Genomic DNA, 72,089 nt, shown 5'->3' with positions numbered 1-72,089 from the left:
ATGATTATCCTTTTGGTACATATGTATAATTTGGGCATGACGGAGTCTTGTTCCGTCTACATGTATAGTATGTCAGTAGAGGCTCGTAGATGCGTAGTGTGGGTTAGATGGTCTCACAAGTTTATTACAGCATGCATGTATATATTATATATATTATATTGATGGCCTAATGAGGCATTTGTATATATATATAGACTAATTGTGTTTTCCACCCAAAAAAGATTTTCATACAATCATGAATGATGAAGAAGCGTAAATGACTATGACAAGTGAGGAAATAAGGGGTGCTCGGTGGTCAGCCTCGGGTACCAGTCGCGGCCCCTAGCTGGGTCATGACAGAAGTGGTAACAGAGCGGTTCAGTCCTAGGAAGTGTCTACGAGTCGTGTCTAGTAGAGTCTTGTTTATAGTGTATTGCGTGCCACGCTAATAAACAAGAGGCTACAGGGCATTTAGGAAAAATGACCATCTTTCATCTTAGGAGATCGTGCGATAGAGCTGTATTATAGGATTATTCCCTCCCTAATGGTGCGTTATAATTTCAGCAAAGCTGATGAAAGAAAAGGCTACGGCAGCCCAGAAGGGCAAGATGGTGACTGAAGAAGGGCTTGATCGAGGGTCGTCTGTAGATGTAGAGGAGGGTGAACCCCAGAGTAAGGCCCCACCTCGATTTTCCCATACCTCGCCCACTTTTGAAGATCAGAGGGGAGCTTCAACTTTAGCTCCAGCACCCCCCGTTCCTCCTCCGGACGCCTCGGGCCAAGAGATGAGATAGGCTATTCTTCTACTGACTCAATTTGTAGCCGCTCAAGCTCAGCGGCAGGATGTGGGCCACGATAACAGGGGTTGGAGAAAGAGGGTTAGTTCTTCTGGGTTTGATCATGAGTGTAGGGGTGCTCCGAGGCAACAATTCTCTAGTCACTCGGTTCGTGCAACAAGTGGTGCTCCTCCGTAGTTTCCTAGACCCGGATTTGATGGATCTACTTATTCTAAGTCACCCTAGAGTCTCAGAGTTTCCAGTTCTCAGATTCGGAGTGGTTCTAGTCAGACGAGATCCCCGGTACCACGATGTAGTCAGTGTCGCAAGTTACATTGGGGACCATGCCGCTTGGGCTCGGATGTTTATTAAACCTGTGCTTGACCAGGCCATATCATGCGCGACTGCACATGGAGGCGTGGTAGAGATAAGGTTTGACCTATGGGGTTAGTAGCTGGCTCTTCGTCATCGGTACGCCCCCTAAGGCCAAGGTCACAGATAGTAGTAAGTGGTGATAGAGACCAAAGAGGCACACCCGTCCAAGTGGATTCTAGCATCACATCCATGCGTTATCTGAGCGACATGATCCTGAGACTTCCCCCAATATTGTTCCAGGTATGTTGTTAGTATCCTCTTATGATATGTGTGCATCAATTGATTCAGATCCTAGGCTGTCATGTATCACCTCCGTTGTGACGATTGTGTTGAGGTGAAAAATATGAGCCAATCCGACAATTTGAGATGACCATATTTGCTAGTATCCTAGTGATAGCCAGAATCATGATTTACGAGTAAGTTGATTGACAGCGAGTAAATATAAATAATATGTGTATGTATATAGATATCGGAGTTCGAGACCGAGTGTGCAGGCATAACTTATGGGACAAACTCCACTATATATATTCTTTAATGGTTAGGGATCGTTATGCTTACAAAAGAAACTCTGCCAAATTTTCCTAGAATCTAAGGGAGATAAGGTATAAGCTTGTGACATGTCCCGACGAGAAATGATGATGTGCAACAGGGTAATGGCAGGACGGGATTAAGTTAGGAGTATCATTGACAACTACAAGAGATTAGTAACAGTAATTATGAGATCGACAATGATATGGTAGAGAGAAATACTAGGGTAAATTAGGAAGACCGGTAGAGAAAGTAAAGTATATGAAGTGATGAGCTGGAAGGAAGAAAGACGGATCTCTCTGAATGTGTATCGATTACAGGCAATTGAACAAAGTGATAATAAAGAATAAATACCCTCTTCCCAGAATCGATGATTTATTTGATCAACTGCAGGGTGCCAAATGGTTTTTAAAATCGACTTGAGGTCGGGTTATCATCAAGTAAGAGTCAGAGAGGCGGATATTCCAAAAACTGCTTTCAGGACAAGGTATGGCCACTATGAGTTCCGAGTGATGTCGTTTGGGTTGACAAATGCCCCGGCAGTGTTCATGAATCTAATGAATAATGTGTTCAGTCCATTTTTGGATCTCTTCGTGATAGTATTCATTGATGATATTCTAGTGTATTCTCGCATAGAAACAGAACATGCAGATCATCTAACAATTGTTCTTGGCGTTCTTCGATCTCGGGAATTATATGCAAAATTCTCAAAGTGCGAGTTTTGGCTAAATTCTGTGGCATTCCTAGGTCATGTTATTTCAGATGATGGCATCCGAGTTGACACTCAGAAAACAGAAGCTGTGAAGACTTGGCCAAAGCCTAAAACGCCTACGGAAGTTCGTAGTTTCTGGGTTTGGCAGGTTATTATAGAAGGTTCGTAGAGGGCTTTTCATCTATTTCAGCTCCATTGATGAAGCTAACCCAGAAGAAAATTTCAGTGGAACGATGCATGCGAGCGTAGTTTCCAAGAGTTGAAAGACAGGTTGGCCTCAGCTCCAGTACTAACACTTCCAGAAGGTCCAGATAGCTATGTTGCGTATTGTGATGCTTCTGGTATGGGACTAGGATGTGTATTGATGCAGCATGGGAAGGTTATTGCATACGTTTCGAGATAGTTACGGAAACATGAGAAGAACTCTCCAACTCATGATCTCGAATTGGCCGCGGTTATTCATGCCTTAAAGATATGGAGGCATTATTTGTATGGTGTGCATGTCGATATCTATACAGATCACAAGAGTCTCCAGCATATTTTCAAACAGAAGGAGTTGAACCTGTGGCAGAGGTTGTGGTTAGAATTGTTGAAAGACTATGATGTGGACATTTTGTACCACCCCGAAAAAGCTAACGCAGTAGCCGATGCGCTTAGCCGTCGATCAATGGGTAGCTTATGTGAAGTTCCTTCAGAAAAGAAGGAGATGGTTCAGGAGATCCATCGATTAACAAGTCTTGGAACACGTGCAATTGATTCGGGTAGTACAGGCATCAGCATTAATGACCCCACAGTTTCATCCTTGAATATAGAAGTGACAAGAACGGCAATATGAGGATCCTCAATTGCGTCGCTACCGAGACACATCTCATGGAATAGAAAAATCTCCATTTGAAGTTTCCACGGATGGAATTCTTAGGTACCGAGGCAGATTATGTGTGCCGAATGTAGCAGAATTGCGCAGACGAATTCTTGAAGAAGCACATTGTTCTCGGTATTCTATTCATCCAGGTGCAACTAAAATGTATCATGATCTCAGGATGATGTATTGGTGGGATGGCATGAAGAGAGACATAGCGGAATTTGTAGCACAGTGCTCAAATTTCCAACAAGTAAAAGTTGAACATCAGAAGCCAGGAGGCTTATTGCAAGCAATAGAAATCCCTACTTCGAAATGGGAAGTGATCAACATGGATTTCATCGTGGGATTACCTCGTTCCCGCGGCAGGTATGATTCTATATGGGTGATCGTGGATAGATTGACGAAAGCAGCCCATTTTCTCCCAGTTAAGACTATATACTCAGCCGAAGATTATGCAAGGTTGTATCTCAAAGAAATTGTGTGCCTTCATGGTATTCCATTATCTATTATCACAGACAGAGGAGCACAGTTTACAGCCAAGTTTTGGAAGTCCTTCCAAGAAGGTCTAGGCACTCAAGTGAAGCTCAGCACGGCATTTCATCCGCAGACCGATAGACAAGTCGAGTGCACTATTCAGACCTTGGAAGATATGCTACGAGCATGTGTGTTGGATTTCGGTGGAGTTGGGACGATCATTTACCTCTAATCGAATTTGCATATAACAATATCTACCATTCCAGTATCCAAATGGCTCCATATGAATCTTTGTACGGAAGGAAATGTAGATCTCCAATTGGATGGTTTGAAACCGGAGAAGCACAATTAATAGGCCCCGACTTGATTCAACAAGCAGTCGAAAAAGTCAAGGTGATACGAGATCGATTATTGACAGCCCAAAGTCGCCAGAAGTCTTATACGGACAATCGCTGACGAGACTTGGAATTTCAGGCCAATGATTGGGTATTTTGAAGGTATCGCCAATAAAAGGGGTAATGAGATTTGGTATAAAGGGGAAGTTAAGCCCAAGGTACATTGGACCTTATCGAATTATCCGTAAGGTGGGTCGAGTAGCCTATGAACTGGACTTGCCTTCAGAGCTCGAGTCCGTACACCCAGTTTTGCATGTTTCGATGCTCCGCAAGTGCATTGGAGACCCAACAAGAATAGTTCTGGTTGACGATGTCCAAGTGACAGAAAAATTGACATATGAAGAAGTGTCGGTTGCCATCTTAGATAGACAGGTGCGAAGGCTTCGGAATAAATAGGTCGCTTCAGTCAAGGTTCTATGGTGAAACAACAACAGGGAAGAAATGACTTGGGAAGCGGAAGACAAGATGAAATCCAAGTGCCCACATTTTCTCTATCCCTCAGTCTAGGTTCAAGACGAGACACCAACACTATGAGGTATGTACGCTCACTTTTTATGCTTTTGGTCGTGTGTGGCCATAGATATGTCAATATTGTGATGTAGCCCTGTGAGGCGATGATATTATGGGTTACTGTGACAGGTTGGTAGTGCCAAGTTACAGGGGAAACTCTGGCGAAATTTTTGTAGAATCCCGAATGTTTAACATTCGGGGACGAATGTTCCAAAAGGGGGGAAGAATGTTACACCTCGGAAGATTCCCCGTACATGTACTGTGAATAGGACAACGAAGGTCATGGCGTATACGGTATTTCGATGAGCGATAAATAGTATTTGATGATCCTAAACGAGATTTCAAAACCATCCGAGATAAGGAAAGGAACTTGTTAAGGAAAGCGAGTCGTATGTTGTATATCGGATAAGAATAACGAGCAACGATTTGGTGAGGGCATAAAGGTGTCTTAGAGACATGCAATGACGTCCCTTAGATTGGTATTGAAGTGTTAAACAAGTGTTAAGAAGGTTCCATAAGAATCGGGGATCAAGCGAGTCGACGAAAACAAAGTTGGTTCAGTGAGGCATTATACGGCCAAACATACTGGCCGTATAAATTGTACCAGTCGTATGTTTGACCGTATAACTGGCCAAAGAGAGGACCAGCCACTGGACCAAATATACGGCCACACATACGGTCCGTATAAATAGTATGGACCGTATGTTGGTCCATATAAGTTGGCTCGGCCAGCTTTTAGGTTTAAGTGTAAGGGTCCATTTTTCATTTCATCCATTTCATTTCCTCACCTCCACAACTCAAGAAAGATCTAGAACCCTCTAAACACTTCAACCATAAGAACACCAAGGAAATCAATGATCAACAACACCAAATTTGTGAAGCAAAGTGTATGAAACCTAATTGGAAGTCATCTCCTTCAAGAAATTCCAAAAGAGGTGAAGAAGGGTTTTGGTGCTAGAGGAGTAATTCTACTCTAGACTTGTTCCACCATCATCTAAGGTAAGTTTCATGACTTCATCATGTTGTTTAAGGTATTAGGAGACTAAGAAGCTTGAATTGTAGAAAGACATGGAAAATGGGTCTTGAATGAGTGAATAGTGGCACCATTGGATGATAATTGAATGGAATCATGAAAGTTGGTACGTTATGATTATGAATATGCAATAAACGATGTTTAGACCATGGAATAGGTGTGAAGTAATTAAAATTATGAAGATGAGCTAAAACCATTAAATGTGGAAAAATTGGAGAAAAATAATGGATTTTGCTAAGTGTAGATAAGTGAGGAATGTTGATACTATATTGTGAGTGTTGTTGTAAATGTTTGGGAGTTGAAATAGAACTCGGGAAAAGTAGTAGAAGCAAAGGAAATGCTGCCCAATTTTCTCTAGAAATAGCGACGCGTTCTTATGGTCGATTGACTAACTATAATGCGCATTCTCTCGTGAAGGTAACGACGTGATACTGAAGGAGAACGAGTGAACGATAGCTTAACTAAGCGACAAAGGTATGTGAGGCTAATCCTTTCTTTCAAATGGCATGAATCTTATGACACGATTCTCCTTTCTTCCTATGACTCTTCTATATCCCGGAAAGCCAAGAGCCTATGATCATGACTAGTTATATATATATATATATATATATATATATATATATATATATATATATATATATATATATATATATGAGACAAGAACTATGCTATGAGCCCAATAGCGATATAATGTTTCCATAAAGTAGATGATGTCATTCGTTGTGTACACTCACCTTATATACTAATTCCTTCAAGCTGAGGCAGGATGTTCACAAATGTTCATAATGGAATCGAGGGTTCATGACCTTACGTCACCTCGATAAAGGATAGTTGTTCTAGAGTCTTTATGCATGTACTATGATAAGAATATTATGATGACATTACACCGTGCCTATAAGGCCGGATAGCACCGTTAAGGCGGGCGGCTTTCAGGTGATTACACCGTGTCTATATGGCATGGGCAGCACCACTAGTGGGCGGCATGAGATGGTACCCCGAACGCGGGAGGCCTGGACGCGGGCTAATGCTACTGATTATCACAGCGCACCTATATGGTCGGGCAGTTTAGAAATATATACATATGATATGCATACATGAGATGATGATAAGCATAAAAGTAAGTCAGCATGCATTGCTTTTCATATGATTCCCAGTCAGGTACAGTTGCTCCATACTTGATGCCTCCTTTACTTTCTCGATGTGTTGTTATTGTTCATGCCTCTCATACTCAGTACAACATTCGTACTGACGTCCGTTTTGTTTGGACGCTGTGTTCATGCCCACAGGTAGACAGGGAGGCGAGCTCGATCCGGATTCTTAGGAGCTGTCAGCTGATTGAAAGCACTCTATTGTCCGGAGGTGCTTATGATTATCCTTTTGGTACATATGTATATTTTGGGCATGACGGAGTCTTGTTCCGTCTACATGTATAGTATGTCAGTAGAGGCTCGTAGATGCGTAGTGTGGGTTAGATGGTCTCACAAGTTTATTACAGCATGCATGCATATATTATATATATTATTTTGATTGCCTAATGAGGAATTTGTATATATATATATAGACTAATTGTGTTTTCCATTCAAAAACGATTTTCATACAATCATGAATGATGAAGAAGCGTAAATGACTATGACAAGTTAGGAAATAAGGGGTGATCGGTGGTCAGCCTCGGGTACCCGTCGCGGCCCCTAGCTAGGTCGTGACACATCCTGTCACAACAACCCATAATAATACTGCCTCACAGGGCCACAACACAATACTATATAAATTGGCCACACACGACCAGAAGTATGAAAAGAAAGCATACATACCTTATAGTGTTAGTGTTTCATTTTGAACCTCTCCTGGGGGTTGGAATAAGTGCGGATATGTGGATTTCATTTTCTCTTCCGCCTCCCAAGTCATTTCTTCTCGGTTGTTGTTTCGTCACAAAACCTTGACTGAAGCTACTTCCTTATTTTGAAGTCTTCGTACTTGCCTGTCTAATATTACAATGGGCACTTCTTCATATGTTAGCTTTTCTGTCACTTGCACATCTCCTATTGGGACAATTTTCGTGGGGTCTCCAACACACTTGCGGAGCATCGAAACATGGAAGACTGGATGGACTAATTCAAGCTCCGAAGGCAAGTCAAATTCGTAGGCTACATGACCCACCTTGCGGATAATTTTATAAGGTCCTATGTATCGTGAACTTAACTTCCCTTTCTTGCCAAATCTCATCACCCCTTTCATTGGTGACACCTTCAAAAATACCCAATCATCAACCTGAAATTCCAAGTCTCGCCGGCGGTTGTCCGCATAAGATTTTTGGCGACTTTGGGCTGTCAACAATCGATCTCAGATCACCTTGACTTTTTCTATCGCTTGCTGAATCAATTCAGGGCCTATTAACTGTACTTCTCCTGTTTCAAACCATCCAATTGGGGACCTACACTTCCTTCCATATAAGGCTTCATACGGAGCCATTTGGATACTGGAATGATAACTATTGTTATATGCGAACTCGATCAGAGGTAAATGATCATCCCAACTACCATCAAAGTCTAAAACACATGCTCTTAGCATATCCTCCAAGGTCTAAATAGTACGTTCGTCTTGTCCATCAGTCTGCGGATGAAATGTCGTGCTAAGTTTCACTTGGGTACCTAGACCTTCTTGAAAAGACTTCCAGAACTTGGCTGTAAATTGTCTCCTCTATCTGTGATAATGGATAGTGGAATACCATGGAGTCGCACAATTTCCTTGAGATACAACCTTGCATAATCTTCAGCCGAGTATGTGATCCTGACCGGAAGAAAATGAGTTGCTTTCGTGAGTCTGTCCACAATCTCCCATATGGAATCATACTTGCCTCAGGAACGAGGTAACCCCATAATAAAATTCATGTTGATCACTTCCCATTTCCAAGTAGGGATTTAAATTGCTTGCAACAATCCTCCTGGCTTTTGATGTTCGATCTTCACTTGCTGGCAATTTGGACATTGGGCTACAAATTCTACTATGTCTCCCTTCATGCCATCCCACCAATATATCAATTGAGATCGTGATACATCTTTGTTGCACCTGGGTGAAAAGAATACCGAGAATAATGGGCTTCTTCTAGAATTTGCCGGCGCAATTCTGCAACATTCGGCACCCACAGCCTGCCTCGGTATCTAAGAATTCCATCTGGGGGGATTTTGAATGGAGAATTCTCTTTTCCATGAAATACATCTCTATAATGGCTCAACTGAGGATCAATACTGACGCTCTTTTACTTCCATATTCAGGGACGAAACTGTGGGATCATTAATGCTAATCCCTGCACTAGCCGAATCAATCACACATACTCCAAGATTAGCTAGTTGGTGGAGCTCATGAACTAATTCTTTCCTTTCCAGAGGAACTTCACATAAACTGCCCATTGATCGGCGGTTAAGCGCATCAGCTACTACATTTGCTTTTCCAGGGTGGTATAAAATATTCACATCGTAATCTTTCAATAACTCTAACCACCGCCTCTGCCGCAGATTTAACTCCTTCTGCTTGAAAATATACTGAAGACTCTTGTGATCTGTATAGATATCAACATGCACACCATACAAGTAGTGTCTCCACATTTTTAATGCATGAATGACTGCAGCTAATTCGAGGTCATGAGTTGGATAGTTCTTTTCATGTTTCCGCAGTTGTCTCGAAGCATAAGCAATAACTCTACCGTGCTGCATTAACACGCATCCTAACCCAACACCGGAAGCATCACAGTACACAACATAGCCATCTGGCCCTTCTGGAAGTGTTAAGACTTGAGCTGAGGTTAATTTGTCCTTCAACTCTTGGAAGCTACGTTCACAAGCATCATTCAATTGAAATTTGACTGACTTCTGGGTTAGCTTCGTTAATGGGGCTGAAATAGAGGAAAATCCCTCTACAAACCTTCTATAGTAACCTGCCATCCCAGAAAACTACGAACTTCTGTAGGCGTCGTAGGCCTTGGCCAAGTCTTCACAGCTTCAATTTTCTGAGTGTCTACTCGAATGCCATTATCTGAAATAACATGGCCCAGAAATATTACAGAATTCGGCCAAAACTCGCACTTTGAGAATTTTGCATATAATTCTCGGGCTCGAAGAATTCCAAGAACAATACGTAAGTGATCTACATGTTTTGATTCTGTGCGAGAATATACCAGAATATCATCAATGAATACTATCACGAATAGATACAAGAGTGGCCTGAATACATTATTCATCATATTCATGAACACTGCCGGAGCATTAGTCAACCAAAACGACATTACTCGAAACTCATAGTGGTCATATCTCGTTCTGAAAGCTGTTTTGGAAATATCTTCTTCTCTAACTCTCACTTGATGGTATCCCGACCTCAAGTCTATTTTAGAAAACCACTTGGCACCCTGTAGTTGATCAAACAAGTCATCAATCCTTGGGAAAGGATATTTGTTCTTTATTGTCACCTTATTCAATTGCCTATAATCAATGCACATTCGGAGGGAACCATCTTTCTTTCTCACGAACACGACTAGTGTGATGAACTGGGTCTAATAAACCCCTTCTCAAGCAAATCTTTCAACTGTGCCTTTAGCTCTTTCAATTCTGCCAGAGCCATTCGATACGGAGGAATAGAAATAGGCTTGGTGTCCGGTAACACATCAATAGCGAAATCAATTTCCCTTTCTGGGGGAAGGCCTGGAAGTTCGTCTGGAAATACATCCGGAAATTCATTCACTACCGGAACGGATTGGAAAGTTGGCGACGTTGCTTCGGTGTCATTAACTCGAACTAGATGATAAATATAGCCTTTAGCTATCATATTTGTTGCTTTGAGGTAACAAATAAACCTACCTTTTGGAGATGCTGTATACCCTTCCATTCAAGTGCGGGCTCTCCCGGAAATTAGAATCGAACTATCTTCATTCGGCAATCCACGTTAGCATAGCAGGAGGCCAACCAATCCATACCCATAATCACATCGAAATCTAATATTTCCAGCTCAATTAAATCAGCTTTGGTCTGGCGATTGCATATCACAAGTACACAATTTTTATACACTTGTCTAGTTATCACAGGATCACCAACCGGAGTAGATACATCAAAAGGTTTGATTGGCTCAAGTTTCACACCAATAAGACCAGCAACATACGGAGTAATATAGGAGAAAGTAGAACCTGCATCTATCAATGCATACACATCATGGGAAAATACAGATAATGTACCTGTAACTACACCCGGGGAGGACTCAAGATCCTGTCGTCCGGCTAAAGCATACACACGGGGCTGAGTGGCACCTGAAGTAGATGCTCCCCCTCTGCCTCTACCTCGACCTGCTGACATCTAAGAAATCTGCCCTACCGGGTGCACTGAAGAGGAACCCGCTGCTGATCCTGTGGGCTGAACCCCACCTCTACCATACTTCGAGGGACAATCTCGCATCAAATGCCCAGTCTGTCAACAAATATAACAAGCATCTGTGCCCTGGCGACATGGCCCCGAGTGTAATTTTCTGCACTGGCTACATTGTGGAACTGGTGGTCTCCTCTGACTGTAATCACTCCCAAACTGGGAATCCGAAGCTCTCGAACTCTGACCCTGTCCCGAAGGAAAGGAGCGATCAAATATCCTATCTGCAAATCGTGGAGGCGCACTAGTCACCTACTGGCCTGAATGTCGGGAATAAGTCTGCCTCGATCCCCCTCTATAATCGCTACCTGCCCCCATAGATCTGGCCCTCTTTCTTTACCTTCTATCAATGTCGCGATCACCCCTTTGCGGGTGTCGTTGTCCTTCTAAGTTCTGAGCATGGGCTTGTATTCGGGAAATATCCATCCCTTCTTGTAACGAAGCCTTCAAACAATCCTTGAACAAATGTGGCCCCAAGCCACTCACAAATCAATGCACTCTATCTCCCATGTCGGCCACCATAGTCGGGGCATATCTAGCCAAGGCATTAAATTGAAGGCTATATTCCCGGGCACTTATGTTTTCTTGTTTCAAATTTAAAAATCTATCCGCTCTAGCTCGACGGACCTCGAGTGGAAAATAATGGCAGATGAAGGCATTCACAAATTCTTGCCAAACGGGAGGAGGCGCATTTCTTTTCTTGATGCTAGCCAATTATTATACCACATTACCGCCACATCTCGGAGTCTATAAGATGCCAACTCTAAAGATTCAGTTTCAGAGGCATGAATAATCCTCAATGTTCTCAGCATCTCATCAATAAAGCCTTGCGGGTCTTCATCCGACTTTGACCCGAAAAAATCCGGAGGATTTAAACTCATAAAATCACGAGCTCTGGTACTAGCTGCCCGTTCATTGCCCCGAAGCGACCGGTGGAGGAACTGGAGCTGAAGCTACTCCTTGTTCTTCTATATTGGGCGGGGTGGAAGAAGTATTAGATGGGGCCTCATTATGTGACTCGCCCTCTTCTACATTCATTGGCGGCTCTCTTTCCACCCGCCTTTTCATCATAGTCTTACCCTTCTGGGCAGCTGTAGCTTTTCCATTTTGCGGCATTTCTGAAATCATAACACACTATTAAGAGGGGAAAATCTTATAACATAGCTCTATCGCACGATCTCTTAAGATGAAAGATGGTCATTTTTCCTAAATGCCCTGTAGCCTCTTGTTTATTAGTGTGGTGCGCAACACACCATAAATAAGACCCTACTAGACACGGCTCGTAGACACTTCCTAGGACTGAACTGCTCTGATACCACTTTTGTCACGACCCGACTAGGGGCCGCGACGGGTACACGGGGCTAACCACCCAGCACCACTCATTTCCTTACTCATCATAGTTATTATACACTTCTTTACCATTTATATACTCATAATCATAAGAAAACCGTTTTTCATTTGAAAACATAAATGATTTTAAATACATAAGCCCTTCGGCTATCAAAATAATAATATATATATATATGTATACACAATCATAGCATCGTGAGACCATACTACCCACACATGCATATCTACGAGCCTCTACTAGAGTACTAGACAAATGGACGGGACAAGACCCCGTCGTGCCCAAAATACACATATACATATATACACACAAAAGAATGAACCAAGTAGCACCTCCGGAACAATGGAGTGCTCTCTAGTCAGCTGACAGCTTCAACAGGTCTGGATCAAGCTCACCTCCCTATCTACCTGTGGGCATGAATACATCGTCCAAAGAAAACGGACGTCAGTACGAACATTGTACTGAGTATGTAAGACAAGAATGAAATAAACATAATAGAAGAATCATGAGCCATAAGAGGAAGGTATAACCTGCATGATTGTCATAAGTGAATGCATTTCATACATATATCGTATATTTATATATTCATAATACATATGTCATCACAGCGCATATATCATCACATCATAATCCACATCGTTAACCCGCGTCCGGGTAACCATCATATGTCGCCCACTAGTGGTGTCATGTCCGGCCCTCTAGGCACGGTGGAATCATAAGTATCCCGCATTAGCGGTGACATGTCCGGCCATCTAGGCACGGTGTAATCATAAGCAGCCCGCATTAGCGGTGACATGTCCGGCCATCTAGGCACGGTGTAATCACATCGTCATATAACGATCGTAATTCAAAATTTTCATACATAGCATAGGCATACTATAAACTTACATCATTATACATTTATCATTAAGAACATACACTAGAATTTGTTGGAAACTATGGCTATGTCGGGGTGACATAAGGTCGTAAACCCCCGATTATATTATGGAGTAATCATCAACATCATTTCTCACCTTGAAGGAACTAATAATTAAGGTGAGTGTACGCAAAGAGAAGCATCGATGAAACCATACTTAGAATCATTAACGTTTATGGACATCTTATATTACACTAAGATTCCTCATACGTATATTCATCATCATCATTATCATGCTCGTACCGTATTTCCTTTCTTAATCATGTGCGTATGTAGCTTTATATATTCATGGACTCATAGTCTCCGTCGTATAAGATGATCATTGAAAATTAGGAAGATTCGTGCCTTAGAAGGAAAGGATTGGTCTTACATACCTTCTTCGTTTAACTAATCTATCGCTTGCTTGCTTTCCTTCAATGCCCACGTTTCTACTTTCAAGAGAAGTCGCATGAACATTAGCTAATCAATTACTTAAACGTGCTTACTAAAGCTAAAGAAAATCGAGCAGCATTTCCTTTGTTTATACTACTTTTCCCCTTCTCTATATCAACTCCCAAACATTCATAACAACATCCATAATATCGCAAACAATAATCATCATTCACCCATATTATCCACATTTCATAATTTCACTCCCATTTCTCCATAATCATGGTCATAATTTATTATTGCATTTTCTCGCATGTAATACTTATTCCATGTTCTAAATGTCATTCATAATACACTTACAATCACAACATTTCAATATTCATGATTCACCCCAAATTACTACTCAACCATGACACTATTCACTCATTCATGACCCATTTCCTATATCTTCTACAATCCATGTGTTTCAACTTTCAAATACTTTAAATAACATGTAAATACCATGAATCTTACCTTAGATGGTGTAGGAATAAGCTTTGGGTGAAAATACTTCACTTGAGCAAAACCCTAGTTTCACTTTCCATGGAATTTCTTGACTTGGATGAACTTTGATGAGTTTCTCACACTTAGTTTTGTTGATTTGATGAAGTTGATCATCAATTTCTCATGAATTTGTGTATATTGAGTGTGTGGAATTTTCTAGAGAAGTCTTGAGTTGTGGGGAATGAAAAATGAAAATGGAATAAATGAACTTGGGTCTCTTATTTAAAACTTAAAATCTGTCCCGACGTCATTATACGGACACTTATACGGTCCGTATAAGTGACCGTAAAACTGCTCCAGTGACCATCCCATTCTGTCTCACTTTGACGGTACATTATACGGGTCGTATAATTTTATGCGGTCCGTATAAGTGACTGTGAAATCAACCCCTCAACAACTTCATTTTGTACAATTCTAGTCCATTATACGGGCCGTATAACATTATACGGTCCGTTTAATCGATCGTATAACTCATCTTTTCATTGATCTTTTTCTTATCAATTCGTTTGATCTCCAATCCATAAGGAACCTTCTTAACACTTGTTTATCACCTCGTTAACAATCTAAGGGACGTTATAACTCTTCTCCAAAGCACCATTTAGTTATCATTAACTCGTTACTCGTAATTCCCTTCTGATACACATCGTATGCCTTGCCTTCTCTCGGCAAACTTTCTTCTCTTATCTCAATTGCCTTTGAAATCGTAATTAGGATCCTCAAATGCTATTTCTTACTTATCGAAACAACGTATACGTCGTGCCTTTTGCTAGTCTATTCACTGTACGTTAATGGGGAATTTTCCGAGGTGTAACACTAATTAACAACTAAATAAGGTCAATTACTAGTGTTAATTAGCTTGGAAGATCAAGGAAGGATGAACAAATACCTAATGAAACTTAGAACTGAAAATGAAGTGAAACCGGGTTGAAGAACAAACTTGCAATGCAATTTCAGGTAAATGCACCCATTTCTAAGGATCGTGGATTTGCATATGTGTTGATAATGGCATGTAATATGACCCTGAAAATGGCCGTTGCGGGACCACAAACGGAAGCTTAAAATGCGTTTGAGGAGTGCACTTTACGGTCCGTATTTTGTGACCGTAAATCAGCAATAGTAGACAAGTTTTTAGGGTCAATTTGATGGTCAAGATTGACGGACCGTCTTTGATCTATGGTCCGTAAAATGGGACCGTACAAGCAGAAGCATAAAATGCATTTGAGGAGTGCACTTTACAGTCCGTATTTTGTGACCATAAAACTATAACAATATACACAATTTCAGGATGCAATTTTACGAACAAGATTGATGATCCGTATATTTATACGGTCTGTTAATTGGGACAATATTTCAGCATCAATGGTGACGTATTGTACGTTGTGCCTCAAACTTTGGTTGGATTTTCCGACTTTTTCTTGACTTGTTGGACCCACACAACCCAGAATTTACCCTTTGGGGTTGAAAAACACCTTTTCTGAACTTTGATTGGAAATTTGGGATCAAATACAACTTTTGGTCACCTTCTTCCTTATGAAGATATGAAGATTGCTCAAGAATACAAGGACATTCAAATTTCTAGGTACCTCAATTTCAACTCAATTTGCTCCCAATTTTCGAATTTAGCTTTCCCTCCACCTAGAGACCAAAGCCCACTCCAAATTAGAACCAATTGACCTTCAACTCACGAGACCCATTTGCTTGTTCTTCAAGTTCTTCAAAACTCCAAAACCCAACAATGGTGATTTGTCCAAAACACCTCCAAATGCTCCGAAATTTTAGATCTAGCTAGATTTGATATCAATGAACTCAAATATAACTTCAATTTCGCACAAATCCAATCACAACAGAATTTTTCAATTTTTTTTTGGGAATTTTTCAGATTTTTTGGGGATTTTCAAAATAAGATGAACCTAGGATTAAGAATTGTAGGAACAATCCTTTAGCCTAAGCTCTGATACCAAATGATAAAGATCGGTTTGGGGAAAACACCAAATCAATCACAAAAATGCAGAATTAAAGGATAATAAGAAATTGAGATGAGAATTGAAGAAAGGGGGGGGGGGGGGGGGGTGAGAAATAGAGGATAAAAGCTAGACCCTAATGATAATGAATCTATAGACAAACCTAAGTATATGAAACCTAGACCCTTCCAATTAGATTCAATCAATAGAACCTAAGCTATTTGAAATCAAGGCAAGAGATATTCAAATGAAATCCACAAATGAACAACTCTTCATGAAATCAATGGAAATGAGGTTCAAAACCAATAATGGAATCCACTATTAACTTTCCTAAATCCTAAAGCTATTAAGCCAAACAAAGTATCACTCATTTCAATACATAATTCATCCAATCTACCTAATCAAATGAAAGACAAGCCATATATACAAGCTAAGCATAGAAGACTAATAGGCAATTACAATGCTAGCCTTAATGAAGTAAGGACCTTGTTTGGCTAGTTTTCTTAGTGTAGTCTTCAATTCAAGGATTGGCCTTCAATGGCCAAACACGTCCCTCCTTGCATAGATGACCCTCTAATTAACCTTGCATGCATGGCCTTCTTGCAAGCCTAACCCTCCTTGTGCAAAGTAGCCACTTGCACAAAATAGCCTTTTGCGCAAATAGCCCTCCAAGCTATCTTCCAAGTCTTGCAAGCAAGGACCTCGAGCTCTAAATCTCCCAATCAAGCAATCTCCCAAACCTTGTAGGATTCCACCTCAATGAAGTTTGTAGAGACTCTAGTTTCAGTAATTAGAAGAGTCAGGAGAAGGACAGGTATGAATAAAGATTCTTTTCCTTTTACTTACCTAGGTTGTCCTGTCTTATATGGTAGGAGAAAATCTATATACTTTGAGGAACTTCTTTGTAAGGTGAAAAAAAGAGTGATGTCTTGGCAAAACAGGTTTTTATCTTTTGGTGGGAGATACATTCTGATCTCTCATATGTTGCAAACAATGCATGTCTATTTGCTATCTGCCATGAACCCTTTAAAGGGAGTCATAAAACAGCTGCATAGTATTTTTGCTAAGTTCTTTTGGAGTAATACTTCAGGGGTGAAATGTAAACACTGGGTGGGTTTTAGATCTTTACTTGACATTTCCAAGGATTTATTTGCTAAACTCTTGTGGAATCTGAGAACTTATCCTTCATTATGGGGTGCTTACATAGTCAACAAGTACTGTAAGAAGCTTCATCCAACAATTGATCTAGCTAAGGGTGCCTCTAGTGTATGGAAGAAGATGGTAGACATTAGAGAGGAAGTTGAGCACAATATCTGGTGGCAGATTAAGGCTGAAAACTCTAGTTTCTGGTTTGACAAATGGACCAATCTTGGTACTTTGTATTTTGTTGTGGAAGATTATGCTAGAGAGGAGGAAATTGAAGTGAAGAATTTCATTGAAGATAGGCAGTGGAGTTAAACTAAACTTATAGTGGTATTGCCAGAAGACATTGTTGAACACATTGTTCAGAATATCAAACCATATCTCCAGCAAGTGGATAATGATGTAGCTTGGTGGATGAACACTAATAATGGCAAGTTTACACTGAAAAGTGCTTGGGATCAGCTCAGATAAAGGAATCAGGAAGAAGTTCAGTTCAGTTTTATCTGGATAAAGAAATTTCCCATTAAAATATGTTTCTTTCTATGTAGACGGTGGAAAGGCAGGATATCCACTGATGATAACCTCTAGAGATTGAGAATTCAATTGTCTCAAGGTGTTGGTGTTGTGAAGATCACCAAGTGAAAACTATGTCACACCTATTTCTAACATCTCCGAAAGCTTTTCAGCTTTGAAGAAAATTTGCTTCTTGTGCAGGTATGAACATAGAAGGCTTGCAGCTGCATCAACTTATTAAAAGATGGTGGACTATGGAGCTTCCTACAAAGCTCAAATCAGTATATGCAGTTGTTCCAGCAATTATTGTATGGGAGATATGGAAATAGAGGAACTCAATCCAGTATGGTGGCAACAGAACAACCAACAAGATGGTATTTCAGGTGCAAAGAACAATCCTGCAGTTTGTCAAAGTGTTGTACCCTTGGATATCAGCAATACCAACAGAATGGCCTGCTATAATTCATATGCTTAGTCAATAAACCAATACTGCACTATTGTTTGGTTAAATGGAATATGCCAGGCCAAGGGATACTCAAATGTAATATAGATAGGGCTAGTCAAGGAAATCCAGGGAGCAGCTCATATGTTTTTTGCCTTAGAAATGATAGAGGTGATTTAGTGTATGCACAGGCACAACAGCTGGGAATAACTACCAATATGATACAAGAAACAAGAGCAATATATGAAGCTGTGAAATGCAGTCAAGCACAGCATGTACAGACATTCATTTTAGAGACAAATTCTTTAGTACTGAAGAACATATTAAATGGTGTTTGGAAAGTACCATGGGAACTGATAGAGTATATAGAGGAAATAAAGAGGGCAATGCAATAGATACATATACAAGTGGTACATATTTTCAGAGAAGGCAATAAAATGGTTGATTACTTAGCCAATCTAGCTTTCCTGACAGATCAGATGCAGCAGTTCAACTCTTTTGCAGAATTGCCAGTTGAGGGAAGAATAATTCTGAATATGGATAAGCTTCAAATTTGTTATATCATAATCAGGACAAGGAAGATTCAGCAAAGCAAATGAAGATCAGATAGGAAACTTCATGGAGAATTATCTCTACTTATTTCTAGGTTTACTGATAGTTCAGTATAGGCTAGATCAAAGTCTAGATTAGCCTTTTTCTTATTTTTTGTTTTTTGAGATGGAACTCTGTTTATATTTTCTGCATTTTGATCAATAAAAAGCCCATAATTTTGATTAAAAAAAATGGGTTTTCAAAACAAGACTTAACCTATCTTGATTCTTGGTGGCAACATTCCAAAATATATTCAAAGCATGAAAACTAGAAGGATCTTGATGATATTTGGAGAGTAACTTATGTGGATTGAGATCTTTAATGGAGGGATTAGGACTTACGAGAAGAACAAGTAGAGAGTGTGGTGAAAGAAATGGTCTTTTTTTCTTTGAGGTAGAAAGCTAGTACCATTTTTATCAAATGGGTCTAACTAATGGGATTCAAGGTCCAATAAATATGACAAGTCTAAATTTATTTATTTTTTCAAACAAAAACTAAAATTTTAAACTCAAAAAAAATAATAAAAAGTATTTACTACAAGAGCAAGATTATTTAAATGCCAATAATTACTCACCTCCAACTCTTGTTCCTTGTCATTGTCCACAAAATACTAAGGATGGGACCTATTCGACATAGTAGAAGTCCAAGCAACGCTATCTCCCCGATGAATGCATTTTCCGGCATGCTCTCTGTCAAAATACCTTGCAGCGCCTTCTCCAGAATATACTACCATTAATGGAACTGATGGTCCGTTAAGAAGTGCAAAATACGCCTTGAAGCAGTAAGCAAGCCATCTATACAAATAATGAATGGGAAATGAGTCTTTGATATGCTCAAGTTCTGAAGACTTGGAAATCTTGTTTAAACCATTATAAATTCTCAACAAGACTGGGACTGCAAGACTAATTACTCATTTATTTTCCATCATGCTTCTAAAAGTCCCTGGTCGAATGAAGTCACCATCTTTAGAGGGAAATACAAAGTTGCACAACCAACATCATAAGAAGGCTATTAAATACGTATCATCCCTTTGTTCATGATCTACTCCAAGTTTAGAAAACATTACTTCATCTCCACTTGACCACTCGGCTGGTCCAGGTATGGCTCCAATTGGATTATATGTCGATTTCAATCGAGCAGACTTTTTCTCCTTCCGTGGTGGAGCACGCTCGTACCTCAAAGCTCTTTTGCACCAAAAATTTATCCACTTGCTCAAGGGCACCCTTGGATTATGAATCTCCCCTTCTTGAAGATGTTGAAAGGCTATAAATAAGTACTCTCATATTCGAGGAATGAACCTTTCATTCTTCTTATTGGTATATGTAAGCTCCTTAGCTTCGGGCACTACTTCTTCATATGGGGAACCACCGATAGGTAAACCTCTAATGACATGTAAATCCCAGAGGGATATTGATAGCTCTCCAACTGATGTAAGCAATGTATTTGTCGTTCGACACCCGGCTTCAAAGAATACTTGCAATATGGTTGAATTACGACTCTAGGTAAATAGCTTCATATATTCTCGTTGTCTTCAAAGTTTGTTGGCTTCTGCCAAGTACGTCTTCAGCTAATTCCCAATATCTTGTTGTATGATGATATTCACGGTCAATTTCCATGGCTCTGAATCCCTAATGTACCTTTCCTTAAAGTATTCGGCATCCTAAACAAGAAATGGTGCTCGCAGTGTTCAACTTGCGATGGTTAGGATTCTGAAGGGACCACATTTTTTATGATCAATTAGAATCTTGGTTGTGTTCTGAAGTCCAATTTAGCATATGGAGAGAATTTCTCAAAGATGACCACGAGCTAGCATACAACCAACCAGTGGATTATGAGTCAGCAACTTGGTTAAGATCTCGCCATTTTCAGCTTCGATTATGAGATACTTGTTTTTGGAAGATGGAAACGTATAATCTCTGAAATGAACCATCTCTTCAAACTGCATGAATAAAAGAATTTTGGTTATCACAAGGTTGAAGTTGATAGAATGTATGTACACGGAACTTGTCAGTCTTAAGGTGTTGGAGGCAATGTTAATCTGTCGCACCCCTAAGCTGATTGTTTTGTAAATGTATTATTAAAAGGAGCTCAAGTTGTTAGTCTCAAAGTGTCAAAGATAATGTTAATCTCTCGCACTCTAAGTTGATTGCTTCTTGGATACGTCATCAAAAGGATCTTTACTTGTCAGTCTCAAAGTTTCAGAGATAATGTTAATCTCTCGCACTCTAAGCTGATTTCTTCATAGATACGTCATCAAAAGGATCTTTACTAGTCAGTCTCAAGATGTAGGAGACAATGTTATTCTCTCACACCCTAAGCTAATGGTTTCATGGATATATCAATAAAAGGGTTCCACTCATCAGTCTTAAAATGTCGGAGGTAATATTATTCTCTCGCACCTTAAGCCGATTACCTTATGAATATATCAATAAAAGGATACTGCATGTCAGTCTTAGATGTCGGAGAAAATATTATGCTCTCGCACCTTAAGCTGATCTCTCATGAACTTTATGTGTTGGACATACAAAAAAAAAGTGGGAAGAAGAAAGACACAAAAGAAAAACACAGAAAACGAAAAGGAGAAATTATACCCACCGTGAATTAAGAATGCTGAATGTCAAAATAATGGAGAACATGCTCCTATTTATAGATGGCAATGACGGTGATTTTACTTCTAATCCAATGATGTTTCGAATATGGAGTCCCTGAACGTTTGAATGAGTTACACCTCGAAAATTTTCACGTCATTTGCATAGTAAGTAAACTAACGTAAGCTCGGAGAGGTCATGGAACCCTTATAAGGTTAAGGAATACTCTTAACAAGTGTCTAAAGGTTCCGAGATCAAGCGAATTGAAGAAATTAAGTTTGTTAAAATTTTGAAAAAACTTGGCAGAATTTTGGACAGGAAATTTTGGTCCAACTTTAGAGTCATATCTCCAAGAATATGAGGAGTTATGGAACGCATAACCTATGTAAATTGAAGTTCAGAGAGTCTTCTTTCTTCCTTCCTTCTTTCAAAAAAAAAAAGTCTTCTTTCCAATGCAATTGATGGATCTCAAATCCGAGACGTACAATGGAAGATACGGCATGTACAAAATTGTATGATTCCTCTGTGCAATTCGACGATTGCAATTCGATGGACCCTCGAATAACGACGGTACCGTCGATGCTGTCGTCGAGTTGAGGCGGTGGAAACTTCTCTTTTGCTATAAATAAGAAAGGCCGCGACCTTGGGGCTCACTTTCACCAAAAATCAGATCTTCTAGACCCTTCAAGCTCTCTCGCAACCATCCCTACTCATCCGTAAACATCCCAAACTATTTTAAGAAAGGATCAACCTTCAAATCCTCAACTAGTTCATGAAAAGTAATTGTTCTTGCTTCTACTTGATGTTGTGGTGAGTTTGGTCTTAAAGCAAGTTGTGTGAATTGAAGTTCTTCAAGTATAAGATTTGCAAGCTCAGAAGGTAGACTTTGAGTGGCTAAGTAAGCAGCAAGGTATGTAAGGATGTCCCTCTCTTTCTTTCTTATGGCATGATCTTATTGATACACACCCATTCACATGATATCTATAACGTCCCTATTACTAGAAATACTACAAGCCTATGGATCTTGATGTTCTTACGATATTATTGGTGTTGGTCTCATCTTATGATTTTTGTTCCTTCAAGGTGAGATATGTGGAAATCGGAGGTATAACGATCTTACGCCACTCTGATGAATTCAGAAATGTGTCCTCAAGGAATGTTTTGTAAGACATGAATAGTATGCTAGTTATAAGATCCCTAATGAAGTATTTAATGCTAGAAGATAGGCTTATGATGCAGCCACGAATTCACTAAGGTTTAGTTAATCGGGAAGAAGTCTTAATGGCCCAGTAATGTGCTTACAAGTCTTATGTGATCATGTAGGCATTAACAGATAAGTGATGACCATGAGAAGTGCATAGAGATTACTCATAGAGGTCTGGTTATGATGTTGATTATATTTACCACCGTGCTACGGCCAGTCAGGCAGTTACCACTGATCAGTTGGGCAGATAGCACCAGGATGATAAGTAGGTCAGAGACACGGTATTTTATATAGATGTAGTTAAGCACATGAGAGTATAGAAAGGCACACATGCATTCATATTTGGATCAGGTTGCATGTTCCGCAACACATGCATTCATATTTGGATCGGGTTGCACATTCTGCAACATATGCATTCATATTTGGATCGGGTTGCACGTTCCCCAACACATGCATTCATATTTGGATCGGGTTGCACGTTCCCCAACACATGCATTCATATTTGGATCGAGTTGCACGTTTCGCAATACATGCATTCATATTTGGATCGGGTTGCACATTCCACAACACATGCATTAATATTTGGATCAGGTTGCACGCCGCATCATATGTTCGGATAATGTTATGTCAATAGGCTAACCAGGGCCATGGTAGGGTATATAGACATAGTGGAGATTGCAAAATTTAGAAGAGGTATATATATATATATATATATATATATATATATATATATATATGTATGCTAGATTTACATCAGTAGTTCATAAGTGCCAAGTTGATTCTTATCCTCCTTCTTCGCAATATATGTCTATTATGTTACATTTTTACCTTACATACTCGGTACAATGTTCTTACTGACGTCCTTTTGTTTGTGAACGCTGCATTCATGCCCGCAGTTATAGATAGACGAGACGAGGACCCTCCACAGTAGGCTGTCTCCAGGTACCAGTTTCGATTGGTGAGCTCCACTTCTTCCAGGAGCATTGCCGAGTCAGGGATTGTATATGCATTTTTGTGTTATGGGTATGTCGGGGGCCCTGTCCCGACTTATATACTTTGGTCATGTTCTTAGAGGCTTTGCAGACAGCTTCTGTGTACAATCTAGTTATATATATATGCGTATTTTGGGAATGATATTTACAGAGATATATGTTGACCTTGTGGGCAGATGCTTAGTTTTGTATGACATTATACTCCTAGGTCGGCCTCGTTGGCCTTGCTTGTCTTTCGGGACATAGATGATGTGAGTTACAATTTGATTTGCTCGGCCCTAACCAGGTCCCGGGTTCCAATCACGCCTCACCTAGGCTGGGGCGTGACAGAATGACTATATCCTAGTCCAATCAAAAAACCCAAGACTGCAAACATGTGAAAACAATGGGTCTTTCAATTTGAGTAAAAAAGGGATACATGTGACCCACCTAATTGCATGAATTTTTTTGGTCCTTGGAAAAGAAGTAATATCTAATCCATAATAAAGATTATGGTATAAGAAGTGAATTACGTGAGTAGAAGATTTCTTTTCACAAAAAGAAAAAAAAAATGAAAACAAAATCTACTACTCAAAATAAATGCTCCGCGAGTATCGGCCCAAAAAAAAAAATGCTTTAGCAAGTCACTGGAGAATTATTTGCAATTGTACAAAAAGTGGAAATGCTACACAATTGAACCCAAATACAATTGTTTACACAGTGGTATTCTAAGTTGTCAATTTGATACTCCACTCGTACTTCAAAACTAGTCTCCGAGAAATCTAATGAGTTCATACTCCGATAAGTCTTGAAGTAGGGGCATTTGTGAATAATGATATTTTATTAAATTTAAATTCACAAGATATTTGGATTGTCTTAAATTCAAGATATATTAATCCAAATAAATATTATGGGATAATATAATTGAATTAATTATTTAAATCCAATAAACATGGATTTGATTAATGATCCAATATTGTTGGGCTAGTCCATTAATTTGGGCTATAAATAATGAACCCACTTTTCGAAGCCCAAGATGTCATCTTCCTATATGCCCAAATAGGTGTCACGTGTCAGATGATGTGGCACGCCAAGTCAAATGAAAGAGCCAATAGGATCATGCCACATGTCAAAATGGCACAACATGCCTAGTCAAATCAAAGGCCAATGAAAATGTGTCACGTGTACAAGTGACATGTTCCGACCAATTAAATATCATCATGTCAGCTTCAATTTGATTGGTCGAAAGGAGTTCTTCCTTATCCCAACTCCTCCATCCTACAACTATAAATAAGAGTTTCATAATTCAGAAAAGGAACTAGAAAAATTCTAACAAGAATCTAGAGAAAGCTCGTGAATCAAACGCCGCAAATTTCTCTATAAGCCAAAAGGATTCAAGCACTCAAGTATTTCTCTAGAAGTTCTAGAGATCAAGACGAAGATCAAGATTCAAGCCCTTGAATTCAAGTACAAGTTCAAGACCACCAGATTCAAAATCAAGCTCAAAAGTCCTTTTCTTTTCACCAAAGTAACATAACTATGTTTTCTAAGAGAAAAATCATAGAACTTTCACTCTACTAACACAAAAGACACAATTCTTGGAAAACCCAACCTCTGATGAGTGATAATCTTTTTTACTATACCTTTTAACCTTTTTATTTTTAATCTAATAAATACAATCCAATTAAAAGAGAATCGACCTAACCAATTTTTAGACCTTCTGATGAGGATAATCCACTAATTTCTGATCACCTTCAAATGTATCCAAATAGCATATCCTACACGTCTTTTAACATTACCGTCCAAATTCTCCCCCAATTTTGCATTCCCATTTTCAAAATTTTCATCCAAGCTGATAGTGATTACTGTTTCTAGAGCTCTTTTATTCTGAGTATCTTTCTCATTATCTATACCTCTTTTTTTTCTTTATTTCCCCTTAGAATCTCATGCAAAATACTCCAAGAAAACATCTCTAATTAATCAATTAATTAAGAGAATCAACAATAACAACCACAACATACCCTGTAGTGTCTGGGGAGGATGGTGTGTATGCAGACTCAATGTTTGAAGAGGCGGGGGCGCAATGCGAGGCGTTTTAAGCAGTATCTGGGGAGGCGTAAGCCCTGAAACTCGGGGCGTAAGTCTCATGTATCTTCAATTTTATAAATTATTACTAAGAAAATAAGCAAAAGTAAAAAAAAAAAAATATTAAAATTTTACAAAACTAAATCACCAATAATTTAGAAAAAATAATTATAATTATTATTTGAGAAAGGCAACAACACAAAAAATGATAATAGCCAAGACAATCTTTAAAATGAAATCATCATCCACTTCATCATCCATGTCAACATCTACTAGTCCTTCCCACACAACTAATATGCATTGGTTTTTGTTTATATATTTGAAAGAAGGAGAATGGTAAAAGGTGTAAGAGCAATGACAAAAAATGGATAAGTTGTCTCAAGATTAGAAACATAGTGCTATGGTATCTCTATCCTATTAAATTCAGGCATAATCAGCTAAAAAAACTATTTATGCCAGTGTTATTTTATATGAGAGTTGCTTTCTTTATTTATATGTTTTGGGAAAAATCACTACAACATGATAACATAAAACATAAGTATCATTACACAATAATAAAAAACATGATGTATAGCAAAAATACTTTTAAGACAACAAAAATCAAATTTAACGTCCGGGGAGTAAGCTTTTATGCCCAGGGCTTGCATCCTAAATTTTAGAATGTACCCCCTATAGATCTACACCTTTCATTCATGCTCGGAGCATTTTTGATACGCTCCGCTCGAGACTCGCCCCAAAAGCGCCTTTAGAAACACTGCACAGACCTTACTCCTACCAGCTGATGGTAGAGAGACTCTTTCAGATAACCCTTGGCTCAAGTAAAGCATTACAAAGCATGTCGAAAATAATGGACAAAAGAATAATAGTAACAGCAAATAATACGACAACCGAAGCAAAAGAAACAATATTTTATAATAAAAATAGAAGAACAAGATAATAGAAGAGTAATAATAATAATAATATTGAGTAGAAAAACTAGATTATCACCTCTCCTCAATACTTCTTCGGTCTACCTTTAACTCTCCTCATACTCACCATAGTCCGGGGCAGATCTACAATAGCGGGTGTGAGTTCTCGGGAATCCACATCCGCTAATGTCGGTCCTATTATTATATTGAAAAATTATAGTCAAGTATAAGTATTTTGAGTTTGGAATCCACAACTAAATGGCTAATGGTTCAATGGCAAAGAAAGGGACACTTGAAGGGGATTTTGTCCAGATGTATACGCGATTGATTCCCGTTGGAATCATTTTTTTAATTCAAATTTGCTTCTTCTTTTTTTTTCCAGCAAAAGAGTAACCCACGTTTTTTTTTTTTTTTGCTTTTTTTTTTTTCTTTTCAGAATGATGTGATTTACTTGTGGGACTACATTAGGTATCTTGTTGTTATAATTTTTTTTTTTAGAACTCACAACCTTAAAATCCTAGATCCGCCTCTGACCATAATCATCCTCTCACACCTCTTCAGTGAGACATTTGTGCATCACCTCATCACATATCCTAACTATCTCAGATTGACTTCCCTCACCTTGTGCCATAGTGGAGCTATATTGAGCCCGTTTGGATTGGCTTATAAGTTGCTTATAAGCTATTTTCAGCTTTTTTGAGTATTTAACTGGCCAGCTTATAAGCCATTTTGTGCTAAAATAAGCCCAAAAAAATAATTTAGCCCGTTTGGCTTAGTTTATCTAAAGCAGCTTATAAGCTGTGTTTTCAGCTTATAAGGCAAAATAAATAAATTGGGCTACACCAACTTATTTTTTTTTTAGTTATAAGCTGTTTTAAATAAGCTAAGTCAAACGGGCTTATAAGCAGTTTTTTTTAAGCCCATCCAAACAGGCTCATTGTCGTTCACACATACTGTTCATACACTACATTCACCACTGTAACGCATTGATTTTATTATTTTATTACTTTGAATAGAAGGCAACTTCATGCTTTTTACCTCAGTTTGGAAGGCAACATAGATAAATGAACAAAATCACCAGAGAAAAAGTAGGAAGTAAAGATTTGGGGGAGAATATAAATTTTAGGAAAGAAGAAAGCTGTTTGCAGTAAAAAGAAGCCAATCAATTCAAACAATAAAACAAAAGAAAGAAATGAAAGAGGAGAGAGAGGCGAAAAAGAAAGAAAACCACACGGCGGAGGTGGAGGAAGAGCAAGAGCCATAGCATAGCAAGAAGAAAGACCACTCCTCCCCTTCAAACCCTAACTCTCAACGTTCATCTAAGATTGACCGTATTGCCCTTGCTCTTCATTCCAATTTTGGGCCAGATCTGAATAGTACCAATGGATGACCTGGATGTGTTAGCTCGAGACTTGGGTTTTCGACCTGCTGGAAAATCCGCACCTATGAGATCCGACGGTGGAGATCGCCGCTCCGTCCGATCAACATCTTTTGATGATCCTGATAGTATGTTATTCAACGACGTATTTGGTGGCCCACCTAAGTACACCAGTACTAGTAGTGCCAATAAGTCTGCTTCCATGAATGATTTCAATTACGATTCTATTTTCAGAGATTCCAAGAGCAATAATGATGACAATATCAAGACGTCGTCATTGCCTGTGTATGACAAGCCAGTATACGACGAGGATATATTCGATGGATTACCCGGAGTAAAGAGCAAATCAGTATCTTCATCATCCACACTGAGATTTGAAGACGACGTTTTTGCTTCAATGACTTCCCCGCCTCAGGATAATAAGAGCCATTTTGACCATCTGTTGGGGAATTTGGGCGGGACTGAACCAAAGAGCAGTGGTTTCGATGATTTATTAGCTGGCTTTGCTAGTGCCAGTCCTGCCACCACTAGCAGGTATTTTGAGCCCCTTCCCTATCTGATTGTATAATTTCACCTATTTTTGGTGTGATTACAAATTAATAACAAGAAAGGGAGCCTTGGTGTGACTACTAAAGTTGCTGCCATGTGACAAAGAGGTCACGGGTTCAAGCCGTGGAAAGAACCCGTGGAAACAACCTCTTGTAGAAATATAGGGGTAAGGCTACGTACAATAGACCCTTGTGGTCCGCCCTTCCCCGGACCCCGTGCATAGCGGGAGCTTGGTGCACCTGGCTGGCCTTTTAGAAATTAATAACAAATGTGACCTGGCTGTTGAACCAAGTTTTGTATTTAAGTGGAGAAGGATAGAGGGGGAATGCAGGTCATTAACAAAAAACAGAATTTCATTGAGTTCCTAAAAGCATTTGCAAGCACCTCTTATGAAAATCTTACTTGGCTGGAGTTCAGTGAATCACAATTTGATTATTTGCTGGTATCGCAAATAATTGCTGGATATCATAGAATTGGAAAGCTCTATGAGTTCCTTTATGGATTGACGTGGAGGTGAACTTAGTACACTCCTCAGAGTTATTAAATGTATTGCTGAATTACTAGAGCTATTATATGGTATTAGCAATGTGTTCCTTCTGGATTAAAACGTAACTCTATTTGAGAAATTGTTTCTGGTAATGATTTGCTATCTGCATATAAGTTCTACCTAATTTAGGCGATGCAGCTAAGACTTTGCATAGATAAACATGTGTTAGGGAGTATTGATTATGTAATGATTATTGTGTGTTAACTGCTTATTTATTATGATTGGCAGTTCGAAAACGGTTCTGTATCTTATGTACTTAATGGCCCCTTTGTTTTTGGGGGTTTGGAGAGGGTTTCGGGGTTGAAGGCCGAATGCTCTTTCTTACTTCTGTACAGTCATACAAAATGGTAAAAATTAGGGTACTGCTCAAGATGGAGAACGTGATTAGGTCATCTGCTTTCTCTGGTGGACATGCATACCACTTTTAAAGGGTGTAAATACTGCTTTAGAGGCTAACATGTTAAGCTTGTCGCACTTTATATGAAGAATTGGTTGGCCATATGAAATTTTTGAATCATTCTCACTTTAAGAGTGTATTTGGCATGTGGAGAACATTTTAATATTTGCATATCATTTTCTAATTAGATTCAACGATTAGATTAAATCATATGTACTCCAAATGCAGGAAATATATTGCTTTAACTCTGTGTATGAATTCGGGTTCTGATAAAAGCAGTGCTTTTAATACAGGTCATTCAGAGAGTCAACTCAACCCTCCAAACCAGCTGGAGATTTAAATAAAAACTCTAGTGTGCTGGATGACCCTTTTGTAGTGTTAGAGTCGACCTCGGTGCCAGCAAATTCTTCTCCCGGGGAGTTTTCAGATCCACTGGAAGAGATTGGTAAGCTTGGTAAATCTGGAACTGTGAAAACTGCTGCTTCATCAGTTAGTGGAGGGGTGTTTGATGATCTAGATCCACTTAGTGGTTTTAATAAGCCTGCTCGTCCGCTTTCTCCTGAGGAGAAGACTGGAGGGAAGGACAGGAGCCCGTCAAAGACAGGACCAGGAAGGAGTGATGCACATAACTCTACCTCAAGAGAAAATATTGGGACAACGTCATTTAGATATTCTGAAAGCCACTCACAGGAAAAAGTGCCTGGGGATAGTTTTCAGGAGTCTTCTCATTTTGACATGCCTTCAGAAGATCCTCTGGGATCTTTTGGTGAAGTTCCTCCTCCTCCATATGCAGATAACGATCTTCACGAAACAAACTTCCAAGTGGATACATCCCCAAGATCAGAAGAACAAGTGCAGGCTTCTGATGATATATGGCTTACTGTATCAGAGATTCCACTTTTTACACAGCCTACAAGTGCTCCACCTCCATCACGACCACCGCCTCCGATACCACGGCGCAGTTCAAAGTCAGAGGCAAGTTTCTACGCTTCAAATGCAAGAAGAAAGGGTGAGGGGTACTCCTCTTCCCCTAGTCACAACCAATACTCTCAGAGTCCTAAGCCTGTTCGTCCGGCAGTTAAAAGCCCCCCAGTTTCACAGTTGGATGAACTTGAGGATTTTGCCAGGGGTTGGTCTAAGAGTAGTACTGATGAAAGTGCCGATGCTCTTTCTGGAGAAGAGATGAATACAAACTCTGCAGCTGCTGCATCAGCAGCTGCAATGAAGGAGGCTATGGATAGAGCCGAGGCCAAATTTAGACATGCTAAGGAAGTCCGAGAAAGAGAATATGCAAAGACTGCTAAGAGTAAGGAAGCTGTACATCTGGAAAGGGATGAACAAGCGATAAATGAAGAGCATGAAAGAGAGTTTCGAGAAAACCAGGAGAGACTAGAAAATGAGAGGCAACAGCGTGAGAAGGAAGAGGAAGAAAGAGCACAAAGGAAGCTTGAGAGAGAAAGGGAGAGAGCCAGGGAGCTTGAAAAAGGAAGGGCTAGGCAAGCGGTAGAAAGGGCTACTAGGGAAGCACGTGAAAGAGCAGCAGCTGGAGCACGTGACAGAGCTGCTGCTGAAACTCGTTTAAAAGCAGAAAGAGCTGCTGTGGAGAAGGCTGCTGCTGAAGCTAGAGGACGGGCTGAAAAGGCTGCAGTTCAGAGAGCACAAGCAGAAGCTCGTGAAAGAGCTGCAGCAGAAGCTAAAGAAAGAGCTGAAAAGGCAGCTGCAGAGGCAAGGGAAAAAGAAGCGCGTGAAAAAGCTTCTGCTGCAAAGGCTGAGGCTGAGGCACGAAGGCGAGCAGAACGAGCAGCTGTAGAAAGGGCTGCTGCAGAGGCTCGAGAAAGGGCAGCTGCTGCTACAAGGGTGAACCAACAAAGGAACGATAATGATCTTGAATCCTTTTTTAGTATGGGTAGAGCCAGTAGCGCACCAAAGACGAGAACAAGTACTCCTGTGAGTAGCAAACACCATTAAGATATAACCTATTGCTCTTGCAACAGTACTGTTCCATTATTGTTTTAATTTCTGTTTATAAGTAATGATAAATCTTTGTCGTTCATTCTTGCTGACCTTTTACTTTGTTCACTGCCGTTTTCAGGACAACATATTTGATTCGCAGTTCCAGAATAAGGCAGGATCTGAAGGGCCAAAATCAACAGCTGGTGTAGCCTCCTCCAACATGAGGAAAGCATCTTCCACTACTAGTTTCGTGGATGATCTTTCATCTATTTTTGGAGGTACTTCCTCTTGTGTCTTCACGCTCTAACATTATGTATCTAATTTGGTTTTTAAGTTGTTCTCGTGGCTTTACTGTGTACTGTTCAACTTCACCAGCTTCTGCATCATCCGGAGACTTCCAAGATGTTGAAGGGGAAACTGAAGAAAGAAGAAAAGCAAGACTAGAACGCCATCAACGTACTCAGGAGCGTGCGGTATGCATCCTATCAAATGATATCTTTCCTTCTAGTCTCGGATATTCAGCAGTACAATTTTCTGTTTACAGTGTTTAGCATGTAGTCTATTACTGATTAACAATAGGTTCAATGTATTCATTCATAGTTGATATGTATGTGCTCAGGCTAAAGCTTTAGCTGAGAAGAATCAGCGTGACCTTCAAGTGCAGAGGGAGCAGGAAGAAAGACATGTAAGTTCTGTTTTGATAAATAACTTGCAAAATCAATAATTAGGAATTTAGTTGCTGCTGATATGCTCGCTCTGCCTCTCATAGCAGTTTTATCAAAGGCAAAAAGTGTAAAATGCACTGAGGATGGGACTTCAAGCCCAAAACACTAATGAAAAATACATGCTTTAATGAAGAAAGGCACAGATGAAGAAAAAATGAAATATATATGTGTAGTTGAAGAATAATTACTATAAGCAGACAATTATTTGAATAAAGTAATTGAAGAAGTTACAACTAGATGAAATATCTATTGTTTAGTGTTGCTCTCTTCAAGACAGAACCCACTGAGCAATGAGGCAAAGAACTTATCGCCTAGGTGCCTACTAAAGCACTGCCCAAGCAAGGCAATGCGGTTAGTATGTTTTGCACCTAATCTCAGGCTTTAAATGCTTCTCGAGCCTCTGACTACATCGTCACATAGTTGTCAGTATCTTTATGAAAGTGATACATATCTTGCAATAGGTTTCAATGCTAGCTTTCTATTTCAGTATCTTATAACTCTAGCCTTTTAGTGTAAATCGGACTCTCATGGTAGTATGCATATGAATCTCCTGTTATGTTTGATATGGATTGGGAAAATAAAAATTCAGATAGTGAATTTTGAACCCCCATCTTTTCTTGCTGTGTTTTGATGATCTTTGTTCAGGGCTTAAGTGCACTTTAATCGAACCTTTAACAACACCGTCGACAAAATGAATGTAGTGGAAATGCGAACTTCTATATGGATATAAAATTGGACAAGATTAAAAAACATTTGATAGATGGTGCAGGTAGCACACAAAGGATAAATGCAAGAAGCTCGCATGAGATGATTTCTGATGTCCTATCACTTATGTGACAATATGATGATTGAATATGGAAAGATAAAAAATGGGTGATGAGGTGAACCTAAAATCACATGATGAGTAGTTGTTTTTAAGGACTTATAATCTCTCTTAACCTATGAAGACTAGCTAAGAACAGAACATAATATGGAAGCAAATAATTTATGTAGGTGGGTATTAAGTCTTAGTTGCTATGCTTACATTAGGTATGGTGTTCGTTAGGAGTCTTTTTCTTCAAGTTAAAGACTGGGCATTTGTGTAAGGATAAGTCTGAGATTCAAGGAATTTTTAGTTTTAGAGAACTCCAGAGAGCTTGTTCTAGGGTCACGCATCTTTTTTGTTTTTTGATGGGTCTATTTCCTTAGCCTCTCAAAAAAAGTTTTTTCCAATTGACTCATTTTGCAATATTCTTTTGGGGCATAGGATACTACAACCTTTCTTGTTCCGTTTACCCGCCAATTGACAATCAAATTAGTTTACCTTGCTAATGTCATATGTTAGACACCAGCTTCAAAGCCTCTATAGAATATACGAACATGTAAGTTGACTAAACAACTAAGCTAGTATCCGTAACCAAATGTAAAACCTATTATCGCAAATCCTAGTCAATGCAGGCATTAAAGTCAGCAACTCACTGTCTGTAGAGTTTCGTTGCCGCATGAAACACACTCATGTATTGCCTTAACATATTACTCCCTCCGTCCCAAAAAGATTGTCTTGGTTTGACTTGGCACGCAGGAAATGAGGGAATATCTACAATACCTGGATTTAATCAGATACAATTTGAAGGATTTTGTAGGTTCATTGATCAAGGTTTGACGGAAGAACTTTCTAAGTTTCCAAAAATGGAAGATACAGATCAAGAAATGGAATTTCCATAAGAAATAAAGGAAGACTTTTGAAATGTGTGGTCCAAAACAAGTCTTACATATTTGTGTGACGGTAAATCATCTCATAAAGTTAAATTGTTTCTAAATATAGAAATGTGCCAATCTTCTGTTCAAAAAAAAAAATATATATAGAAATGTGCCAATCTTTTTGGGACAAACTAATAAGGTAAGTAAGACGATCTTTTTGCGATGTAGGGAGTATTTTTTTTTCGTTTGTGATGAAAGGGACTGAATAGAGGAAGAATCAACACAAACACTTCATGTAGCTAGTCAACTAATTTGGAGTGAGTTTAGTTGATTGATTGTGGTAACATACGAAATCGAAGTAGCCACATTTGTATATTGAGTACAACAGTGTTTAGTTTGAAGTGCTGAATTTTTTATTGGTCGTTCATGGTTTAACTCGCATTGCTATAGATGAGCTTGCTTTCTCTTCTTTCGTTTTAAGTTATATTTGTGTCTTCATGCTTTGCTTCATTCCTTAATCTTATCGGTTTACTAATTGTTGCAGAGGATTTCTGAAACATTAGATTTTGAGATCAGGCGATGGGCTGCTGGAAAAGAGGGAAATCTGCGTGCACTTCTATCGACTTTGCAATATGTGCGTTCGGTTTTTCCAAACCTAATCTGTCAATTTTCTGTTTAAAATAATCCTTTCCCAATAAAACCCCTGCCACCTGAAGGAATACTGGCGTTTCTTCTAAAACAGAAATTCTAGGAGCCAAAAGTAAGCACACAAACAGCTCAGTCTGAGTCTGTATATTTTCCTGCTGTTTTCGAGGAGATAGGTACCCTATGCCCTCCCACTTTGAACTCTACGTGTAAAAAAAGGTAAATGAATCTTCCAGCTTCAAAACTGGAAATATATAAGCAAAAGAGACCACAGTTTCAAATCTCCCGGAAGTCATAATTTTTTTTTAATCTAGGCTTGCTTAGGTTATGATCTAGTTCTTGACTATCTTATACTTCCTCAAACATTTGAACTTTCTGCGCTTCCTAATAATAATGTCATGTTGCTCAAAGTCACTTTTCAATTTTTTTTTTTTTCCTAATGATGTGAGATTCTCTCTTTTTATCTTTCATCAGGTGCTTTGGCCTGAATGTGGTTGGCAGCCTGTGTCTTTGACAGATTTGATTACAGGCGCCTCTGTCAAAAAAGTATATAGAAAAGCAACCCTTTGTATTCATCCTGATAAGGTGCAGCAAAAAGGTGCCAACCTTCAACAAAAATATATTGCCGAGAAGGTTTTTGACCTACTTAAGGTATTTATCTGTAATCAATGCATCTTAACCCCATGTGTCACAAATTGTTCTCTTTTGTGTTTTCCTTGGGTAACACATGTACTAGGTCCCCAGCAACTGTCATGATTTAACATCATTGTAAAGCAGAGGTAGAAAACTACTCCTTTCTAAGGCATGAAGAGTCTATTGTTCTATTGTTGCTGTAGGCTGGGCGGACCTAATGAGAGTCCATATTTTTGGGGGGTTGTTATTATCCATATATTCTGACTCCTCACTTCTTTCTCTAATCTATTGATTTTTAAGTGGGCAGGGTTTCTGCATCCTTTTACCTGAATTGCATAGCTTGTGTTATTGCCTTTACTTTTGCAAAAATTATCACATATATCCTTTTCTGCCGGTGTTATTTTTCTGACTGCTTTACTCTCTTCAACTCGTTCTTGAATTATAATTTTCAGGAAGGGTGGAACAAATTTAATTCTGAGGAACTCTTCTAGAATGCTGCATTTGGTTAGCTTAGCTCCCTTGTGGGCTTTTTCAGAGGTGGGTAAATATTCCTAAAGCAATCTCGTCTTTGCTATGCCTCTGATATCCGGCATTCCCCAGCATGAGGTGTTTGGTTGATATCTAAAGATGGTCTTTCTAGCAGTGATGATGAAGAAAATTTTCACGGTGTTGCTGTAAATTGATGTCAATGCCAGAGACTTGTGGGTAACTGGTTGGTGTAGAGTAGCATTATTTCCAATCATGTTGTGATTGTATATTGCATTTGGTCACGCTCTGCATGTGATCATTTGTCTTCTATATTCTTTTTTGGTTTCTTTCCTGTTATGCTGCATTTGTTTGTGCTAGAAGAGATGTCAGTGTTGTTAGCTATAATATGCAACATGGAAGGAGTGTCATACAAGATGTAAAATCATATGTAATTTACCATTCATTTATTTGAAAATTTTGTTCTACGTGAGAACAAAATCTCTCTTCATTTATGGATTTTATAACAGATCCTTTGATGTCAGGATGATTGCTTTTGTGGGTGCTAAAATATGATGCTCAAATCAAAACTCGTATGCTTCGTTTCAAATTTTCTCAGATAGGACTGAAATGGTTGTCTTTAGCATATCTGCTTTTAATGATCCATTTTTATTCCAGTGTAATTTTTTGGCATTTCATACACAAAAGTAGCAAGCGGGATCCAAAAGTAACACCTCGAAGTAAACTTGAGTAGTGCGAAGTTTAAATTCCATCAAAACCTTCCGTAATTGCAGGCTTTATCGCTCCCAAACGTAGAGAATGACAACTGAGAAAATGCATGAGATTGAACCAAAAAATAATAGTCCTTTGTCAGTTTAGTTAGTGTCTCGAAAAATATTGTTCCTTTGGTTGGCGTTTGCCAAAAGCAAGAAATGGAGCCACTGTGATAACAATGGCGGATCTACATATTAAATTTGGGTGCTTGAGCACCCATTGAGCTGGACACGGATACGTAGAATTTAGGTAGAAAACTCAAGAAAATGTATAAAAAGAGTGAACAAGCACCCAATAAATGAAATGTCTATCGGGTGCTTTGCTGAAGAAAGGGTGCTAAAGGGTTTATGAATTTACGGAGGCGAGGGTTGACTTCTCTCCAAACAATGGAGAGTTTAACCGGTCAAACTAATCCTTCTTCCTTATATTATTATTATTATTATTATTATTATTATCAAGGTAAGGTACTCATGTTCTTTCTTTTGCCCAATTAGGTCCTTCTCTTTTAGTAATTCTTTCTGGTACAATTTTTTGTCCCAATACTACTAATTCTTTTCAGATTATTTTTTCGTTGGCTATTGTTTTACCTTCTTTATTTCTTTACTTGCTTTTTTTACTTTATCTAATTCTCTATAGCAAAGAAAGAAAAAAAAAATCTACTTAAAAAAATGAAAGACTCCGAAGCAGGGACGGAGCGAGAGTATTAATTACTAACTTTTGTTTAGATCCTGTGGATGTATTAATTTTTTTTTATTAAATAAAAAGGGCAGCCCGGTGCACTAAGCTCCCGCTATGCGCGAGGTCCGGAGAACGGCCGAACCACAAGGGTCTATTTTTTTTATTAAATATGTATAAATATTTAATTGTGAACCCATTAACTATGACGATTATGAGTTTGGCAGCAAGTTCAGACTTATAAACTCTAAATTCTAAACGATTATGAGTTTGGCACCAAGTTAAGACTCATAAACTCTAAATTCTAGCTCCGCCTTCGCTCCAAAGTTTGACTACTTCTAAAGATGGACAGTTCTTTTAGAAGCGCAAAACTCACCCAAAAAAACATTTCTCGTGTTTTTCATCACAAATTCCCGATATTCATAACATTAATAGTATGAGTTTTCACATTAACTTTTTTCACCTTTGTGTTCATGAAATAGCTGTACACTTATACTATAATCACTTTACGTCAAAGAAAAGTTAAGCACCCACGAACCCAGAATCCTGGATTCGCCACTGATAAGAGAGGAGCAACACTGAAGTGACGTCGTTCAATCAACCACAAAAACAAGAGAAATAGTTTCTACCCGCCCTTCGTTGATCAACTTCAGCAAATATATCACCTATAACTCACGTATCCACATGAATGAAATATGCAAACTATTACAATCAACTGAAGAAGGAAAAGAGCACAGCTTTAAGAAAGAAAACGGCTATATTACAACCTCGAACATGCCGCATCCCTGACAGGTAATGTACAGAGCAGTCAGATTAAATCTAGTTTCAACGCAGAATTTGGGTTTTAACCTGCATCCCCGATCAAGATGATCTGAATGAGCTTCACCCAATCTATTGCGTAACACCTCTAGATTGACCTGGAAAAAATGGCTATCAGATACTTTTAATCATATTTAAAACGTTTTGAAATCCAAAATTTGAAGGGGAAAAAAAAAGGAAAAAAAAAAACACCTAGTCTTTCACTAAACCCATAATGCAGACAAATACATGCATAAAACTCAAATGTTATCTTAGGAGCAAATACTCAAGTGACACAAAATTTACCAGTTTTCTACCCTGCACCAACGCCCAAAATGTCATACTTACCACTTCACAATAATAGATTATAGCAACAGTTCAAAATCTGGTATGCGAAGATTCTGGTTTGCAGATAAAAACAAAAAAGAGCAAGACTGCAGCGGGAAAATATGTTCCATGTCATACCTAAGGAAGTAACTAAACAAAGGCGTAATTGACTCAACTAAACAAAGGCGTAATTGATTCAAACCAGGCAGCCATTTTTTATTTTTCTTTTTGTTTGATAAGGTGATATAAAAACCAGGCAGCCATTAGTGTAAATCAAAAACCTTGAGAGAAGTCTCTAATCACTTAAAAAGTAATAATGTTTTCAGAGAATCTAAAAAATACATAAGACATGGAAATACAAAATGACTAACCTCATCATCTCTGTTGAGCATGAGTCCACAGAGAGAGCAATAGATATGATGACAGTTCTCTTTCAAATCTCCTTGCTTGCAGATGGGACACCAAACCTCCTTGCCATCCTATTGTAAACGTCAAGGTAATTCAAAAAAGTCACCTATTATCAGAAGTGCCAGACAAATGACAAAGACCATGTGAAACGAAAAATTGTCTTGAATGTATGCATGTGCAACTAAAACATATAAACAAACCCAAAAGGCATAACTTGTATGAATCAGCAAATACTAATCATGAACAAAGAACCTATGTACAAATGTGAACACATGAAACGGTCACAGCTTTCCTTCCATTAGCCATCTTCTAACTGATCCTGCTTAATATATTCATTACGACGCAACCAATTGTCCATCTCATTTGCTCTAATGTCATTATTAGACCAAACATTTTGTCATGAAGGTAGGACCCCATTAGATGAAGGCCAAATTGAAAAGATTACCGTCATAATTTTATTTTTCAGTGGGAAAAGTATACAGTGTATAAAAGAGTAGTCAAATTAAAAGTTGATAGAAATTTTTTGACCACTAATGTCATGCTAGGACTCGCATTCTCATGTAACAGATAAGTTAAAAAATTTAACTCCTAAGTTAAAAAATTTAACTCCTTGCTTAGTGAAAAGTAGCAAGTTTTAGGGTGTTCTAACCAAAAATTAACAAGAAAGATGCACATCTTTAATTTTTTGACTAATCTGAACTGATAATTTAAAATGTTGCTTTTTTCCTTTGGCTTTTATTGTGGACCACATACCTTCTCATTGATGTTCATGTGTTCGTATACTGCACGAGCCAAATACTCATCTTCTTCATCCTCCCAAGTTTCAATTGGAACTTGTTCTGTGAGAAACCATAAAAGTTTCAGTTGGAACTCGTTCTGTGAGAAAACATAACAATTTAACTCATAGCGAAGGTTAATTGAAATGTGATTCTTAAAATAACCCCCCCTCCATCCTTCACGAGAAAAGATGAAACCAAAAAAATGCAAAAAAGAATAGCTAGTTCTGTTTGGTAGATGATCATTCAAGACTTTCTGTCACCTTCTAACTTTGGAGAAATGAGTGAGTCTATAAGCTCAACAACAACATCATACCCAGTGAAATCCCACAAAGTGGGGTTTGAGGAGGGTAGAATGTACGCAGACTTACCCCTACCTTGGGAGGCACAGAGTTGTTTCCGATAGACCCTCGGCACAAGGACAAGCAATTCAAAGCAGTATAAAAAGTCATGGCAAAATACTATAAAAGCATGATGAGTCTATAAGCTCCTCAATAACAAATTCTTTTTTTCTCAGTTCATATACAGCAGACTACGTCTATTCAGAAAACTAAGAAGTTCTCAAAAACCCACCAACAAGGCGGAGCACCAAATTGCAGATGATTTGGAGAAACATTTACCTTTTGTTTCTTCCATCCTGAGATCTTCATAAAAAATCCTCTGCATTTCGAGCAGCATTTCCTCACAATCACCTTGATAAGCTTCATGAAGGCCATTATATTCCCATACAGTATCATCCAGTGCGAGGGAGAATTTAGAATTATCAAAACTCTCACTCTGATATGAGTGCTTAAATTTCTGTATTTCATCAGAAACTATGTCCTCTAGAGATGACTTGATGAGATCCTGCGACCACATAGTATAATATAAGTTTATGGAACAAACTAATTACTTTCTTGGAGATACAAAGAGGGATAAGTTAGGAGGCAAACTGATCACCAAGCTTTTGAAAAAGTAGCAAATTTTAGAAAGCAACTTTCATTTTTAAAGGAAAAGCTTATTAATAATGACAAATAGGAGTCTAATCATAGGGTTCCATTGGATATGCATAAAAAGAGCAGAAATTGTAGGGATAAAAGAAATTTCAGATGCAATGAACTCGTGAAGTCTTGTCACTGGAAAATATCTGTCCTAGCTAAGGTCTTCTGATACCCCTAGACACCAAGAGATATAATAGAGAAGAGGAGAAACTTGTCGGTTTACCACAATGAGCTTACACAATGTAGATTTATCGTCTGATAGACAAATGTATCCTCGAAGATAGTTTTTGTCCAAGCCTTTACTTATGAGTACCAAAGAAAATCACCTTGAGAGAACTTACAGATTATTTGTTGTTGAGCGACATACAACAAACTCAAGTGCTGTTCCAATTACTTTTCCAAGACAACTACATAGGGAAGAACATTAACAACAAGGTTGCAGCCCTTCTCCTATTGATGGTCATTCAATGGGTCAAACCTCCATAGCCACTTTGTAGGCAAAGTTCTATTGAAACAATGCACGTTCTTTTACACATGGGATCAGCCATGATACTCCACTCTGCTGGGTCTTTCTCCTCTTTTCTCGATTGTTTGATAGTAAAGATATCTAAATAATAAATACTTTACAGGAAGCCTTGATCAAGAATGATTGGTGCTAGAATATAGTATGCCTTTGCATAGGGAAAAATAGGGATGATATAACTAAAAGAATGTTGACCAGCTTGCATGAGATATACAACAAAAACAACTATGCCACGATTCCAAACTAGTTGAATTAGCATATGAATCCTCACTATCCATTTCGCTCTATTTGGACTCGTCCCATTCCAATATTCTTCAATTTTAGATTTCCTAACATTAGAGATTCTCAACATTTCCTACTGAGATACAAATCTCTAAACAAACTAAAAAGACTCCTGGTAAGCGGTAACACCAGGCCCAGCTATAAGCATAGTATCATGAATAACAGGATAAACCTTCATCTTAACTAGTTGACATCACCTATAAGGATCAATTGCTTTTATTGATCATATTTTTCGCTAACCCTTTGGCAATGATAGATATGTGAAAACCCACATAAATTTCAACAAAATTAGATGTAAACTCATAATTTTAACGGTACAATGAGTTCAGCGCTAAGAACCTTAAAAGGAAGTTAAAATTGTAGATCCACCTCTGGTGCTGATTCATAAAATTAGATGACCTGACCCCATTACAAATTGCTTAATGCTAAATTGCTAGACTTGAGTACTCGAGAAATGACAATAACAAAACTATGAGAACTCTGTTGTCTCCAGGCTAATAGTCGTAGCTATAATCTTTTTAGAGGTTTCAACAACAAGTTAAAGATGACCAAAGAAGCAGTAACTATCGGTTCCCATATTAAGGCAAGAGTGTGCAGTAGATAAAATATTCATCCGAAAATCACATACAATAGGGCGAATACTGAGTAGAAATGAGTCAAAATAGAATGTAATATTTGAGTATAGATGAAAAGAGGTTGAGATGAGAAATGACCTGATGATGTGGTTGGTGGTTGGCCAACCTTAATTTCCAAACAAGGCGGCTTCGATCTTCTCTGACCCTTTTGTAACAATTTTCTCTAAGCTACAAACAGTTTTTTAATTTGGGATTCATCATCATCAATGAAATTTGTACAAGTAAACAAAGAGATAACACAACTACACCTTATCTTTCCATTTGGGATAATTATTAAAGCAAGTCTGAGATTTAAGAGAAGGCCGAATTTGGAGTCTCTGATCTTCGTCTTCTCCCATTTCGATTGGAGCAAGAATAAAAGCCTACTTATTTTGGCGCTCTGATGCCTGCCGGTTTGTTTCATCAGCTTGGGGAAATCACTGTTAGTAAGGTCATCCCCAATTCATTTCATACTCTTTCATTTTTAGTTGGTTACAAAAAATAACTTAATTTTACTGTTAGTGAGATAATATATAATCACAAAAATTTATATTTTATTTTAGATCATAAATTTCAAAAGTCTTTCTGTCATTTTTAAATTTCACGCACAATCAAATATCTTCACCTAAATTAAGATGGAAAGAATAGTATTTTTTTCATCACAACTTAAACACGTTAATTATTTCATAAACTAGTGAATTTGCTGTTATCTTTTTTAATGTGAATTAGTTGTACAAATCTGAAATATTTATTGTACCAAAAAACAAAAATAAATATATTGTGAGACATGCGGAAGAAAAAAAATTAAAATTAAATTCATAAGGAAAAATACATTAATAGAAAAACAAATCCAAATAAAATATTGCATATATTTTGACATGAAAAATAAGATAATTATACAAATAGAAGGATATTGAAAGAATAACTATACCCCAAACCGATTGTTAATTATCTGATAATCATGTTTAGTGCTCCCTATGCTTGATTTCTCTCCTTTCTCTAATGAAATCTTTATTGTTGGGTTTGAAGATTTTCACGGATGCAATAAGTTACTACCCACAAATTATTATATAGCCTACCTTCATAATTCACAACTTTTCATCTATGTAACTTCTTAATAAAGTATATGGGTTTATTACAACTAATATATGGGTTCATATTGAAATACTGTTAGTTATTGGAGTAGTAAATTTTCGGAAAGACTTAAATGTTGTTTCATATCCCCATACTCACCACGTTATGCAGCGTTTCTTTCATCTTTGGAAGGGAAAAAGTTAAGCACATTTAACATCATTAAGAGATAGTTAAGAGAATTAAATTATTATAATTTGTGTTGTGTCACTTGGCATATAAATGAGAAAAATAGAGAAAATGCCAAAAGAAGGAGAAAAGAAATAATTATATTTATTGGCCAAAGAGATGTTTTACATCACTCTTTTTTTACCTAGTTTTATAGAAAAAAAAATATAGATATATAAGTATTATAGTATAAATATATAAGTAATTTTGTTTAGCTTTTATTATAAGTTTGTTCTTCATCATACAATACCAAAAATACAGTGGACAATTTTGGTCCAAAAATGAAATGGAGGATAAAGTTGTGCTATCTCGAGTGGTTCGGGGATATTTTGACCCTTTTCACAATACTCAATGATTCTATTAGAATAAAAGACCCTGCTGCTAAGGCATAAAACTTATTTGTCCCTCATTTAGATCTTGTCATGTAAAGCAAAAAACTGATGTAGTTCTTGTTGAATGGAAGACTTGATAAGCATGATTTTAAATAGAAACTATAACATGAAAAAAATAATTACCAGTTAGATGAAAAAAATAAAATAACTGGAGTGATGTGCTGAAAGATAATGAAACCACTCAAACATACAATTTTCAATTGGGAGAAATAGGATTTTAGTTATATGACAAAGTTCTTTTTCTATGAATTTGTAGTGCTTGACGTTGCGGTTGACGCGCCAAATTTAAAGCCTGGTCCTCTTAGCTTTTCTTTTGTGATACGATCCATTCTGTTAGGTATTAGATGATTTTTCCAATCTCCGGGTTTACCCTTCCTGAAATAGGCAGTCTTTTTTTTTTCTTTTCCCCCAACCGATGTCTGATATCGCATTGGAGTCCGACTAAATAGGTGTTGTTATCTATCTGCAAAGAGGTTGTTGGCCGATCCTTCCCGTTCGTAATCACCACCAAATTGCTCAAGTTCTCAAAACTACACAAGTTCACAATTCTTTCTGGTACCCCTCCTCCCTCTTCGTCCCTTGAAAATGGTTTTCCCATGAACACAACCAATTTTCTCACTTAGAGCAATGTGTTTTTTGTTAATTCTTCGTTTCATTCTTGCAAATACAATCCAATCACATGTAATCTAAATGATATTCCTACGAACATATTGCATATTGTTTCAATCACATTCCTTTTAATTTCACTACAATTAAATAAAATTCTCAACAAATATTTCAAAAGTAATACATTATAACGGAAAGTCTCAGAAGAAAAATACTTCAAATCTCTATCTGTGAAATTTTGTTCCTTTGCCACAAGATTGAGACTTCATATGATTTTTTTGGTTCTGTACAATACGCTATCACTAAAAGCTCAAGAAAATCATGAGAAATCAAAAATCAAGAACACCAATAAGAAGAAGAATCAAACAAAAATACGACACACACAATTCAACTAATTAAATACCACAAAAAGAATGAGACAAAATTAAGAGAAAAGAAATTATATTAAGAGAGAGAGAGAGAGAGAATAGAAGGAGATGTTACCTAACTCAAGCAATTAACTGGACGGCCATTTTTAAAACATGCTAAAAAGAATTAATAAATGCTAATTATAGGCAATTAAATACTAATTGTCCCTCTTGCATGCTTTCAGAATGAGGAGCAAGCATTGATTTTGCTAGTAAGTGAATAGTTTAAACGTAGAAAGTTTCTTAAACAATTTCAACTATTGAGAGGAAATGGGAAAGGTGTAATTGAGAGAATTAAGAGGTATAATTAATAGAATTAAGAGAGTGAGTTCTTAGCTATTTAATATATAATACATTAATTTAAAATGAGAAAAAAGATAAATAGTATTCTAGGCCATAGAGAGGTGTCACATCACCTTGTTTATGCCTAACTTTATATTATATATAGATTTAGGTAGAAGAGATTTTTTTTTTTTTTTTGTAGATTTTAAATTTTGGTATTCAATATTTACATTCACTTCATAACTAGTAAGCTACATGCTTGAATGCAAAAACTACAATTTAATTAAACTTTTTTGTCTTTTTTTTATTTCTCCATCTATGTTTTGTTTTGAAGTGTGACATATTCAACCTGACTAATTCGGATCAATATCTAAAAGTTTCATTTTGCGAGGTCTAGATTAATATGAATTCGCGTCATGAAGTTTCACTAGTTGTTCTTGACAGGCTCCACCATCGAAGATCCTCTCAAAGTGTTCTCTACCAAAAACGAATTCTTTTTTAAGGCTTGAACGCGAAATTTCTATTCAAGGAGGGGGTTTGTGGGGTTGGGGGGAGGGGGGGGGGGGTGTTTACTTTGTCGCTCCCTAAATCCGATCCTAACGCAACAGGCATCCGATGCTAAGGAACCAAACCAAAAGCGCCTAATGCCCCATTAATATTAACTAAACCAATTATGAAGATTTAAAGTCCATACAATATTTAATAAGAATAAGCGAATGATATAAATAATAAAAATCTGCAATATCTGCCACACATGGCAACACCCACAAGCCAAGCACACTTGTCCGTTTATGGAGCTTCTAAGAAAATAATCCAACTCAACACATCCCGAAATTAATACCAAATAATAAATGACTCGGTGGAACCTCACGAACAAGAATGTGGGCTCACCAACACTCGAAAATAGCAAATACTCCTAATTCATGCGATCCGCATGTACCTGCTCTTCTCCGCTATCTAAAAGATCACAAAAAATAATAATGATGTCATTGTTCATATTAAGTTCTTCTTTCAAGATCATCAACATGCCACCTACGGGCAAACCAAATACTATCACATGTCAGCTCAAGTAGGGCTGTACACAGTTCGGATAATCTGAACCGATCCGCGCTAGTCGGATAATCAGATTTCAGATATTTAATTCATAAATGGGTTATGTTTTTAATTTCGGATATACAGATCAGATACAGGTTGCTACAATTTTAAATCAATCTGACTCGAAATATATAGATACATGTAAAACATTGCTTATTCATTTTAGGTTATTACGCATTTGTTTGAAATTTTAGTTTACTTTGTTGATAATTGTAGTTTATTTTGTTGATGATTTTGTTTAATGAACTTTATTTATACATTGGTTGATGATGATTATGAACTAAGTGTTGGGATATTGGTGTGTCGCAGTAGTGCTATGAGCATCTTAACAAGGCATACAATCCAATCCGAAATTTGAATTGTTTATCCGAACCAAATATCAAAAATTTGATTCCATCCGAGGTTAATTTAGATTAAATTTGGATCGCATTTTACAAAATCTGAAATTATAATTCAAAATGTGCTAAATCCGATTAGATCCGACCAATGAACATTCCATTCTTAATAATTTTGGGAATTTCCTGACAAAAGAAAAAAATAAAAATTAGTAGCTTAATTTTAAGGGAAAATTTCAGAAATATACAAGTTGGTCACTTACATTGCAAAAAATAGCCCAAAACTTACATTACAAAAAATAGCACCAAAATATACAAACATATACAGACATATACAAGCATGTACAGACACTTATACCAACATATACAAACATATAAGAAGCCACAGAGAGAGAGAGAAAGAGAGAGAGAGCGAGGGAGGGAGAGTGAGAGAGAAAATTTTGGGTCATTTTTTGTAAAACTTAAAAAAAAAAAAGGTCAATTTTGATAGCATTATTGCCTCAATTAATATACAGTACAATTTTCTCTAATTTTAAGCCAAAAACCTAATAGAGGGGGTAAAGTTAATTGGGCCTTTTAATGATAGGTGACAAATAGGTTTTAAAATTGAGTTGGGGTAACTCTAGTTTTTTTTAATTGAGTAGAGGTGATAAACTTTGGATTAGTGATTAGAGAGTTTTGACTCACCCCAAAGTTATATTTTTAACACTTTGACCCCAAGCTTTCTTTTTTACACTTTGCTCCCAAGTTTTATTTTTAACACTTTGACCCAACCCATATAAACCCTACAGAGCCAAAACAACGCGCCAAATTTTTTGTTTGCCTGCGTCGTTTCCACCATTTTTGGCTCTTCTTTTTTGCTTCGTTTCTTCTTCTTCTTCTTCTTGCTGCTTCTTCTTCTTATCCTGCTGCTCGTTTCTTCTTCTTCTTCTTCTTCTTCTTCTTCTTCTTCTTCTTCTTCTTCTTCTTCTTCGTCTTGACTGGATTTTGCTCAAGAAAGGAAAAAACAAGACCACCTGATTTTGCAATTTTTTGACTGGATTTCATTCGTGTAGCACTGGGAATTACTTCATAACTCATTCCATTGTTCTGCTTTCTTCTTCTTCTTCTTCTTCTTCTTCTTCTTCTTCTTCTTCTTCTTCTTCTTCGTCCGCCATTGTTGCTCAAGAAAGAAAAAAATGTGACCACCTGATTTTGCAATTTTTTGACTGGATTTTGTTGGTTTAGCACTGGCAATTACTTCATAAGTGTTTTCCGCTCATTTGGTAAGTACAACAATGCTATTTTATTTCAATTTTTCACCTGGGTATAAATCTACTGATTTTCCAACAACTTACAGTAGCTGTTGTAGTTGTTGCAACATATAATGTGGTTGTTGCAACTTCTACAACAGATTATGAAGTTGTTGTAATTGTTAAATAAATAACCTGCAACAACTGAGTGAGTTGTTGCAACATGTATTCCACTTGTTGCAACAACTCAACGATCTGTTGGAGTCAGCTTCAGTTTTTGTCTGAAACAGAACCCAAAAAACTGAAGCCGCTTCCAACAGATTATTGACTTGCTGCAACAAGTTGTATAGTTGTTGCAACAGGTGTTCCACTTGTTGCAACAACTCAACTATCTGTTGGAGTTAGCTTCAATATTTGTCTGAAACGTAACCTAACAAACTGAAGCTACTTCCAACAGATTATTGACTTGCTGCAACAAGTTGTATAGTTGTTGCAACAGGTGTTCCACTTGTTGCAACAACTCAACTATCTGTTGGAGTCAGCTTCAGTTTTTGCCGGAAACAGAACCCAAAAAACTGAAGCTGCTTCCAACAGATTATTGACTTGCTGCAACAAGTGTACTACTTGTTGCAACAAGTAATACACTTGTTGCAACAACTCGATAATCTGTTGGACATCTTCAACAGTCTGAAACATTACCCCAAAAAAACTGAAGCTGACTCTAACTAGTGACTTGTTGCAACAATTTTATTACTTGTTGCAACAAGTAGTCCACTTGTTCCAACAAGTCAATAATCTGTTGGAACAACTGCTGCAGCTGTTTCATTTTGTTATAGATTGGTATGTACTCTCATAACCAATTTTTTATTAAACAAAATATCTTCAGGTACCTCGAACACCACTAATGGGGGACTCAATAACAATAGGGGTTGATTGCCATGGTGAATGGATCGAGAAGAACAATCGATATATTTGGCGATAGAAGGGTAGTGACACATTAGAGACGATAGCGATGACTATCCAAAGAGATGTTATGTTCGATGATTTTGTGAACCTAATCATCAACTATTGCGAATTAACTTGTGAACCAAAAGATCTTGCCATCACTTACATGCATAGCTTTTTTGAAAATCAGAGGGTCTTGCCATTTAAGATAACTGATCAGGTTCATTTGCGTGCTTATTTGAATGATGTAACTAGGCCCATTTTAAGGGTATACGTTGTTGGAAGCCCGGTAGAGAACCACAATTTATCTCGAGACCAACAAGATATGTTAAATGATGAATTAGATGGGGTGGATGTGGATATCCCAGATAATGGAAGTAGGGCTGACCCGATTCCTATACCCGAAGTTGCGAGCAATACATTGGGCACTACACAATCAATACAGTCTAGCCATGTTCAAGATGATGAAACAGGTTTTTTATAAAGGAATGTCATTCAAGAACAAGGAAGAACTAGCCACTTGGTTGAAACTTGCTTGCTTGAAGAAAGATTTTAGAATCAAGAAGGTGATTAATTCGCATACTGTGTATTGCTTCAGATGTGTACATCCGGAGTGCAAGTGGTGGCTGAGGGTTGTGAAGCTTTTAAGTTCTGACAGATTTTGTATCAGAACTTACATAAAGCATCACATATGTGGTTCTGAGCACATTACGAGCCATAATCCACACGCTACTGCGAAAGTCATTGGTGAATACTTCAAAGATAAGTTTCCTTACGGTAAAGGCCCATCTACAAAAGATATGAGTCAATCAATCCATACAGATTTGGGTTGTAATGTAAGTTATTGGAAGGTCTGGAAGGGCATGGAGATTGCAAAGGCTTTGACGAGGGGGACACATGAGCACGGGTATACGGTGCTTGATGCGTACCGTTATATGCTTCGTTCTGCAAATCCGGGAAGTAAGACGGCATTAAAGGTTGATGAAAATGGGAAGTTCAAGTACGTTTTTGTAGCCTATAAGGCTTGGATGCTTGGTTTCGCGCAAATGAAAAAAGTCATAGCTGTCGATGGGACATTCTTGAAGAGCAAGTACGAAGGAGTGTTGTTGTCAGCAGTTGCACAAGATGCGGAGAATCATATTTTTCCAGTGGCATTTTGTGTAGTGGACAAGGAGTGTGATGCTTCATACAAATATTTTTTTGAACAAATGAGAAGCTATATAGAGGATACCCATGAGTTGTGCATAATTTCTGATAGACATCCAAGTATCAAAAAGGCGGTTTCAATTGTCTTCCCTACATGTCATTATGGTTTTTGCATGAGGCACCTCGGGGAAAATCTGAGAACCACCTTTCACAATAGGGCAGTCGTATCTCAATTTTATAAAGCAGCAAAAGCGTACAATATTGATGTCTTCAATGACCATTTCAATCAAATCAGAGATTTGGTTCCTGGGGCCGCCGAACATCTTGAACGTGCTGGATTCCACAGATGGAGCAGGGCATTCTTCCCTGGAAATAGGTATTTTCACATTTCTATTTCCAACAAGTAACGTATCTGCTGTAACTAATAGGTAACTTGTTGCGGCAGATATTGCACTTGTTGTGATTTTTGACACAGCTGAGCCTCAGCCACATGTTCCAACACTAATATGTTTGTTTTGTCAAGTATGATTTTATGACGACAAACGCTGCTGAGTCGGTGAACTCAATGTTCAATGTTGAAAAAGAATTTCCCATTACTACTCTATTTGATTCCATAAACAGGAGGTTTACTGAGAAATTTCATGAGAGGCGTATGGAGTTCATCGACTCACCAACCATCTTTGTTCCCTTAATGGAAAAAAATATCAAAATTTGTCAACTTGGGTAATAAGTTATTGGCCCATCAAATTGCCAACTACAAGTTCAGCGTCATTGGCCACGGTTCAGTTGCAACAGTCGATCTGCAAAGAAGATCTTGTACTTGTAGAGTTTTTGACCTGGACAAAATACCTTGCCCACATACTATGGCAGCGCTTCGAGTCCAATATGGTGAAGACTTTGGAAGGCGGATTTATGACTACTCATCTTCATATTATAGGGTGGAGAATTACATAATTGCATACTGTGAGGAAATGAATCTTGTGCCTTCTGAAGAATCTTGGGAAGTTCCTATGGAGATTTTAGAGAGAGAAATACCTCCTCCACATGTTGATCCGAGCAAACCGGGAAGAAGACGGACAAAGAGGAGTCGTGGAATCGGGGAATCACTTGCAACGAGGAAAAATAAATGCTCCATATGCAAAACAGCTGGTCATAAAAAAACTACATGCCCAAACCGAATTGTTCCCTAGTTGTTAAATTTGCAATGTCTTGTAATAATAATTACTATTGTTTGTGTTTGTGAAGTTGGACTTTATGACTTTTTTATGTTGTTTCTGTTAGTAAAATTGGTTTAAATGATATGTTGATCTGCTCAAATCACCAATGTATGTTCTGTGGTTTTGCAATTTCTGAACAGTTTTCACCAAGTAAATTTTTTGTTGCAACAGCTGTGTAACTTGTTGGGATTTTGCCAACCAGATTATGTACTTGTTGCAATAACTAACTTAACTTGGTTTTCCAACAAGTGACATGACTTGTTACAGTAAGTTCCTATAGTGTTTTGAGTTTTTACAACAAATGGAATGAGTTGTTGCAGAAAGTCCTTAACTTGTTTCATCCAACAAATAGAATGAGTTGTTTCATCCAACAAGTGATATGACTTGTTCAACAGCTATGTTACCTGCTGCAACAGATTATGTACTTGTTGCAACAGGTTAAACAACTGCTGCAACAGATTATGCAATTGCTGCAACAGATTATGTACTTGTTGCAACAGGTTATGCAACTGCTGCAACAGATTATGCAATTGTTGCAGCAGATTATGTAATTACTGCAACAGATTATGCAATTGTTGCAGCAGATTATGTAATTGCTACAACAGATCATGAAATTGCTGCAACAACTAGGATATAAGTCACATATGTTTAGTTATTAACAGAGGGAACCAATGATATTTAGTGTTAAACAAAGGGATTCAATGATATTTAGTGATCAATATATTTATCTACTAACATCCTTAATGGATTAGACGGTAATTTCATTGATTTGATGGGAAATTCTAAGCGTATACTTCCCAAATCGAGCGATCGTTGGTGTAATTTGATGAGAACTACTTGATTCACCCATATTTAGGTGTAAACAACGAAAACCAATGATATTTAGTGTTTACTAAATGTTCCTAACCAATTTGATGGTATTCTGAGTCAGGACATATGATCAACTAAGCGTATACTTCCCAAATCGAGCGATCGTTGGTGTAATTTGATGAGAACTACTTGATTCACTCATATTTAGGTGTAAACAACGAAAACCAATGATATTTATTGTTTACTAAATGTTCCTAACCAATTTGATGGTATTCTGAGTCAGGACATATGATCAACTAAGCGTATACTTCCCAAATCGAGCGATCGTTGGTGTAATTTGATGAGAACTACTTGATTCACCCATATTTAGGTGTAAACAACGAAAATCCAATGATATTTTGTTTATTAAATGTTCCTAACCAATTTGATGGTATTCTGAGTCAGGACATATGATCAACTAAGCGTATACTTTCCAAATCGAGCGATCGTTGGTGTAATTTGATGAGAACTACTTGATTCACCCATATTTAGGTGTAAACAACGAAAATCCAATGATATTTATTGTTTATTAAATGTTCCTAACCAATTTGATGGTATTCTGAGTCAGGACATATGATCAACTAAGCGTATACTTCCCAAATCGAGCGATTGTTAGTGTAATTTGATGAGAACTACTTGATTCACCCATATTTAGGTGTAAACAACGAAAACCAATGATACTTATTGTTTACTAAATGTGAAGCTTTTAAACAGGTTACTCATCCGTTACAATAGATAATGCACTTGTTGCAACATATTATTAACTTGTTGCAACAACTAACCCATCTGTTGCAACAGATTACAAACTTGTTGCAACAGATGGGTTAGTTGTTGCAACAGATGGGTTAGTTGTTGCAATTTCTTCAACAATTGAAAGATTTGTTGCAACAACTGACTCATCTGTTGCAACAGATCACAAACTTGTTACAACAGATTATCAACTTGTTGCAACTTCTAAAACAACAGTTAGATTTATCGCAACGACTAACCTATATGTTGCAACAACTGAACCATCTGTTGCAACAAATTTACATCTTGTTGCAACAACTGACTCATCTGTTGCAACAGATAACAAACTTGTTGCAACAGATTATCAACTTGTTGCAACTTCTAAAATAGCAGTTAGATTTATCGCAACAACTAACCCATATGTTGCAACAACTAAACCATCTGCTGCAACAAATTTACATCTTGTTGCAACAACTGACTCATCTGTTGCAACAAATTACAAACTTGTTGCAACAGATGGGTTAGTCGTTGCAACTTCTTCAACATCAGTTAGATTTGTCGCAACAATTGACTCATATATTGCAACAACTGAACCATCTGTTGCAAAAAATTACAAACTTGTTGCAACAACTTACTCATCTGTTGCAACATATTAAAAACTTATTGCAACAGATGGGTCAGTTGTTGCAACTTCTTCAACAGCTGTTAGATTTTGTGACTTGTTTAAAACTACTGAAACCACTGAACATAGTGTATTGAACACAACTTAAATAATGAACACCTAATATATACTTAACAAAATGTCTTAGAAAAGTACTGAACACCTAATATATACTTAAATTACATAATGTCATAAAAAAACTCCTAATATATACTTAAATTGTTCAACAGGCCACATTTTGGCTCCAAAAAACGCAAAATCAATGAACTGTTTATCAACCCATCTTAGGGCTCCAACACCTTTTCAATGACACCTAATGCCCATCTCCATTGCATCCTCCCTACAGAGTTGTCGCTGATTAGACTTTCGGGTTTTGTCACAGTTGTGCCGGTAAGCAAAGCCTCCATAAAAGCAATTGACCACGAACCACATGCCCTACCAGTGACATTGCGGGGGAGATTCTATAGCCTATTGAATTCCCACGATTCATTGAGTAACTTTGCAGGCAAGTGTGCAAACATTCCACTATGTTGCAATAACTTGGGCCACAATTCCATTACCGGCTCCATGAAACAAAAGAAATTAGATTCTTCATAGACAGGAACATTGCAGTCATACACATTTACCACTCCCTCTTCAATCATGAACTCGAGAGTGACAAAATGTGTGGCATTAATATTCATCACTGTTAAAACCCTCTTTGCACCAGCCCACGAGTAGCCTCCCGGGTAGGGTCTGACACCCCTACAATAATCGACCATATCATCATCCCACTTGAATTCAGCAAGTCTAACCTTCAGAGACACGGCATTTGGAAATGTACTCTCTTTTGTCAATTCTGCGTACCTCTTGGACATGTTGTTGTAAAAGTTGAGGTCCAGGATTATGTCAGTGGAATCATAGTACTCAGGGAAATTGATTTGCCTCATACGCATTAGAAGCAGGACTTCATCTACATACTAAAGTAAAAGTAGTAAAACAGTTAGTTACTTGGTGCAACAGATTATCTACTTGTTGCAACACCTAGTTAACTTGGTGCAGCAGATTCAACAAAATAAAGGAACTGTTGCAACAACTAGTTAACTTGTTGCAACAGATTATCTACTTGTTGCAACAACATACTGAATTAGATAGATATATACAAGTGTTGAAACTTACCCAATCCTCCTACTAAATTTCCATGCTTGTCAGAGCCTTGAAGTCTGCTGCTCCAAATTCATGCATTGAGTACATGGTTCTCTCACTCTTTTTGGACTTGATTGCAGTCTCAACCTTTTTCTTTCTTTGGGCATGTACAGACTTGAAAATGTCCACCTTCTTTAGCACTTTTGGCCCAACATCAAGAAGAGGAGTCTCAATTGACTTACTAGGAGTAGCAACAGATCTTCTTGATCTAACTGATGCAAGTGCCTTGGCAATTGCTTTGCCCCTCCTCTGAGCATGAATAGGAGTATAAGGTGAGGAAAGATTCTTTGATGGTTTGATACCCCTCTTGGATATCAACCTCTGCATAGAAGTGTTTGTGGCTTCTTGGGCCTGCACCAATTCATCCACCTTTCTAATCAAATTATCCATTTTGTCCTTGCAAGTGGTGCACTCACAAGCACATGAGGGCACCTTAGAAGTATCGGCACCAACATCAACAAATCTTCTACCACTCAATCCACCACCACTAAAATTTCCACCAAATCCGGAAAAATCACTCAATCCAGGAACTAGAGTAAATCCACCAATATTAGCATCATCATCTCTTAATATTTCCCCAGCAATACTTGCTGGGACATCATCACCAACACCACCACCACCAACAACAACATCAACAGGCTGAACAACACCACCAACAACATCAGCACCACCAACAACAACATCACCACCAGCACCAACAACAACATGACCACCAGCAACATGACCACCACCACCAGCTACAACATCATCAACCCTAGTGATGGTTGTCACTCCAGCCAATTCCCCTTTGAACCCATCAATCAGTCTGTCAGGCACAAATTCTATAGGCACAAAGGTGACAAGGCATGGCATCTCCAACTCTCTTATTGTTGGGACAAGCCACGGGTTCACAACCTATAACAAAAAAGTAAATATATCATAATGGTGCTAAATCATAAAAAGCAAAACCTATTTAAAACAAGTTAACAGGTTGTTGCAAAAGGTTACACATCTGTTGGGCAATGTCCAACAGATAGGTAACTTGTTGCAGCAGGTATCTCATCTGTTGGAAAATTTCCAACAGATGGGTAACTTGTTGCAGCAGGTTGCTCATCTGTTGGATATTGTACAACAGATTAGTAATTTGTTGCAACAGATTATTGTACTTGTTGTAAAAACTTACTGTAACAGATTCAGAAGTTATCAAATTAGTAAATAAAGTGATATGTTGCAACAGCTGTGGTACTTATTGGAAATTGTCCAACAGATTGTCAACTTGTTGCAGCAGTTTTATCATCTGTTGGACATTTTCCAACAGATGGGTAACTTGTTTCAGCAGGTTACTCATCTGTTGTAAAAAACTAGTTGCATGTTATAACAGATTCATCTGTTGGGTAAGTTGTTGCAACATGTTAATTATCTGTTGGACATTGTCCAACATGTTGACACCAAATTTTGTCTCGCCTCTCCTCCGCAATACCTATTTACGTTTTCTAATATTTTGGCAAATTAAAAAATATATTTGTATTTTTTACTATAATTATTAACCTCTTATCAATACCAGCGTTTCATTATGCTATTACAGTTACTAGCTATTATTATTATTATTATTATTATTATTATTATTATTATTATTATTATTAGTTCAAATACGAGCCCAATTCACCCCCAATATTTTCGGATTAACCCAAAATAATTTTCATAGGCCACTTCCCATTTTAATACCCAGCCCAACACCCTATTCATATACAACCAGCCCAACATTTTAATTCAACTCAGCCCATTATTTAAACTATACCCAGCCCACACCACCGACCCGACTCGCCCCTTCCACTTAATAAAGGAAACCCATTAGGGTTTCCTTCATTTTTCTCTTCAGCCGAGCCGCCCCCCCTTCTTTCTCACTTCTCTCCTCTCTCTTCCACTCTCTACCCTACCCCTTCTCTCTCTTCTGCTCCTCCTCGCTCCCACGTTGCCACTGCCAACCCCATTCCTTCCTGTTCCCCACGCCACTGTCACCCCCACTTCGTCTTGTCCCCCGCTCCTCTCTCTCTTCGTCACAAGAAACCCTAGCTCGCAACTATAAATACCAGTCCTTGCATTCATTTGAAGGGAGGATTTTTTCGATTCATGAAATTCCCCAAGAATAAGTCGTTCAGCCGCTGAAATCCCTCATAAAATAGAAGCTTTAGTTGCCCGCAAAAATCTCCCGAAAATATGTATATCAGTTTGCAGTGATCATATATTTTGGGTTGTCGATTAAAATACACTAAATCATTTTCTGTTCTTGCCTTGAGTATTTGTTTGTATTCGCGCATGTATAATTTCGGGTTTCGTGGTGTTTCGAGGTAGATGGAAGGATCCGAAGCTCCATTTCGCTGCACCCGGAAAAGGTCCATAATTCTCCTTTTACTTCGCATTTTCGTTTCAGTTCTGTTTGGTTCATGCTTGTATATAACTTAAATTGAATTTTATGGATGATATGTTTAGTCTCTTTTTAGTTTTGGTATGTTAGGAAACTAAAGTAACTGTTGCACTCACGCTTTTCCTTTTGTTCTTTGAGTATGTTGTATTTAGGCCATATTATATGTGTTATAGGTTAATCTAAGTATTGACTGAGCGCATGCCCGCTGAAGTCTGTTCCAAGTATATTTATTCGCTTTAAGTTGTGTTTTATTCTTCGCTGAAGTCTTAATATCAAGGTAGAGAAGTGATTTGTGTGTTCGATTTGATATTTTAGAGTCGAATTTGTCGTCGATATTCATTTTCTCTTCATTCTTGTTCATTCTATGTTTCTGAAGTATTTTTAAGCATATCTTAGGTAACTTGATGTTCAGCATTTTCCTTTGCTTCGTTTTGAATCACTTCCATGATCTTAGCAAATATGTGTTTCTGTGTGGTCGAATGCTCTTAGATTAAGCATGTTTAAAGTAAGATGAAATGCTAAAATGAAATGTGGCCTGACTTAATGGTCTTAAAGTGTGGTTCCTCCCTGAAGCTGCCTCTTGTGTGTTTATTTATGTGGATGTTCCAAATCTTGACTCGAGTTGTTCTCTCAAATGGTTTTCTTGCCTGAAATTTTCCTATATTGGTTCTGTTAAGCTTGAGGTTTGATGGCCACTCTTTAAGTTCATTTTAGGGCACATTGTGTTTAATTGGAATCCTTACTTTCCTGGAAGATACCTTGTAAGAATGTTTGTGTAGATACCTTTTAACAAGCCAGATTTCCTGCTTTTAAAAGTAATAATTTCTTTCTTTAAGTTAGAAATTTATTATAGAGGCATGTTTAACATTTAAAAATAAAATAAAAAAATGAGTGTCAGAGAATCAATTTTCCCTTTAAGAACTTCTTTAACAATAAGCTTTGAATAATAAAAAAAAAAAGGATAACTAGTCTTGAGGGTCATGTGTGGTTACTGCTTTAATAATGAGAAATTATCTGAGTAAATGTCTCTGAATCACTTGGCTTAACTGTTTGCAGGACTATTTGAAGCTTGCTTGTACTCTTTGTCTATATGTTGTTATGATTCACCTAACCTTTACACTTAATGTTTTTTGAATTATATGAGATACCCATGAATTTCTTTTTTTTTTTTTGGTATTTTTGAACCTGCCCATGTTGGTTGTCTTATTTCAATATACAGTATGTATATTGGGGATCCTGTCTAACGATTTGGACTAGCTTTTAAATGACATGTGTGGTTTGGGCAGAATGTTGTTTACTTCCAAAAGATGTATTTTATTAAGCTTAAAACTGCCTTTTGAGACCCAAAAGACATATCAGTTGATTCAAAGTGATTGAGACTTATATGTCACCTGTATGCCCTGTTTTCTAAGTATGAAACTCGTGCCATCTGGCTCATTGTTAGTTCAACTGTGATTAAGCTTAGTGCTTGACTTAGTTGGTCTTATTTGTTGTCTGAATATGCTCCCTGGCAGAAGCCTTAAAATTTCTTTTGGGAACTAAGGTAGAAACCATTTCTTTTGTAAGCATGTTTGAAAGCTGCAGCAAAGGGGCATTGCTATGCCTGATTATTTTAAAATCTAAACACCTCTTTGGAAGTCTTATATTAGAGGAAGGTGTGTTCACTTTGGATGATTTGTTAAAGACATGATTTAGTTAAGAAATCAATTTTTTGATGAAATTAGAGTAAAAGATGAAACCTCAGATATGTCTATTATGATTTTGCATTTTTTAGAAATAACTATGCCCAAGTAGTAAAGTATGGTAAGCACAACCTCTAAACATCACCCCTCAGTCTCATTGTTTTCTTTTCTTAATTCCTCAAGTAGTTTATTTGCTCCGTTTTGGCTCAAATAGGTTAGCATGATGAATGAATTTGTGACTTGGGTAAAGCTAAAAAAGGCTATTTGTGATTTTAGTCTAATGGAATTATTAGTTACTGGCAGTGGTGATAGTTGTTATGGTCATCAGTATTTAGTTTCGATAATAGGAAAAGGATAACTAAAATATACTCGAGTATTATAGGCATCTTTCCTGTTTAGACTTGATATGCGTTGTACATTGCCAGTATACTTAATCTATATTCCGAGCATCTTCACATGAATGAACATGTACTAGCAGGTCTTGTACGTAATGTTACCAATTTCAATTTGAGTTGTTTAGATTTTGTACGTTTCGTCGCAAGTGTACTTCAGTTGAAGTATGTATATGAATGTATATTTGAAGTATGTTCATGAAAAAATATATATCCCTATGAATGTGTGATACATGAGGTAGACATTAAATATACATAGTATATGTGCAATCCATTGGTCTGTTCTTTTAATTTGCGCCATACATTTTAACTTTATTTGTTGATCACATATTAATCCTTTGCTTTCGTTTTTATGCATGACCATCATATATGAGTCGGAGGGACTCGTTCTTCTTCCACATCCGGTGTTGGGCTAAAAGCCCAACGAAATCTTTTCCGCGTCCAGTCCATCCGCAGCAGTGTATAAAATCTCTGCTGGGCCAAGGCCCAACAGTAGCAGATCAGCCATCCTTTAAAATGGGCTGAGCCCATGCCCGATTGCAGCAGCCCTTCTTAAAAAATGGGCTGAACCCATTTAAATTATCTCCTCCTCTATTTATTTTGTGCATTTAATTTGTATTATGCAACTAACTCTTTGTTTGTTTTGTTTTATTAGTTTAGATAAATCCTAATTAATTAGTAGGTTTAGTTTTAGCAATGGGTAGTTAGTTTAAGGGAGACTAACAATTAATTCCATAAGCTTTATTCTCTTCTTTTCATGTTTTATTTTATTTGAAAAAGTTGACATGCGAAATAGCATATATTTCGAGTTAAGAGAATCATATTTTATTCTTACTATCCTAGAAATTTCAAGACATCACTAATATGTAAATATAAATTCAAGTATATTTTATAAATAGCTCTTCAAGTTTGAATCAATCACGCATATTTTTAGCCGAGCATAGTTAAATAAATTAGTAAAAAAGAGAAAGAAACTCATCATCTTTGCATTCTATTTGTAAAACAAGTCTAGATTTCCTACACTACTATACTGATATAATGTCATTTTATTCCAAGTTAAATTGGCTAGGTTTTCTCTTAAAAAGCTTCTATTTATATACAAATCATTATATTTTGCAACTCTCATTTTTAAAATAAAATTATTATTTAAAGCTTAACAACATTTATAAGTTTTTTTTTTAAGTGGACTACTATGTATTTCTACAAGTTAGTTTAATAGCACCATTATGTTTTTTTTTTCTTTCCTTTAAAATTTTTAATAACATTTACAGCCTATTTTCTTAAGATTTAAGCATTATATTTAATTTAAATTAATTAACCTAAGTTTGGTCGGATAACCGTAGTTAGCGGATTCTAAAGGATGCCTAACCCCTTCCCTTTAGGATAATATAGAGCCCTTACCTAGAATCATATTGGTTAAGTAGACTATTAATTGAGGTTTAGTTTTAACTTTACCTTAGTTAACATCGAGGTGTTCTAATTCACCGTTAAATTAATTAGGTGGCGACTCCTTAAATAAAACAAATAGGAATCACCAATATGTTGTACTCTAAATTAACCCGGTTAAAATGAGGTATAACACAACAAATGCATGTGTTGTTGCAGCAGATTATAAAAGTTGTTGCAACACCTAGTCATCTGTTGTGTTCTAATGCTTACAGCTTCCTTAGGGGGGTTGAAAAGGCCAACACTCAATTTTGTGTTGTTCCTGGCAGTGAGCCATCTAAGAATTCTTGAATAGGTAACTTCTTTGGAGTATTCCTTGACTTGATGACTGAGGTGAGGAATGACTTCAAATGACCAAACCTAGAAAAAAACGATGCCATCAAAAATCGAAATAGTGATTGAAATAAAAAAAAGGTAAAAAATTAAAGAAAATTTACCATGAAAGCCCAAGGGAAGCCATATAGGTTTTGTGTCTTCCCCGTTGGCTTCAAATCCTTCATCAAATATTCAACAGTCAAGCTAAAGCTTTGAAAACCCCAGACATAGTTGTTGAAGGCATCATAGTCCTCAGCAAGTTTAATCAATCCAAGCGGTATGTTGTAGTTTACGTCTCTTGCCCAAAGAACACTATGCACAAACCAAACTAAGTACAGTGCCTCCTTGTGCTTTCTTGAGAAAGTTTTGGACTCCAAGTCTTGCAACAATTTCTTTTGAGTGTAGCTCTTTCCCACTAAGTTTACCAAAGAGACATCATTCTCAGCTTTGGAACCCTTTGCTTTCTTGTCTGCCTTGGCTGGCTTGGTTAATACAACAGTAGGAAGAGGCTCACAAGGATAACATCTCAATCCGGTAACTATGGCAAAATCCTTCATGCCAAAGCAAACCGGCATGCCACAGTAATTGATCCAAATCTCATCCTTTCTATCACAAATAATCTTACGCTTCAAAAACTCAGAAACCATTGTCATTTGAAATCAGGCACCGGTATCTTCAGGCAAATCTAAATAGAGCCCAAAGTAGCTAGCCCTAAAGAAATTCTCCAACCCCTGCTGTCCGAGAATGCCCCTGAAGGTGTCAAAGCCCTTGCCCATGGTTGATCTAACCACAAAATCACCAGACAAATCCTTATTTCCATTCAGCGACATCGTCATGCCGTACTTTTCAATGCTGAAACTCTTGACGACCTCCTCAATCGAAGGTCTATTGGGATCTGTGGCAATACTAGAAGACTCAACAAGATTGGCATCCACATTATTTTTCCTTTTTCTTCTTAACTCAGCCAAGATCTGATCTGTTGATTCTTCTTCTTCTTCTTCATTACCATTTTCAGTTTCTGCATCTTCTTCACCTTCTTCATCCCCTTCAGCTCCTTCATCCCCTTCATCTCCTTCTTCTTCACTTACTTCTTCTTCATCTCCTTTTTCTTCATCTCCTCCAGCATTTTCTTCATCTCCTTCAGCAGATTTTTCATCATCTTTTTCACTTTCTTCTCTAGTTTCTTCACTTTGTTCATTTTTATCACTTTCTTCTTCATGCCCAACAGAGGTTTCGTGGGTTTCCTCTCTTTCTGAAGCCCCAGTTTTACTAACTCTTTCCTCATTTGTTGATTGACAAATAGCAGTCACAAGTTTATCTAATGGTGTTTGCACCTTAACTCTTTTACTACTTTCTCCCTCAGTTGGTTTCTCTCCTTTTCTTTTAACTGGAGCCATTTTATCTACACACAGGAGATAGAAAAACAGTTTTAATTGGTTAGTGCAACATTCAAAGTAAAAAGGGAAAAGGAATATGTTGCAACAAGTAATCAGTTGTTGCAACAGATTAATAATATGTTGCAACAAAATACGAAGCTGTTGCAACAACTTATCACTTGTTGCAGCAGAATCTTAATCTGTTGGAAATATAAAAACAGTTGCAACAGCTTAGCAACTGTTTTGATTTTTTACAACAGCTTGTTAATATGCTACAACAACTGCTTCAGTTGTTGCAAAAACCTCAACAATTGTTTTGATTTTATCCAGCAACTGTTGGATAAAATCAAAACTTTTCCTAAACCATAGCATGACAACAACAACAACAGCAAAAACATCTAAATTTAACTACAAGACATCTATATTTCACTACAAACACACAACCTTCACAAATCTCACTCACAACTTAAACAAAATACACCAAATAGGATTTTTTTTAACCATGCAACCTCAGCAGATGTTTGCAACTGTCAAACAAGTGCTGAATTTGCTGCAACAGCAAAAACATCTAAATTTAACTACAAAACATCTATATTTCACTACAAACACACAACCATCACAAATCTCACTCACAACTTAAACAAAATACACCAAACCATGCAACCTCAGCAGATGTTTGCAACTGTCAAACAAGTGCTGAATTTGCTGCAACAGGTAACCTCAGTTGTTGGAAAACATCAACAAAATTGCAAGCCTTTTTTTTCCGAAACAACAAGGAGGAAAAGAACAAAAACAACACCAAAAATCATAATTTCACAACCACAACCACTATTTACAAACTCACAAACCCCAACAAGTGCAACAAATACACGAAACTACAACAAAACAAACAACATTCAAGAAAAACCCATGCTCTTCGTCATCTTCTCTAACCAAAATCATCATTTTCACACTCTGATTTCAAAACCCTAACTTTTGAACCAAGTGAAAAAAAAAGTTTACCTGAGAATGAATAGACAAGCAACAGCAATGGAGAGAGAGAGAGAAATAAGCAGCAGCAGCAATGGAGAGAGAGAGACAGAGAAGAACTGAAGAACTGCTTTTTTTTTTTTGAAATAAAATGAAGAAGTAGTTGGGGTCGTGGGGGGAAGTGGGTTGGAAAGAGTTTTTGTATAATGTGTGTGGGTTGGAAGAAGTTTTTGTATAATGTGTATGGGCTTTTGTGTATTTTGTAAAAGATTATAAGTTTTAAAAATTATAATTCAGTCACAATTTAAGTTAATCACATTTTTAAGACAAGTTTGACCTTGATCAAACTTGTCACCATTTCTAATTATGAGACTTTTTTGTCACCATAAGTTAAATCTTCCAAGTTAATTCATTTGGAATAGTTTAGGGATATTTTTATCCTTTTTTCTATTCGAGTGGTAATTAATCTCTATTTTTTGCGCGTGTTCTGTCTCTCCTATATTACTTGTAAGCAAATCCTTAACTCAAAACCCTGGCGTTAATCTCGTCATTGACCGTTCTTTGATCATCTGCTGACATTATCAAGTTGCTCTTTTTCCACACAAGTAAAAGAGTTGGTGAACATTTTTGAAGATAAATACTAACAGAAATGCTGGAAAATGCTGCCATAGATTCACCAGCCACCCCCAACATTGCAACCTTTAAACGTTATGCCCCTCCCAATCACCGGTACCTATTTATCATCATCTGTATTACTATTTTGGGCATGTCTTATTGAATTGAATTGATTTTTGTTTTTTTGTTGCAGGAATCGTTCACTTGGTAGACGAAAATCCGGAGGAGGTAATTTAAATTTTAGTCTGCGGATATCAGCATAGTAACCAGTTAACTTTGCCCTTTAAATCACTAATATTTGTCTAAAAAAGCAATAAATAAATAAAAAGACTTAACACTATTTAAACATGATAATGACACTTTAATACATCCTATAAGAGTCCCATCCATTAGACACATGATCCACAGAGTTTTAGGACAAGTAATGGTTGTCCTTAAAACCAGGTTGTGGTTCGAGAACAATTACTTGTCCTCAGACTAATTGGATAGTAGTGCTCTCTAGGGATTATAATTCAACTCTTCCACCACTGGGCCACCCCCTTGGTAGCAGAACTAGAACTCTTCAAAAACTGGTTTATGAAGTGATTATTACATTGAGCTCAAATTTAACGTCTTCAATCCATATTTTGAGCAGTGCTCAGCGGTATCATTTTGTTGCCAATAAGACCAATATCATGTGAAGGATATGCATAAGTAAGCTAAGTATAGCTCTCGTAATAAAATTGTGTTAATTTTCTATGTTTCCAGTAAGTATCACAGAATGTTCAGTAAAAATAATGGTTTCTCCTCCTGCCAGAGACTCGGAGAGATTAATGCTTGTGCTCATTTTCCTATTTTACTGGATGATTTTTTTCCATGTTCTCATGGAATGCATATCCGTGGTACTCTCTTACAAGATTTGCGTGTAGTGTTGTATATGTTGCTGATAGATGTGATGGTGTAAATCCAGCACAGATCATGCATTATTTGTCTGTGTCAATTGTGAGAATGATGGGAGTAGTGAAAGTTTGGGCACAATGTTCTTATTTGAATTTACTATGGAGAGTTACAGGATCCTTATAACATGACTCTGTTCTATTGCTGAAATGATCTAACTCTTGCAAGGGCTTGAGGACGCTTGTAAAGTTAATTTTTCCTATGTTGGTATAAGTGCAAACTCTCCTGTTGATCTTTGAACTAGTGCCTTAGTTGACTCCAGTGTGTCCAACTCCAAAATGTTGCTCGTTTTGCATTATTAAGCAGTATCATCGCATGCTGCTCCATTTCTCTTTCTTTCTCACTTTGTATCTAGGTGATTTTTCTGAGAGAGCAGTTTTTCATTTTTCATTTCTTAATGCAAGTCTGGCCAGCGGTTTCTTTCACATAGCATATGTTTTTTTTTTTTTTTGAAACTTACACATAACATATCTTAAGTTTTACTAGGGTTATATAACACCTGGTTATAATGTGCTAGGATTAAAGATCATGTCAGATGTTAACAACCAGTTAGTGTTGAATCCAGTAATACTATAAATATTAAGATGTCGGATAAAAATGAGCTAAGCACCATAGGATAGCCGCGATGTATGGAGGAGGGGGGTGAGGGGATAATGGAATATTTTCTGTTAAGCCCTAATAGGAAAAGTTTTTGATTTGGGAAAAGGTTTCCTTTCCGTATACTTCGATTTGGATCCCTAAATTACCAAGAAAGGTGTGCTTTTTCACTTGGTTAGCAACAAGAGGGGCGATCTTGATGGAAAGAGGAAGGTTACCCGTGTTAGTTGGTGCTTTATGTGCAAGGGTTTGGCTGAAGATGTCGATCACCTCCTCATTCATTGTTAGTAGCATCAAGATTATGGTGGGAAGTCCTTACATGGTTTGCTATATTTTGGGTCCTGCTAGGCACGATGAAAAAAGTAATATTCAATTGGTGTTATGGGAGATAGAGAAGACACGTGGTGAGGAGGCTTGGGCCTTTATGGGTCGTTTGGTGAAAAGAAATAAGAGAGCTTTTGAGGGTGTAGAGCTGAACTTTGTTTCAATTGAGGAGTTGTATACTATCCTTGTTTCTTTTTGGTGCACCCATAAGGTTCCTTTATACAACAACAACATACCAGCATAATCCCACAAGTGGGGTCTTGGGAGGGTAGGGTGTATGCACACCTTACCCCTACCTTTGTGGGGTAGAGGGGTTGTTTTCAATAGACCCTTAACTCAAAAGAAAATGACAGCAAAATAGCAAGAGACAAAACAAATGCAACAATAGATAGTAATACACATAAAGAATAAGTGACTACACGATAACTGAGTACTCTACTAAAGGTAAAAGAAAAGAGAAGAATGAGTATTGCACTTCATATACTCCCTCCCCCCTTTCAAGCTTTCAGTTACCTACTACCTTTCTACCTTAATCCTCGACCTCCATACCTTCCTATCTAAGGGCATGTCCTCAACCAGCTGAAGTTGTGCCATGTCCTGTCTAATCACCTCCCCCAGTTCTTCTTCGACTTACCTGTACCTCTCATAACTCCTGCCATAATCAACCTCTCGCACCCCCTAACTGACACATCCTTATCCCTCCTCTTCATATGCCCGAACCATCTTAGCCTTGCTTCTCCGTCTTGTCTGCCACTAATGTCACACCCACATTGTCCCGGATAACTTCATTCCTAATCATATCTCTCCGAGCATATGCCCACACATCCATTTGAGCACCCTCATCTTCGCTACCTTTATTTTCTGAACGTGCGCGTTCTTGACTGGCTAGCACTCTGCCCCATACAACAATGTCAGTCTAACCACCACTCTGTAGAACAAACCTTTAAACCTAGGTGACACATTCTTATCGTACAGCACTCCGGAGGCAAGTCTCCATTTCACCCACCCCGACCAATACAGTGTGCGTCATCATCGTCGATCTCCCTGTTTCTTTGGAGTATGGACCCAAGATACTTGAAGCTTTCTCTCTTGAGTATGACTTGTTCCTCGATCTTCACTTCCACTGCCTCATGTGTTACATCACTGAACTTGCACTCCAGGTATTCTGTTTTAGTCTTGCTCAACCTGAAACCTTTAGAATCTAGGACATCCTCCAAACTTTCAGCCTATCATTAACTCCACTGCTCGTCTTGTCAATCAATACTATGTCATCGGTGAACATCATACACCACGTCACCTCGCCTTGAATATGTCGTCTTAATTCCTCCATCACTAAGGAAAATAGGAATGGTCTAAGGGCTGATCCTTGGTGCAACCGCATCATGACCCGGAAGTGGTCTGAGTTACCTTCCACTGTCCTAACTCGTGTCTTGGCTCTATCGTACATTTCCTTAACAACCTAAGTTAGCCATAGGTACAGCTTAGGACTCCATACACCTCCAAAGGACCTCCTTTTGGACTTTATCATATGTCTTTTCTAGGTCAATGAACACTATATGTAAGTCTCTCCTCTTGTCCCTATACTGCTCCAACAGTCTCCTTACAAGATGGATGGCTGTTGTAGTCGATCGGCCCAGCATGAACCCGAATTTATTTTCAGAGATAGACACACTCCTCATCTCGACCGCCCTCTCCCAAACTTTCCTAGTATGACTTAGTAGTTTGATACCCCTATATTTTGTTGCATCTCTGGATATCACCCTTATTCTTGTACAGCGGAACCGTTGTGCTCCACCTCCATTCTTCTGGCATTTTAGCCATCGTAAATATGTCATTAAACAACCCAGTCAGCCACAATCACTCCATACCTGCCTTGCCGAGTTCTTCTAAAACTCCATCGGGATCTCGTCTGGTCGGGTCGCTCTTCCCTTCCTCATCTTACGAACAACCCCCTTGACTTCCGTCGCCTTTATGCACTTGTAATAACCAAAATCTCTACGACTCTCAGAATGCTCTAACTCTCCAAGCACAATATACAACTTCCGACTCGAGCTCTTCATAAAAGTGTTCAAACACTGCCGTTTTAGCCGCCGTAACCGCTAGCTTCGCTTCCTTCTTTGTTGTCTTGTACCTCTCCCTATTCCTTCTCTTTTCCTCCTCATCTAGGCTTCCTACTAGCGCCGTATAAGCCACCTTCTTGGCTTCAACTTTACCTTGGACCTCTCTTCACCACCAATCCTCTTTATGTATAGAAATATTGGATGTCGTTAGTAGAAAACCATCTCTTTTTGTAGGTTTCCTACTTTTTCGTATACTTCTTATATACGGGCATGTTTTTTGCCTAAACATTGATACTCTCTCTATCCCAATTTATGTGGCACAGTTCGGATTTCGAGAGTCAAACAATTTAATTTTGACCGTGAATTTGGGCATGAAATCTTTAAGTTTTTTGAAATAAAATTTACATATTTGGAAAATACATAAAAAGTACTGTGATTGACCATTCAAAATATTTAAAAGATATATGAAAAATTTCGGTCAAAGAAAAACTTGTTTGAATTTCGAAATTCGAAAGGTGACACATAGGGATGGAGAGGAGTATAGTTTTTGACTTTATCCAAAAAAGAAGAATGAGCTAAGTTCCAAACTGTGGCAAAATAACTGAAATAGGCAGAAGTTGCCCTAAAAGTCTAAGCTGAACCACCGACATAGAATGACAGTTTAAAAAGAATGTCATTTCTGCCATCTGGTACTTTTATTTTGTTCCACTGCCTAGCATATTATGTAAATGGCTGATTGAGGTCTTTTGTATTGGACCTATTGGTAGACATTTTTTCTGATGGTTTATTTTTGCAGACCGACTAGAACGAGTCAACAGCAATAGTAATGATGGAGAGAAGAATCAAATTAGTGCCTCTAGGTCAACATCTTCTGTTGATGCTATTGGCAGATATCAAGTAAATGAGAATCATCGGACAGGGTTAATACCGCTAGAAGGATGTTCTAGCAGTGATGCTTTTCAGCTTCTAAATAACCGTATGTTTCTTAGATTAATTCTGACCTCCTGAATTTGTTACTTTAATAACAGTTTAATCTCCTATTTGTCAGTTACACTGTTTCTTGCATATTCTTTCTGTTAACCATTTTCTATGCTGTAATGTGTTATGGTCATCCAATTTCAGTCTTTTCTCTTTAGTTTTATTTGGTGTTGTGTGATATTTAGCCATGTATTTTCCTTCATCTTTTTTATTATCTATGTGGGCTCTGAGTTATATACTTACATATAGATGCTGAATTCTTCATATCTGGGCGAGAGGCAAATGAGATGATTGGTGATATGCATTTTGTTGGCATAATTTCCAATCATTAATGAACAACTACTGTTGTTCTTCTGATTAAATTGTCTACTGCAGCCACTTTTCCATACTATGTTTGCGTAAGTGGGAAGAAGAAATTGATGCCTATCAAATTCAGTTGGCCATTTTTAGGATAGGTCTCAATTAAGATGAGTGAGCAAGTCTCACATGCCATCTCTTTCAGATGTTTTGGTTCTTTATCAGCCAGTTTCTGCTCTTGGATGAATGATGGTCGTAGCAGTTCCTCTTATGAACAATTAGTTGTGAGCGAGGATGTTGATAAAATATTGTATGTTTTTGTAGGTTGGATGGCTGCTTTGGGTGCTTACAATAATTTACCATATGATTCTTCTGGTGAGTAAAAGATTGGTGGCAAAAGTAGGACATCAGCACCTACATGTTTCATCACCTAATATTGTTTTCACATGGTAGAGGTTCATGAGATAGGAGTTGGATGTAGTGTGTTGTTTGATATACGTTTTCTTGTGCAATATTTGAGTTAACCCTGAAATAAGCATATTTTCATGACAACAGTACTCATCATTTAATTAAAAAGAATTTGTTGGACAGAATATGACTAGTTAAATATGAATTACCTCTCTTTCTTTACTTGGTGGGGAAGGGCGGTTGGAATGTGGTGGTAATTGTTTTTGTTTGTTCAACTTTGTTATTTTTACCCCGCAAGAGGGGGAGGAAGGAGAGAAGGGACAGTTTCTCATCTGATATGTTAGTATTCGGTTTCTGGCCCCTGGGAGATTCTACAATATATTTTGGCGTGTTCCTCAACGATGTATCATACTCTACTAATTTTGACATGGCTTCCTTTCTGGTGCTATGCAATGAGTCAGCACTGTCTTGTGACAGTTGCAACCTTGGTTGTGTCTCAAAGTTGCTGACAATACTTCTGTTATAATACATTAAGCAGTTCAAGAGTTAAAACATGCAGAAGTGTTGAATTTTTTCAAATTTATTGCGGTTGATTTGGCTAAATTTTATATTGTTCCCTGCGGTTTACTTATGGAGGACCGAAGGAGTAGACCAGAAGAATTCTCCGGAGACCTTGTGAAAGCATGAAAGATCACCTACTTCTTGCAATGAAATTTGATGATTTCTCCACCCCCCAACTTGTGATCACAACTCATTCATCTGTTTTTTTTTTTTCCGCAGAAAGGCCAGTTATGTACACAAAAAGATCACCCTGGGGGCAATCTATGCTTCCGCACCAGGTAAGAGGCGGTTTTGCTGGCGCCCCCCAGCTCCTACCCGCAATCGTCTGCTTCTCTCTATGACCACTGAATATTCATTTTTCACTGTCAGTTGACGTCACAAGCTGGAGCTGTATCTTCTCCTGGACCACAGAAGGATTTTTTAAGTGAGCTTCGTCTTGCAATGCATGGTGCAAGTGTTAGTCCCGATGCCTAATTATTACCTTCAAGTGCCAAAACTTTTCCAAAATTAGGCAGTTTCAAAGCGTTTGCGATGTAACGTTAAGATGCTTCTTGTAAGTTATTATCATTATCACCCTGATAAACTGCTTGCTTAAGAAGACAGCATCTGATTGCACCATGACCATTGGCAATTTTGCACTCTTCCTTGTGTATGTGTGTTTGTTGCATTCAAATGATGGTCAGGATAACCCCTCCTCCTTTGCAGTGTAACTTTTTAATGTGACACTGAGTATTGCCTTAATGCTGTATGTTTGATGAGATGCTACAATTTATAAGCCTCAGTTTTAAAGATTTTTTGGCATTGAGGAAAGGTTGAAATGGATTTCTTGAAATTTCATTCTTGTGGTAAGTGTACATTTGTCATTAAATACATCGAAAGAGGAAGAGCAAGGGCTGAATACATACAAATGGAATACACAGCATGCTGCTATGGACCTTTGTTACTGGAAAAAAGAAAGGAGAGAAAGGTAAGAGGCAATATACACTGGGAAGGCATTATTCTTTCCAGACAGGAATAATTCCTTGAGCAGCTAAGCGCTTCTCAACCCAGAACACAACGTGCTTTGCTGTTATCTTTTTCTCATCAATGAGAAAAGGTTCCACAGTGCTCGCGCCAGAACCATAGGAGGACAAAGAGAAACCTTTAGGACCTGCCATCAAAGAATAACATTTCTAAGTTTCTAATCATACAAGCAATCTGAACTCTCATAACAAAATTAAAACAAGGTCGACATATACCTGTGAGTCCATCGGGAAAGAATGCCCAAAATGAATATGCATTGCCCTTCTTTAGAAATGAACCCTCCAACTGCAACAACGACATTTATGAAAACAACAAATGCTAGTTCTGGTGCAATACGAAATGGAAGAATTTTAATGAGATAGTAGGAGATTCACCTTGTTTTCATTAAACGATAGCTCAAGCTCAAGGATGTCGTCTTGGGCTTCAAGAATTGTTTTCAGTGAAGGGATAACATCCTCCTCCATCATCTGAGGTAGAGGTTTGACTGGAGCTTTTGCTGCAGCCTTTGGTTTTGGCTTTGGTTTTTCGGAAGCTGTTTCTTCACCTTTCTCTGACTCTTTCTTCTCCTTCGTTTCTTCAGCAACTAGTTGTATTGGCGATTATCAGATATGTATAACAGTAAACCATTGAAATTACCAATTTCAAAAAAGTGAGGTGTAACATAGAAAATTACCAGTTACAGATGAAGATTCTTGCGTTGCAAAGCAACCAATAATGTTTCTGCGAGAAGCGACTATTCTACATTTGCACGTTTTGAGGTACCTTAGTTCAAGAGAATCAGCATGCAGTACCATGGAATTGGGTTTAGCTCTAGGGGAAAAAGATGGTGAAGGGAAGCTAGAAAGTGAAATAGAACCTCCTGTTGTTGCCATGTCCCTTTGGATATGTTTCCACTTCTATTGTATTGTCTATCTTCTTACAGGAAAGTCAAGCATATTGTATAGAAACTTATATTCTTTTCCGCAGTTGTTGCTTTATCATATGCGGTAGAAGAGAGGATGTACTACTTGTTAGTGAAGCAGTGAGAACATCAGAAAGGCAGCCAAAACAAGCTGCTTTATCATCCACACACTGTTAGGAGAACGAATGCCACTAATTTTCGATTTCACATGTCTATAAATATTGGGCCCTGATCTAGTATTACTATAGCAACTTATTAAGCCCATTAAACTTGTCAAGCGGCCCGGTATAAAAAAGGGCAATCCGCAGGAATGCCCTTATGGGGCAATTGGCGCGAATGCCCTTCAAATGCGCTGGTCTTTAATTTTTGCCCCTGTAATGCGTGGTCTTTAATATTTGCCCTTCTGAGCTAAAAGATAATAAGAAAAAGACAGTACTATCCCTACCCATAACATATAAAAACCTGAAAGTCTGTAACGAACCCCAAACATCCAATTAAACCTATCTATCATTCCAACAACAAACCTTTCAATCGTTCCATCGTTCCAACATTTCACCGGAGAAATCTCCATTGATTTTGCTGCTACAACGTCGGAAAAGGTAAATACATAATATATAGCGTTTCAATTGAACGTAATTCAACTCAATTTGATGCTTTATTAAGTTTAG

The 72,089-nt window shown here is 37.8% G+C and overlaps 4 protein-coding genes across 5 annotated transcripts; 2 read left to right on the top strand and 2 right to left on the bottom strand.

The window, feature by feature from the left end:
• The first annotated feature begins 27,709 nt into the window (after positions 1–27,709).
• Positions 27,710–36,144, top strand: LOC132631431 (auxilin-related protein 2). 2 transcript variants are annotated; one of them, XM_060347005.1, is made up of 9 exons: positions 27,710–28,540; positions 29,793–31,446; positions 31,592–31,730; positions 31,828–31,925; positions 32,072–32,137; positions 34,402–34,491; positions 34,977–35,153; positions 35,588–35,672; positions 35,779–36,144. In XM_060347005.1, the coding sequence occupies exons 1-8, from the start codon at positions 28,011–28,013 to the stop codon at positions 35,624–35,626; spliced, it is 2,793 nt and encodes a 930-aa protein (XP_060202988.1). In that variant the 5' UTR covers positions 27,710–28,010; the 3' UTR covers positions 35,627–35,672; positions 35,779–36,144. The 2 variants fall into 2 exon arrangements, with proteins under 2 accessions (XP_060202988.1, XP_060202989.1); XM_060347006.1 differs by lacking the exon at positions 27,710–28,540 and adding an exon at positions 28,695–29,068 and having other exon boundaries at positions 35,588–36,144.
• A 1,469-nt stretch (positions 36,145–37,613) lies between these two features.
• LOC132631430 (uncharacterized) lies at positions 37,614–42,255 on the bottom strand. The gene is made up of 6 exons (XM_060347004.1): positions 42,027–42,255; positions 41,857–41,946; positions 39,979–40,204; positions 39,336–39,421; positions 38,546–38,653; positions 37,614–37,966 (listed from the first exon to the last, which is right to left on the bottom strand). The coding sequence occupies exons 1-6, from the start codon at positions 42,114–42,116 to the stop codon at positions 37,805–37,807; spliced, it is 762 nt and encodes a 253-aa protein (XP_060202987.1). The 5' UTR covers positions 42,117–42,255; the 3' UTR covers positions 37,614–37,804.
• A 20,920-nt stretch (positions 42,256–63,175) lies between these two features.
• On the top strand, positions 63,176–70,338 carry LOC132631425 (uncharacterized). The gene is made up of 6 exons (XM_060347000.1): positions 63,176–63,450; positions 63,530–63,564; positions 68,050–68,229; positions 68,853–68,903; positions 69,717–69,775; positions 69,867–70,338. The coding sequence occupies exons 1-6, from the start codon at positions 63,371–63,373 to the stop codon at positions 69,969–69,971; spliced, it is 510 nt and encodes a 169-aa protein (XP_060202983.1). The 5' UTR covers positions 63,176–63,370; the 3' UTR covers positions 69,972–70,338.
• On the bottom strand, positions 70,308–71,601 carry LOC132631424 (uncharacterized). Its single transcript, XM_060346999.1, has 4 exons — positions 71,194–71,601; positions 70,895–71,103; positions 70,736–70,805; positions 70,308–70,647 (listed from the first exon to the last, which is right to left on the bottom strand). Exons 1-4 carry the CDS (start codon positions 71,390–71,392, stop codon positions 70,493–70,495), a joined length of 633 nt encoding a protein of 210 aa, XP_060202982.1. The 5' UTR covers positions 71,393–71,601; the 3' UTR covers positions 70,308–70,492.
• Positions 71,602–72,089: the final 488 nt, after the last annotated feature.

This window comes from Lycium barbarum, chromosome 3 (genome assembly GCF_019175385.1).
Source record: "Lycium barbarum isolate Lr01 chromosome 3, ASM1917538v2, whole genome shotgun sequence".
In the NCBI taxonomy this organism is placed as follows: domain Eukaryota; kingdom Viridiplantae; phylum Streptophyta; class Magnoliopsida; order Solanales; family Solanaceae; genus Lycium; species Lycium barbarum.
Note: the sequence above shows the minus strand (reverse complement) of the source record. Positions and strands in the feature narration are given on the sequence as shown.

Excerpts from the sequence above, each read along its gene's own strand:
- LOC132631430 (XM_060347004.1), bottom strand. The coding sequence starts at position 42,116 with ATGGGAGAAGACGAAGATCAGAGACTCCAAATTCGGCCTTCTCTTAAA. Across the intron at positions 41,947-42,026 it reads ATCCCAAATGGAAAGATAAG|CTTAGAGAAAATTGTTACAA; the intron begins GTGTAGTTGTGT and ends AACTGTTTGTAG. Across the intron at positions 40,205-41,856 it reads ACCACCAACCACATCATCAG|GATCTCATCAAGTCATCTCT; the intron begins GTCATTTCTCAT and ends ATGTGGTCGCAG.
- LOC132631431 (XM_060347005.1), top strand. The coding sequence starts at position 28,011 with ATGGATGACCTGGATGTGTTAGCTCGAGACTTGGGTTTTCGACCTGCT. Across the intron at positions 31,447-31,591 it reads AGACGAGAACAAGTACTCCT|GACAACATATTTGATTCGCA; the intron begins GTGAGTAGCAAA and ends TGCCGTTTTCAG. Across the intron at positions 31,926-32,071 it reads AACGTACTCAGGAGCGTGCG|GCTAAAGCTTTAGCTGAGAA; the intron begins GTATGCATCCTA and ends GTATGTGCTCAG.
- LOC132631425 (XM_060347000.1), top strand. The coding sequence starts at position 63,371 with ATGCTGGAAAATGCTGCCATAGATTCACCAGCCACCCCCAACATTGCA. Across the intron at positions 68,904-69,716 it reads TTTACCATATGATTCTTCTG|AAAGGCCAGTTATGTACACA; the intron begins GTGAGTAAAAGA and ends TTTTTTCCGCAG. Across the intron at positions 69,776-69,866 it reads AATCTATGCTTCCGCACCAG|TTGACGTCACAAGCTGGAGC; the intron begins GTAAGAGGCGGT and ends TTTCACTGTCAG.
- LOC132631424 (XM_060346999.1), bottom strand. The coding sequence starts at position 71,392 with ATGGCAACAACAGGAGGTTCTATTTCACTTTCTAGCTTCCCTTCACCA. Across the intron at positions 71,104-71,193 it reads AGAATCTTCATCTGTAACTG|TTGCTGAAGAAACGAAGGAG; the intron begins GTAATTTTCTAT and ends CAATACAACTAG. Across the intron at positions 70,648-70,735 it reads CTTTCCCGATGGACTCACAG|GTCCTAAAGGTTTCTCTTTG; the intron begins GTATATGTCGAC and ends CTTTGATGGCAG.